Source organism: Vigna unguiculata, chromosome 1 (genome assembly GCF_004118075.2).
Source record: "Vigna unguiculata cultivar IT97K-499-35 chromosome 1, ASM411807v1, whole genome shotgun sequence".
Taxonomy (NCBI): domain Eukaryota; kingdom Viridiplantae; phylum Streptophyta; class Magnoliopsida; order Fabales; family Fabaceae; genus Vigna; species Vigna unguiculata.
This window is the reverse complement of record NC_040279.1, coordinates 37,378,034-37,431,724: the sequence shown is the minus strand read 5'-3', so window position 1 is coordinate 37,431,724 and position 53,691 is coordinate 37,378,034. Positions and strand designations below refer to the sequence as shown.

Sequence of the window (53,691 nt, the reverse complement as noted above, 5' to 3'; positions counted from 1 at the left end):
ACGTTTTATATTTTTTAAGTGATGAACTTTTACGTAAATTATTGTATATTCTGAAAATTTTTAACTCAAAATATGTTCTGTAATTAAATTTGGTTTAGATGTTTCTATTTCTAAAAGTTAATTTAATTCAATACTCGTTGTAATTTTCTTTATGCGAAGATAATACTACGGTAACTGTAATTTTATTTTTATTCGATTACGTACCATTTAAATTGAAATTCTACTGGAAATTACAACATAAATATATAAGTACTAACTATTATATTTATCTATAATACATCGGTAGAAAAAGTTAAGATACAAAACAATATAAATAACCGAACATTAAAAAGAACAATAGTTTAGCAATAGATTGGTGACGAAGCAATGAACTATAAATAATAACGGTTCTTCAAAAGGGAGCTCAACAGTGAGCCACATCCAAATATAAGGTCTAAATTACATGATATCATCTCTATCATCCTAACGACCATCAGAGGTTTCCACATGTGCTCACACCATTAAATGGATGATCATTGCAAAGGAAAGGCTCAAACATAGAAACAAACACCACAAAGAGAGGATAAGCTGGAATAAAATATTTTTAACATGATAATGAGCAAGTAAATGTTAAAATAGGTTATAAATAGACAAAGCAATAAGCATCCAAAACATGCGCTTGATATAGAATTCTGCACCTGTGTTGATTTCTAAACTCTGTAGAGTCTAGACACAAGAGGTTATCACTTAACCACACACAAGGTTAATCCGATTCTATCTCAGGCCCAAATACCTCCCAAGACTAGGACCTCTTGTCACTCTTACCACATAATTCATTATACTCTACTTGAGTGTAAACGATTATTAGAGTTCAGGATACATTCCTTTATCTAGATATCTCTTATATCAAGGCATACACTAACCACACAATCACCGAGAGTTTTCCATGAAACTCTTTTACCAACAACATTCTACACGTCATCTCAAGCATTGTAACTTCATGCCAATGTACAACTACCAGGCCAATTCATATTTCGTTTCACGCCAAGCACAACATATAACAATATCATTTCATTGCATTAATCATACGCGACATCATACTTCATATGTTTTAAAAAGGGTAAACCAATCAATCATCGAAGCATACAAGCATACAAACAACTCTGCTATCAATCTCGCTCAAGCTAAAGAGCTCTCACTCAAGCCAGGAACTCTCGCATGGGCGAGATCACAAACAGTGCACAACACCAATTCTCACTCAAGCTAGCCCATCTCGCTCAGACGAGATTACTCTCACTCAGGCGAAAGACCTTCGCTCAAGCGACACTTCGAGGCAGAGAGCAGGGACAAGTTTTTGCTATTCTCACTTAGGTGAGAGCTTCTCGCTTAAGTGAGAGCATCTCGCTTAAGTGAGAGTATCTCGTTTGGGCGGAAAACCACTCGCTTAGGCGAGCAAAGAAGATCCCCACCTGCACTCATGCATGCAAAGTCAGAATCCGTAATTAAAACACAAGCAGTTCATTTTCACACAAACACAAGCATCATCCAAGTAATTTATAGACATGAAACTAGACACATGAGTATGAAAAATATAAGACCTTGGAACTGGTCACGTGAAACTAGAGCTTAAGAACGAAAACAAACCGGAAAAGAGACAGAGGTTTATTCAACTTACATGGAAGAACTACTTCCTGTTAGCTCGAGGGAAGGGAGAAACTTATGCCCTAATAGATTTTCTACTTCAATAAAGGAAGTAGAGAAATGAATTGGAAGTCCCTAATGGATGGGCTCTAGACCCTCTAATAAAGTCATGCCGAAACCATTTTAAACATAAAAAAAACTTACACGAATAGTTGAATAATTTTTATATAACTTTTGTAGACCTTGTTCAACTTATACAATATTTTATATATAAGATAAGTAAAGACAGTAAATAAAGTTATTAAAGTTATTGTAAATTCAAATATAAGATATATTTCGTATCAATAAAATAGCCATGACGGTTATATAAAAATTAATTTTTATGAACCACTGATGCAAAATGCTTTATTAAACTGCTAACCAACTAAAGATTTCCTAATATGACTTTTAATATACTTATTGTAAAATAAATAAATTTACTAGATCGATTTAATGGCTTAAAGTTAGATGACAACACAAAAAGGCTTACATAGTCATGATTTAATCATATAAAACTATATTTATTCAGTAAAGCAAACAAATTTTACACTTGTATTCCATCAAACATCATATATATATATATATATATATATATATATATATATATATATATATATATATATATATATATATATATATATTAAATTTTCCAGTAAATAGCTTAATGATTGTCATGATTTTTGTTTGATAAATATTACATCACAGAGAAAAATTACATCCACATTTAACTTCTGCCTATTAAATAAAAGAAAGGTTGCAAGCAAATATTTGTTTTTACTTTTCTTTTGAAGTGGCAAATGCCAGAAACAGAACGAAATCTTCTTTTAACGTTTATTTAACTTCTAGAAATGTGTGTTAAATTAATTTTTAATACTAAAATAATAAATACCTTTCATATTTTAATATGAGAAATTTATTAATATTCATGCACTAAAATTCGTTATTCAATTTTTAAGAAAACATGGAATGAATAAGTTTCAAAAGGACACATTTCAATTCTTAAGAAAAATAAGTTTCAAAGGACTAATTAAACCAAAACATAAATATACTTCTAAAGTTTTTCCCAATACACATTTTATTATTAATTAAACTTTATTAAGAATTACAATACTATTTTAATGATACTCCTTGTTTAATCGCTTCAATAAATTTTTTTAATGAATTTAACTAATAAAAGGTGTTCGATATAAATGTTGTTTTAATTTTCTTACTAAATACAATTTGGGTTTAATTACTCTTTTAATTCCTTTTTTTGTCCAAAAATGTCAAACTGATTTTTCAATTTTTGTAAGTTTCAATTTGGTCTCAATTTTGAAAATTGATGTAATTTGTTTTTTTATTAAATTTTTTGAAACAAATCAATATTTTTTTTTATCAAAATTAACACTGGAACTATGATTATCTATAACAATATATAGAGGGGATTCCTCTTTTTGTGTTCACTTTTCATTTTCCAATTTTACCCTTAATTACTATTTTAAAAATTAATTATTTTATAATTATTTTTTCTGTAACCGTTTTTTTTTTTAATTTTTTATTTTGACCGTTATTCTAAAAACCTTTTCAAACAATTATTTTATTTAACAACTATTTTAAAATTTATTATATATAATTTAAAAATAAATATTATTAAACTTATAAAAATTAAAAAATTGGATACACAAACGCTGTCGCGCCTGTGTGTTCGCTAGTATTAATTATATCAATAAAACAAATCATTATTATTAACAACTTTAACTTTAATTTAATTTTGATAAAAAGTTACTTATCCGTTTCAAAAAGTTTAACAAAAAAAATTAAATTACATTAATTTTAAAAAATTGTGACCAAATTAAAATTTATAAAAAACTGATAGGCTAATTTAATATTTTTTGAAAAGAAAACATAAATAAAAATATTAACTAAACTTAAAATTTGTATGTTTATTATGTATAAAATTAATCTTAATTGGTAAAAAGTATTGCAGTTGAGATTGGTGGTCTGAACACGCAAGCAATTAGTAAATGGAGCATTAATTTGCATGTGAAACGGTACCGTAAATTGTGCAATTGACAAAATGCTAACTCAGATTTTAAGAATGATATGTTAATATATTGTCTAATGCTCTGTTAAGATGAGGGAGAAATCGAGAGAAAAAAAGAAATTAAAAGTGAAGTTGTTTTGATTAAAAATAAAGTAAAATAAAATCAATTAATTAATTAATTAATAAAGAAAAGTTTAATCGATAAAAATTATATTTTAAAATAAATAAATAAATAAATAAATATATATATATATATATAATTGTTTACAAAGTATTAAGTTTTAATATAGTTAATTTTATTTGATTTATTATTTTAATTAATTATTTAATTATATTATTAATAAAATAGGGTTAAATATATGTTTTTGTTCTTTTAATCAATTTTTGTTAAATTTGTTTAATATTTTAAACATTTCTCGCATGATAGTATTTTAGTTGACATCGAAACAAAAATGTGTTAAATGATGTGAACATTTCAAATATCACGAAATGCTCTTTAAACTTTAAATGTCAAATAAATTTGATAAAATCTGGTTAAAAAGATAAATCAATGCATTTTCAAATATGGGAGACAAATTGATCCAAAAATTTTAAGAAGGACTAATTTTAATTTTCACTGTTAATGATCAAAAATATATTTAATCCAATAAAATATTACTCATAATTTCTTTGCATTCTTAAAAAATCAATATTTTGTATGTTTTTTTTTTTTTGTATTTTTGTATTTATTTGTTTTTTTCAATTTTCGAACTTTCTTTTTCTTTTTTGAAGTATATTTGCCGGTTTTCGTCCTTAAATCTAAATAGGCTGTAAGTGACTATATCATATTTTGTATATAAAGAGAAATTGAAAAGAAATTGTTTTCTTTTGTTTTTAAGCTTTCTTTACATTTTGCAATATATTTATCGTTTTTCGTCCTTAAATCTAAATAGCGACTATATCACATTTCGCATATAAGAGAGAAATTAAGAAGCGGAACCAAAGTTATCTCTCTCCTCCTTTGATGAATCTTTGATAGTACCCATGGTTAAAGCAACTAGGTCATCCTCAAATTATCAAGTATGTTTTTCACTTGTCATTTTTGTGTTTTTCCCCTTTCTACGATTCCTTTCATTTAGATGTTTTATTTCTTCTATTTTTTTTTTTCATTTCATCTCTTCATTGAATTTTCATTCCATGACGAATTAAAATTAATTTTATTTTGTATCTAATCAGATAACGAAGGAAGAAATTAAACAAGCATGTGCTCCTCTTTCTGTGAACAAATAATTGACGTCAAAATTTGTTTTTTTTTATCAGTGTGTTTGGCTATCGATAATTCATTTTATCAACTACTCATTGCTTTGTTTTAATGCATAAGGAGTAAACTTCAATTTTTGTTACTCTTTTTTACACAATCAACCATGATTTTGCATAGAAAAGTTTTACTGTCTGTTTTTTTCTTAAATATATGAAGTGTATGTTTTTTCTCTCTTTATTTTATCTTAGTAGCAATATGTGCTCAGCTTTAATTGTTTTGTAACATTGATAGAAACAATTTCGAGAGACAACAAAAAAGGTTAGTAGAAGAATCTTGAAGACCAGGATTAAACAATCAGCAAATGAAATCCATGCAAAGCAAGAAAAATCAATTAAAGTAAGATCTTATTCATTCAATGTTTTTAAGAATAATTTTCAATTTCATAAAATTTCTTTGCTAGCACATTAATTTAAATTGCTTGTCTTTTGAACATTTTTATTAAAAAAAAAATTCTCTTATGCTTGAACAAAACACTCAAACCAAATAAGTTTTTTTTTAGGAAAAGAAAAAGACAGGAGAAGTTATCTTAGTTATTGATGTTTTTATTTATAAATGTTAATCCATTTCTATGAAAAAATAGTTATTAACTACGGTTAATTTGTTTTCTTAAAAGAATAAAATAAAATGAGTATAAATATCTTTGAGTTTTATAATTAGGTCCCTTAAATGAGATAATGTCCTGTGTTGAAAAACTAGTTGAGAATTAAATTTAATCTGGAATGAAATTTTGGACTCTTTTATTATATGATTTTTTTTTAAATTTAATAAAAATATGTTGAATATAAATTCTAAATTCATTCTAACATGATGAAATTGAATTGAAATGAATTTATCCTTCCGTACAAGAAAATTTCTTATATGATTGTTACAAACAAAATATATGGAAGGACCCGCTCATATAAACAAAATAAGTCTTGCTACTGAAATATTCTTCTTTTATAAAAAGGGTGAAAATAAAGAAAGAGCACAAATAAAGTAATATTGAAGTGTTGTCTATATTTATTCACTTAATAAAACTTTTAAATAGATAAATACAACTTACAGGAGCACTAATAAAAAATATCTGCTAAAATATTAACCCGCTATTTGATTTAACTTTTCGCAGCTATTTGCACATACGTATAACCTTAACAAATTCTCCCTTAAATTAAAAAAATTATAAATATTTTGTTTAAAAGATGATAGTTATTAAATGTAGACATCTAATAACTTTCTTAACTTTTGAAATACAACAATCTTTAGAGATTTAGTAAAAATATCATCAACTTATCTTCACTTAAATCAAATCAATGACTCCATTATTTGTGAGATCCCTCAAATAATGGTACTTCACATGTATATGTTTGTTTTGTCCGTGTAACACAGGATTCTTGGAAAGTTTAATTGTTGGATTATTGCCACAATAAATTATTGTTGGCCCTTGTTGCAATATGTGTAGTTCTTCAAGTATTTTCTTCTACCAAACAACTTGACAGGCACATGGTGTTGTAGACACAAACTCTGCTTTGGTAGTAGATAAAGTGATAATTGGTTGTTTCTTTGAGTGACAATTGGTTGTTTCTTTGATGACCAAGAAACAACCTCTGAGCTCAACATAAATGCATATCCTAAAGTATTGTTTCTATTATCTAGATCACCAGCATAATCACTGTTAGTAAAACCAAATAAATTTGTTTTTCCACCCTTTTTTAGAGTAAACCATAACTAATAGTTTTTTTCAAATACCAAAGTATTCTCTTTGCAACTGAACAATGAATTTCCTTTGGGGACTCCATGAACCTGCTAATAAGACTTACAATATGCATAACGCCTGGTCTTATGGCAGTCAAATACATCAAACTTCCCATCATTTGCTTGTAGATAGTACTATCTACATTCTTTCCTCCCGGATCTATAATAAGCTTCATTCCCACTTCAATAGGTGTGCAAATAGAGTTACAATTCTTCATTTGAAATCTGTCTAAAATTTCTTGCACATATTTATTATGAGAAATAAAAATTCCAATAGTAGTAGATTACACCACCTCAATACCCAAAAAATAATGAAGAATGCCAATATCAGTCATATCAAATTCACTCATCATAGACTCTTTGAACTTGTTAAACATGGCAACATCACTCCCAGTAAAAATAAGATCATCAACGTATAAGCAAACAATAATCATTTTGTCTCTATCACAAACCTTGCTAAAAGAGCGTATGTCCATATGGGCACTTGTGAAAGCCTCTTCTTTTAGAAAGTAAGCTTCAATGTGACTATACCCAGCCCTTGGGGCTTGCTTGAGTCCGTACAATGCCTTCTTTAATTTATATACATTCTTATTCCCTTTTTTCCACATATATAAGATGTTGATCAACAAACACTTGTTTTGAGCTGCAATAGCGATTACCAACCTGATTGTATCATGGCAAACAATAAGAGCAAACACCTCTTTTATAATCAACACCAAATTGTTGCTTATAGCCTTTAGCAATTAAGCGTACCTTGAATTTGTCAACCTCGCCATTTTCTCTTAGCTTAGTTTTGTAAACCCATTTCACACCAATTGTTTTGTGCCCTTTGAGGAGATCAGTCAGCTCCCAAGTATTTTTGTGTTCAATGGTTGCAATTTCTTCATTCTTTGTCTTCCACAAATGACTTCATACCATGTTCAAAATTATGTGATTTTTCCTTCCACAAATGCCATTTTGCTAAGGTGAGTATGTTGCAGTCAATTGTTTCTTTATTCTTTGCTCATCACAAAAACTAATAAATTCTTCTGAATTGTATTCTCCACCATGATCACTACGCAATACCTTAATTGGGGTCCCTGCTTCTTTTTCAACTAAAGCTTTAAAACTTTGAAAGGCTGAGAGCTTCAGATTTTTCATACAAATAATAAACCTATGTTTTTCTACTAAAGTTATCGAGAACAATATAAAATATCTTTTACCTCCATTTGACATCTGAGTAATGGGTCACACAGGTTCGTATGCACAAGCTCTAACACCTTCCTTGCTCTTCATGATTTGTCTTTCTGAAATGGTTTCCGATGTTGTTTACCAATGACACATTCTTCACATATTTGAGAAGAAGTTTGTATTTGAGGAGCCCTGTCATCATATTCTTTTGTTGCAATGTCTTTAAACTTCCAAAATTTAAATCTCCATACTGAAAATATAAAGCCAACTTTAATCTTTCAACATTGCAGTAAAACATGAGTTGGTGATGGTATGGAGATATAGTGGAAACATCTTATTAGGTGTCATACCAACTTGGGCAATTAATCCCAATTTTCCATCTTGAAAATTTGGCAAAGTCCATCTTTAATACAAATCTCATATCCCTTTTCTTGTAATTGGCCAATACTAAACAAATTTGTTCTTAAATCTGGAACAAAAAGAACATTAGATATATTTTGAACAATATTTCTTTTTGTTTGAATTGCTACCTCTCATTTTCCCATTACAAAGACTTTAGAATCATCCCCAAACTTCACATTATCACGAAAAGACTCATCTAAAATAGAAAACGCATACTTGTCACTGTTCATATGGTTGCTGCAACTTGTATCCAGGTACCATAAATTATTATGCGTTTCTTCTATGACATCTTTCTTCACTGTCTACAAAGTTTTTTCTCCATTCTCATTATTCAAATTAACTCGACATTCTAATTTATAATGACCATACCTATGACATCAAAAACACTCAACATTTTACTTGTTCGCTAACTTTGTTCTGAAGGATGTAGAATGATGACTTCCTCGTCCTCTTCCTTGGTGGTGGTAATTTTGGTAACCAATACCTCCTCCAATACCTCCTCCCTGGTGATAATCGTGGTACCCACGACGTCCTCCTTGATAATGATTTTGGTAACCACAACCATTGTTTCCTTTACTTCTACCTCTATTGTTTTCTCTACCAGGACCTACTCTGAATGCAAAACTATTATTTGTAGAAGCCTTCAATGTGTGTTCCTCCTTCTCTTGTTGGCAAATTTTTCCTTCATGAATCAACAAAGAACTTTGCAACTCATCAATTGAAAGTTCCTCGGATACATGAGCTTCCTTAACTGAAAGTTTGGAGTTTTGAGTCATGAAGTGGAGTATCTTCTCAACCACAACAACATCATCTATTTGGAGTTTGTTGACAATGGTCATTGTACGTGAGAACCAAGGGCTTGAAGTTGCTGTCTTTTCGCCCTTGTAGAACCTGGTATTTTTTCTTTATGGAATCCTGGATATGTTTGGATGTATCTTTAGAGAGAGGATGGTCTCCATCTCCAAGATTGAACTATCAATTGGTTGGAAAAGATAATTTTTTTGCCTTTAAATCTTTCAAACATAGCCCTTATATTTCCTTTATTTGAACCTTTGTCAATATTGTGACCGACACCTATTAGTTCCTCAATGCTCCCAAAAATAACTTGTCAATACTCTTTCGAGTTCAAGAAATTCTCCATCACCATACTCCAATGATCGTATGGTCCATCAAAACTAGGGATGGATAATTGAACAAAGTTATCAAAAGCCATTATCTGTTTCCAATGGCTCTAGTACCATTCTTACAAACAAAATTTATGGAAGAACTCATTGTTATAAACAAGATAAATGTTGATACTGCAGGATTCTTCTTTTATAAACAAGGGTGAAAATAAACAAAGAGCATATATAGAGTAATATTGAAGTGCTGCCTATATTTATTGGCTTAATAAAACTTTTAAATAGATAATTACAACCTATTAAGTGCTAGAAATTAGAAACCCACTATCAAAAAAAACAAAACTATAGGAGGGCTAATAAAAAATATATGCTAAAAGTATGGTCATTAATCAACTACTTGATTTAACTTTTGATTTAACTTTCGCAGTTCTATGCACACATATGTACAACCTTAACAATAATAACTAATTTTGATGACAAAAAATATCATAGTTACAATAATAACTAATTTATATATTAATTTATAAATTAAAAAAGTTTTTATTATAATTAAAAATTATATTTAATGTTTGAATTGGTGTGTAAATAGGTTACTACCATTAATTATCAAAAGTTTTTACTACCAACTTGGTATCTAGAGTTCAATTTAATCTGACACATCTTATTAGAGTTCAACAATGAGGCTAAATCTAATCTAACTTTAATTTAATTTAACACATGTTGACTTGAGTTAAACTTAACTCAATCAAGTTTAATCTGAGTTGAATCCTAATATTTTATAATTTAAACTAATTAAAAATCACTAACTAATTTTATATGTCAAAATTAAAATATTATTCAATCCAAATAAAATTAAATAGATTAAAATCCAAGAATATAAATTTAGCTTTCAAACAAATCGATTGAAATAAAGTCAAAAGTAATATAAATTTGAATAATTATGGGTTGCTGTTGAAGATTTGAAATTTTTGTCCATACTTGTTATGTTTTCTTTTAATCAATCAGAGTTTTGGTTGGCAGTTTTATAATTCTTTTTTTGGATTTACTTTCTTCAATTGCAAACATTTTTGGTTAATCATTTTTTATAATCTCATTTGTGTTTTTATAATCTCATTTGTGTTTGGATAGGAGAAAGTTGAAAGACACTGGAGTAGTCTTGAGCCTTTGTTTTCAGAGGTTAAATCAGTAATATCAGAAAGGGAGTGTTTGGGTAGTGAAGAGAATATCAATATTCTATCTTCAAGAATTCGAAGTCCATTGTATAAGCACTTAAGTTCCCCCAAGACTATTGCAAATGCAGATAAGGTCATCAGCAACCAGGACTTTTCAATTGAAAAAAGCATTAAGATTCCATACTTGGAAAAAATACCCTCATATATATCTTGGATATATGTGAATAGGTGAGTTTCACTTCAATTTTCAAAAATAATTATTTTGTTGCCATGTACAATGCAAATTCACTAAAGCCAAAACTTCATGCTTCAATAAACTTAAATTGTTGACAAATTCTCTGATTTTTTTTCTAAATCTTTCATGTTAAACAGAAATGAGAAAATGGCTGAAGATCAATCAGTTATTGGCAAAGAACAAATGTACTTTGATATAAAAAGAGGTGAAATGGTTATATGCAGTGACAGTGAGGAAGAGAATGTAAAACTTGAAGATGTTAAACATGACTTCACTGAGGCTGAGGACCAACTTCTGTGGTAAATTAAAATGGAATTGTGGTTGCTTGTACAAGTTTTATTAATTATTTATAAATTAAAAATAAATTGCAATTAGAGTTAGAATTTCTAATCGCAATTTTCCAATGCTAAGGAAAAGAAACTTACATCGTTATGCAGCGATTGAATTGAGAATTATTTGATTTTATAAATTTTTTATTTAGTTTCTCTCAAGATTTTAAACTATATTTTTTAATCTTTAATATTTATTTTAGCATAGATAGATAATATTTATTTTACAAATTTAAAGGTATATCATATTTTGACATTATAGACCAACACACACAAAATTTTAAAAAGGTCATCGGACATTTTCTCCAATTTATGTCATATATAATACTAGGATAAAACGAAGTGATTTTTCATTTTGAAGAAAAAATAAATAAAAAATTTAGTGAAGCCTTCACCAGAAATCATTATATATTCTTTATTTAAATGCTTGAAGCTTCGCTGTTCTAAAGTCACAATTTTCACTCTTGAGTATATTAGGAAGACACTGAATGAATATGGATCAAATGAGAACGTGCTGAGTATCATCGAAGAGATTGTCAAGACTACGGCTTCACAAATCCAGGTAATTTGGAATAACTTATGAACATGATGATATGTTTTTTGCAGTTGATCCTAATTAATTATTGTGAAATTATGTTGCACCAAGAATATTTTGAGTAACCATTTTTGTGTATTAATTTTTCTCATCAAAATTTGCAGGAGAGGTTTGAAAAACTCCAAGAAATTAAAATGAGTGCAAACAAGACTTCTGAAGATTGTCATTGTAGAGGATGTGAATCGGATCTTGGGGCATGTTTGGAGGAAAGCTTGAGTGATACTTCAAAGTCTTTGGATAAATTCTTCTGTCGTCAATGCTTGGTAAATTCTAAAACGTTATCCTTTAAAATTCTTGTCATTAACATTGTGTCTAAAGATTGTAACGGTCTGTCTTATAATTTTCTTGAGCAGATCTTTAATTGTGCTCTGCATGGCATTTCTCAACCTTTAGTATATCCTGTAAGGAATAATTCTTCAAGTTCTTTTCAAGTTAATCTCTGTTACCAACACCAGCAATAAATCAATTTGATCATTTACTTCACAGGAAAAGCAACAACCTTGGTCTGAACCTGAAGGTGACAGACAACCATGCAGCGATCAATGTGTTCTTCTGGTATTCTTCTTTTTTCTTTTTCTTTCTCTTAGATTTCTGGTAATTTGTATATTTTCATGTTAGGGCTGTGGAAGAATATAAATCTAAAACTTTTTCTTGGTTTCAGTTAAAAGATGTCAGGCTTTCTTCAGGTGAAGGGTCTTCTAAAGCCAAAAGAGTTCATCCATCAGAAACATTGCCTCCAAAAGAGTCTCTGAGTTCTTGTAAGAAGATGAAGACAATCTTGTATGATTCAGATTTGGATGTTGTGGGTGCAGGACAAAGCACAATGCATGATCCAAAATTAACAGTTTCTGGTAGTTCTAACCATGGTGAACGAGACAAGGAGGTTGTGGAACTGCATGCAAGTAACCTGGATTGGAAACCTCTAGAGAGAGATTTATATTTGAAGGGGGTAGAAGTGTTTGGAAAAGACAGGTATGGAGTTTCTCACACTGAAAACACTTTGATTCATCTTAAGTTATTACATTATTACCTTCTACAAATCTGGTTTTTGCTGGAAAAATGGTGGCTTCAACTTGCATTGCGTATACACATAGTGGACTTGAAAAATTAGTTCTTATTTTTTTCTGTACATGTTCTGAGAGTGTGTTCAACGTTTGTTGATAACTCTCTGCATTGCGATATTTTACGTGGTGCTATTGACGATTTGCAGTTGCCTTATTACTCGAAACTTGCTTTCTGGGTTGAGGACTTGCTTGGAAGTAGCTAGTTACATGATTGCTGAGGAGGAGAAAATGCTCCATGGATCCATGCCACTTACAGATGCAAATAACAATGATCAGGATAATGCAGAGAGCACGGTGAGAATTGCTAATAGAGATATTTCCTAGCTAGTTCGTATACTATCATTTTTTGTTAGCGGTCAAAAATCTCTGTACGTTGTAATAGATAGGGGACTTAGCTACGAAGATAACCGGTGCACGTGTATGTTGTAACAGATAGTGGACTTAGTTCTTATCTCTATAACAATAAAATGTGAATGACAACGGTGAGAAATACAAAAAACAGAATGTTTTCTCTATTAATACTCTTTTCTTCGTTCAATTTTGTAAAGTTTTTACATGGGATCATTGAACCTTAATGGTTTAATACATCGCGATCTTTTTCTTCTTTGCATCTTCATCATTGCTTCATGACGACTCCTTCTAATGCGATTCTTGATTCTTCCGATCCCTATTTCATTACTAGTGGTGATAGCCTCGAAATTCCTCTTGTTTCGATTTAATTATCATTCTTAGTCTCGTGATAATTTCTACCATTCTTCGTTAAAAGAACAAGCTTCAATTCATTGGTGCTCTTCCTTGTTCACCACTTGGCTCCGTCCAATTTGGACACTGTGATCGCTATAACTCTATTTGTCATGCCTTGCGCAAAAGATACTACAAGGGAGGCGTATTTAGCATGAATTAAATCAATTTCTTCCTCCAACTTCTTGTCCTTGTGAGATCAAGTGTTCTTACAATCTTCTCCTTGCTAAATGTTTTTATCGTGATAGTTATTGTGTTCTTTTCAAAGGGCTTAATGAACAATATTTTGTTGTTCGATCCCAAATTATGATGATACACCCTTTACCAATTGGTCATACTTTGTCCATTCCCATTCAATAAAAATGCTAATTTGGTGTTTTGGTTAATGATCCCCATACTATATGGTCTCTTTTTCTTCCTTCACAAGAAGACATTGTAATTTTGGTCTTTACTCATAGTCTTCCTCCACTTTTGACAAGGGTTGCGGTTGTCATCACAATTCCAAAGTATGTACTCATTGTGATCCCTCCTCACATGCAGAATTTTCATTCTACTCATAATGTTTAACCGCTTGAAGATATTGATGAAGGTGGTGATACAAATACTGCTCTTTCTAAAAGAGACGTATCTTTTGTTCCAACTCTGACTTTTGCAACAATCAAATTTGAATAGTCCCTTGTTAATCACTTATCTACTTCTCTTACAGTGTTTGCACATTGGCCAATTTATTTCCTAAAGACCTTTGGATCAAACTCATAAAGACAATACTCTCACTCATTCATGTTAAACTACCTAATGATGTTGAAATTCAAACCAATATTTCTGGCACAATTTTTTTTCTCAAAATCTCTTTTTCTCACCAACAGTTTCTCGATTAATTTGTTTATCACCTTGTAAATCTTTTTTTTCTCTTCATAATTGTCAAATTTTGGATCTAACTCCATGAAGATGATTAGTGTAGCTAAAGTTGATCACGGCCTTTACACAATGAAATCTTGTTCCTATACAGTTGTACCCATCAATTGAATGTAATAAAATTGATTTGTTGGGCGAGTTTTGCCATATTCTTTAAACATAAACATTTTTTTTTATAATGATTTTGATTATAAATTATTTGATCTTGTACATATTGACATTTGGGGTTTATTGCTACACGCTCTTTGCATGGTCAAAAATATTTTTCATTATAATTGAACACTCTTGTTGTTTTACTTGGATTTATCCTATCATACTAAAATCAAAAACTGGTTAGTTAGTGCAATCTTTTGTTCCTTTTATTCAAACACATTGTCATAAAATCATTAAAATTATTCGCATAGACAATGATCCTAAATTTGACCTCTCCAATTTCTACAATGAAAAGAGATCATTCATTATAAAAGTTGTGTGAAAACCCCTCAACAAAATGACCTAGTCAAACACAAACAAAAACACATTTTAAGTATTACTAGGTCATATTTTTTTCATTATGGTTTACTGTATTGTTTTTGGAGTTATGTTGTTGCTTTAGTTGTTCACTTAATTATTAAAATACCTTCAACCTTACTTGACAACAAATCACTTTATTATGTGTTATATAACAAAATTCCTGATATTTCACATTTAAGGTATTTGGTTGTCTTGTTTTTACTTCCATTATTACTTATAGAAAAAAAATAGATTCTAAAGCACGCAAATGCATGTTTTAGGCTATCAGATAGGTGTTAAAGGTTTCATTTTATATCACTTACAAAATAGAGAAATTGTTTTGTCAAGACATGTATAATTTTATGAAAATATGTTTCCTCATAAGCAATCACATGGTTGTTCTCCTTACCTTCCACCTTCTCTGATACATATCTTGTTCAACCTACTAAGCTTGATGAAAATTTTCCTCTATCACCCACTAACATTACCCTTCCTTTTGTACTTGTTTCTAACTTGTTCTGACATATAATTCTTATTCCATCAACAACTTCTCTTCAATAAAGAAAGTCTTAGTTACCCATCAAGCCTCTGATCATTATGCACTGACTAGCAATTCATCTACATCATCTCCTTCTATGGTCAGATATCCCATCTTTGATTATCTATCGTACGATCGTCTTTCCCCTTCTTATAAACACTTTTGTTTATTTGTTTCTTGTGTTTTGGAACCCTCAACTTACCACGAAGCTTTTCAATTTGATTGTTGGAAAGAAGCCATTCAAACTGAATTGCTTGCTTTAAGCATGAATCATACTTTGTCTTTGACATGCTTGCCTAAGGGAAAGAAAATCATAGGCTGCTAACGAATTTTTAAAATCAAAGACAAGGCAAGTAGGTCAATAGAAAGGAACAAGGCTTGCTTAGTTGCACAAGGTTTCACTCAAACCTAAGGTATTGATCTTCTTGATACATTTAGTCTTGTTGTTAAGATGACTACCGTAAGATTATTTCTTTTTATTGTTGTTGTTCAACATTGACACTTAGAACAACTGGGCATTAACATAGTCTTTTACATGGTGATTTGGATGAGTAAGTTTATATGAAATCCCCTGCCAGATTGACACTTTTAGATCCTAATTTGGTTTACAAGCTCACCAATATTTTGCTCTGATATTCGAATGTCTATAACTGGCTTATGCTTCTTTCTTTGTTCAACTTTGATTTCTTGGAATCCAAAGAGCAAAATATTGTCTCAACTCCTCTAAAGCATAATATAGAGCATATTAGCACATGTCACTTGTGAAGCTCAATGATTGGTGTACCTTCTTTGAGATTTTTGCATGTGTATCACTCAATACAATTGTAATCTTTTGTGATAACAAATGTACTCTTCATATTACAAATAATCTTGTTTTTAATGAACAAACCAAACACATTTAACTTGATTGACACTTGATATGTGAGAAAATTGAGTCCAAATTAGTACATCTAATGCCACTCCTTTTAAGGAACAACTTGGATTTACTTACTAAGCCTCTTGGTCCAAGACCTTTTCAATACCTTATGTCCAAACATGGAATTATTAACCTCCATTCCAACTTGGAGGGTTATGTCAAAGATTTTTCCTAACTAGTTAGTTTACTATATTTTTTTATTAGCGGTTAAAAATATTTGTATGTTGTAACATATGGTGGGCTTAACTGTCAAGGATAATTGATGCTAGTATATGTTGTAATAGATAGAGGATATAACAGCACAAAGGATAATCGGTAAAAGAAATATAAAAGAAAAATGCTTTCTCTATAAAATTTGTTTTAATTCAATTTTGTAGAGTTTTCACAATAGTCTCTGCATCAATCTCATTTTTTTATTTCTTTTATGTTTTCTTGGCTGTTTTTCGGAGGTGTGGAAGGAGTAATATAATATCAACTCACTAGATAGAAAATTCAAATATGACTTTTGTATCTTAAAAAAATTTATAAATTTGTTGTCTTAATCTTTTTCTTTAATTTTTTTTTTCTTAAAACTTAAATAGTACAATAATCGATAAAAAAAATTCATATACGCATCATAAAACTTTTGGCACTTGAATGTAATTTTGGAATGATATTGAACCTCCTTTTGAATGTGAGTAATTTTGGTAGGAGCAAGAGACGCCATCAAAATCACAGTTGCAGCGAAAAAAGGGAAAATATTCTCGAAAATGCATTGGACTCTCACCTAGATCGAGAAAAAAGTCTAATGGGAAAAAACGAAGTACTACACAGTATACTCCTTGTAGGTGTCACGGAATCTGCACTAAAGAATGCACTTGTCATCGTGATGGTACTCGTTGTGAAAAATTTTGCGGGTATGTCAATTTTCACTTAATAGAGTGTCTCCAAGCCTTTCATATTACTGAAGCAGACACAATAGTTGTACGATGTTTCATATTTCTCATGTTCATGTGTTTGTCTATTTGAATTACTTTGTTCATATAAACTGATGATTTTTTTTATTTCTATATTTAGATGTTCAAGGTTTTGCACTAACAGGTTCAGAGGATGTTACTGTGCCAAGGGTCAATGCAGAAGTAACCTATGTCCATGTTTTGCAATCAACCGTGAATGTGACCCAGATATTTGTCGAAATTGTTGGGCTAGGTAATGTAATTACTTATTTATTTGCATTTTTAAATACAATTGCATCATCTCATTTTCCTTATCTTTCCTACTTTTGTATAAGTTAAAAGATATAATTGTCTAATTGTTTGCTTTGTGCAAGTGATAAAGTGATGATTAAAAGAAGTATTCACTTATACTTATGTGATAATTGGACAATAATGTATAAATTGTTACGAGAATTTGAATTGGACTATTGTTAATTTTTTGGATAGTGTGTAACCAAATTGTTAATTAGATTATGTATAAAAGAAAGTATTCACTTTTTTAGTTTAAAAGGATGTTCATTTGTTTAAATAATATTAATCAAATGCATTATATTTCTATTAATCATTTCAATTCTAAGTGATTGGAAAACAGTTGCATCTTTCGCAATTTTAAATGACATTTTGTTTTGTATAGATGCAACGATGGTTCACCAGGGGAGCTAGCCGTGGATGGAGATGGTCAATGTGTAAATATGAATCTTCTTTTAGGGAAAAAAGAGAGGGTAAGTAACTAATTATTTGCTTCTCTTTTCAATTTTTAAATTTCTTTTTCACATAATTCAACAATCAACGTATCATAAAATACCTATTAAAAGTTGTTTCTAGATTAGTTGTTTTAAAAACCAATAAACAATGACATATATTTTTGTATAATTTTTTTTTTCTATTTCTTATTATAATACATTTTTTATTAAAATCATATTAGGCATTTTTATTTAGCAAGAAGTAAAGTACAAAAATGAAGTGCACTCCCCCTTGATCGAAAAGAGACCAAAAGTTTACATTGTTATATAGACAAGAACACAAACACAAAGAATATCTAGAAAAACTAATGAGACATACTTGAAATTGAAACACGGGTCTTTAAACTATTTCTATTTATTCATTGAAAAACATTAGTATCTTACATTGTTTTTGTTATATTTTTCAGATTCTTTTGGCAAAGTCAAATGTTGCAGGATGGGGAGTTTTTGCAAAGGTTAAGATGCATTAATTGGTTGTGTTTTAGATAATTTGAAAATATACCATTCTTACCTGTATTTACATGTATTTCAGAACCCAATTAATAAAGATGCTTGTCTCGGAGAGTATACGGGTGAACTAATCACTCACAGAGAAGCGGAAAAACGTGGAAAACTATATAATCGAATAAATCACTCATTTCTTTTTGACCTGAATGATAAGGCAAGTGTTTCTTTTGACCAAATTTTTATCTTAACTTAAACTTCTTCCAATATGCACTTAAGCGTTATAATAATTACCATGAGTGTGTTCAAATAATATTAAGATGAAAAATCTCGTAGTTGTTAGTTAACATGTAGATCATAATTTGTTATCTCTCATATTGAAAATGTCGGAAATAGTTTAAGTGTGAGTCAAAGTCCTACATTAAGACAAAGTTAAATACTATATAAGAATAAAGACTCATAATATCATTGTCTTAAAGTTTTGGAATTAAAATGGTGTCAAAGATATTATATGTGTAAGACTAATATCATATAATCATATAGAATCACAATCTCTCGACGACTATAAACCATATATACGAAAAGATATAACTCATCAAAAAATCCATTAGTTTTATTTTCAATTTGTTAACTTTCATAAATTTACCTTTCCCCTGTCGATTTTTTTTATATAAAAAAGGTAATATATATTTTATATTATTTGGATTTTTCATAGTGGGTTATTGATGCTCGTCGCTATGGAGACAAATTAAAATTTGCAAACCACTCATCAAAACCCAATTGTTATGCGAAGGTTAGTAAAAATACTCCATTTTATGGGAAGATATACAAGTTTACCATTTGAACTCTACATGGTGTACTTCACAATGAAACTGTGATAATTTTTAGATTTTTGTATTGATTGCATAGGTGATGTTTGTTGGAGGAGATCATCGAGTTGGCATATATGCGAAGGAAAATATTAAAGTTGGCGATGAGATTTTATATGATTATTTCTACAAAAAGGAATGTGCACCATCATGGGCTCGTCCACATAATGAAAAGGCTTCTAATCAACATAGATCAATTGTTTCAAAACACAAGACAAAGGTTCATGAGTCCAAGGTAAGGACTTGTGTAGGTTCAACTAATTTTAAGATTGTAAGATCAATTAACTTCAAACCAAATAATGAACAGATAAGTGTTCGCTATTTGATAATTGCTTTTCATTCTTAACTTTTTAAGAAATTAGTTATTGTATTATAGTTTCTTAGTTTTAGATTGTGAAAACTATCAAATAATACATGTATTGTGATACTAAATTCTGTGATTTTGATGATTGATGAATGTTTTAAATTTTTTTTATGTAGGAAAAAAGAAATAAGAAGAGGTCACTTGAGTGAGATATATCTTAAGTGACATAAAGATCAAAGAATGAGTAAATGGTGTGCAAATCTATACCAAAATATTTTCATATAGGTGAGAATAGTATTTTCTCGTCCATATGAAGATGGTTGTTATATTACTCATGTGGAAGGATTGATTCATACATTCATCTTTGATATAAGTTTTACTTAGACTTTAATTACTTATGTTCTTACTGATCATGGAGTTGATTTGTAGTTTGAAGTTAAACAACGTAACTTTCATTTTTTTTAATTTTGTTTTATGGTCTCAGGAACAAAACATTTATGACTAAAATATTACAATCTAGGTTTGAAATAGAGCTTGTTAAACAATAATTTCCTTGGTATATGACTATGTTCAATATTTCAATCCTCTATTTTAATTTTTGTTTCTTATAAATTAGGTTTTCTAAGGCATTAGATATCCAAAAATAGAAATCAACCTCTATTCATAAGAAATTAAGTTTTGAGAACATTAAAAGGCTTAAATTTATAATAAATGGAAATACGGATTATAGATTCTTCTTTACATAATTTAGGTTCTTATGGACGACCAACTCTCTCTTATAAAGTTCTTTACAATTAGTTTCTATGACTGTTATTTGATAAGAGGGTTATGTTTTTGGTCCCTCAAGTTTCAATGAATTTTGAAATTAGTATATCTTCAAAACTTGATACCAATTTAGTCTTTCATCTTTATAAATGTATGAATTTAGTCCTTCTTACCAAATTTTGTTAAGTTTATCTAACATTTCAAACACATTTCATGATAGTATTTGAATTGTTTACATTGTTTGACACACTTTCACTTCAATGTTAACTTAAATATTATCATAAAAAGCATTTAAATATCAAATAAACTTAACAAAATTTGATAATAAGGACTAAATTCACACATTTCTAAAGATGAAGGACTAAATTGGTATCAAGTTTCGAAGAGGAACTAATTCCAAAATTCATTGAAACTTAAGGGACCAAAAACATATTTAACCCTTGATAAAATATCACATGTTTTTTGTTTGGAATTTACACTTTTATTGATAGATACATGTCTTTACTAATTTACTTAACTTGATTAATAAAATTGTCACAATTATCATTTATTGCACATATCTCTAAAAGGATAAAAAGTTCACTATTATAGTATGTTTGCTGCTCTTAAGAAATATTAAAGAATATTTTTGGATTGTTGTAAAATATCAATATTATATTGATATTCGTCGTATTAGAATGAAATATTAAAGACTTGAACTACATCTTATAATCTAAAATATCTAATCCTTAATACTTAATCAAGATTTATTCTGAAATACCTTGTTTAAATAAGATCTTTTATGAAAATGATGACAATAAAGTTTGTGAAAAATTCCTCGAGTGATACCGATGATAAAAGAAGACCCAAAAAGAAATTCATAAAGAGAACATCAAACTCACTCTTTATATAGTTTTAATTTTTCTTTAAAGTAATCTAAAGAAATTTTCAAATATAGGCAAAATTAGTGATTAAAACTTGTTTATCATTCTTCAACTTTAAAGCTTAGAAGCATCAACTTCAATAAATCAAATAAAAGAAAACAAAAACTTTTTTATTGTTAATATAATACATGATACAGGTATCCAATCTAATCCACACCGAATCCAATGATAATTGGTTTAGGTATGATATTTTTATTTACAAATGCAATAAACTAAACCAAACTATTTATGTATTACGTATTATGAGTATTTATGTTTACATATTTACTTTTATTATTTACCTTTATTTATCCCGATTATGTATTATGAGTATTTATGTTTTGTATCAATGAGTAGTGAAAGATAATATTAAAAGTTATTAATAATGAATATTAATTTGGCATTGAAAATATTTTTCTAAAAATTAAACTAAATTAATTATTTTCATTATTGCGTTTAAGTGTCTCTTAGTACATATAAGCAGGAATATTTATTACCATATTCTTTCTTTAGTTTATAATAATCTAACAATTGATTGAACGTTTCACAAAAAAAGAAAAATAACTTTTTAACAATTCACATTAGGAAAACTAAATTACACACTCCTCCTTTTTTTTCCGGTACTTAAACATTCCTTCTTAAACCTTTCCCAATGGTATTAATGGAAAATGACAAAAATAAAAATATAGAAATAGACAATTTGACTTGCCTGAAATACCAATAAATCCATGCTTTAAGTTACAGCTGTCAAAATAAGTAACTCGATCCGATTTAATTCAACCTATCACAATTAATAACTTAGTGAACTAACACAATTATTAGTAAGCCGAAACAATTTGAATCTGGTTCGACTCACCAGACGTTGGACTCACTTAATTAAAAAAATACAATTTTTTATTTTTTTTCAATCAAAACTAAATTATAATTAAAATTTAAATTTAAATAAACTTTAATATAATCCAAATACAAACTAAAATCACAAAAATATAAATTATGTATTGACTAAAAAAACAACCTAACTTGATCTCAATGCAAAGTCCAACTTAACAAAAAACATTTTTGTGACCTTTTATTTGCTGGTTGGTGAGTCAACCCAACTCACTACGGGTTCAACCTGGGTGAGCCGAGTTCTAGGTAGACCGGATCAAAAATCAATCTGTATTGAAATTTATTAAAAAAATTTAACCCAATCTGACCTAAATCCATGATGGACCAGATTGACTCACAAGTTCCAACCCACTTATAACTTTAGGCTAATTTGATTTCTATTATTAGCATTGGATATCAATATCCAAATGTCATTTTATACTTATTATTTCCCACAGGATGCCAAATATTCACCTTTTTTTGGAGAAATTATATCAGTAATCATATATAGACCTTGATTTCTCAACTAGGGCTTATAAGTAAGATTATTATTTGTATGTTCTACCCGTGTGGTGAGAATAACAACTCCATGAAAGGAATACACACCTCATGGGTCCAGTTAAACCCGTTTTATTGTACTCCAAAATTTGAAGTTTCCTCTGTTAACGTCTACAATGACAAGAACTGCAATCATAAAATGTTAAAAAGTGAAGATAAAAATAAGTTAAATTGGTGAAGAAAGGGAATATATTTCAGAAGCTGTGTATGTATATACAGGTTCCAGAAAAATGAAGGGCTCAAGAGTTTGAAGTAGTGACTGTCATCTACTCTGTAGATGAAAATATAACAATTCATTCCATGTATCTGGAACCCCTGGAAGACACCAATGGCTACAATCTTGAATCCTAGAAGACCGTGTTTTTCTCCCATAAATTGATGGGTGACCATCGATCCTATATGCTGACAAACTAGTTACATTCAACAATGTCACAGGAGTTTTCATTTGCTCTATTATCTGCTCTACGATTATGTTCTTCTCAGGATAAGTAGTGCTTAATAAGGTTTCATTCAGAGGAAGAGTTGCTTCTGTACAATGCCCTCCAGAATTCCAATCACCACCACTGTTGCAAAGCATCAACTTCACTAATCAGCATCTCTTAACATCTTAGACTTGGGAAAATACAAGAGCTATTGTAGAATGAGGGAATATCAGAAACAAACCTGAAATGTGATGGTGCTGAACTTCGGAAGAAAACTCTGGTTTTTCTGTGATTGATGTGTCTGTCCACCCATGAAGACCATGTCGTTAAAGCTTTTCTGAAAGCTGTGGAAACATTTAGCTGGGGATGAACTAGATTTCCTTCTTGGTAGAAATAAATCCTGTTAGAGAATCATAACGGTTATATACAGATCACAGAAATACTGATGTGAATCATGTATTGAGTAATTAGGAATCATGTATTGAGTAATCCTTTCTCTAACATAATTAACACACTGAAGTGCAAGTATTCTACTGAGTAATGAACACATCAACAAAGGTTTCTTTCTAGGCCTATAAACTAAAGGATGAAGAAAAGTGCTAACCCAGCTTTTGTTTTGTAATGTGACCACCAATGCGCAGTGTTGAAAACCAAAACATCAGCTCCCTTCCATCTTGATGAACCATGATCAATGGCATCAATTCGCAAGGTTGGTCTTCGTTTCTGCCCAACTCTTGCCTTGCTTTCATGAACTAAGAAATGACTCACATAGTATTCAACTGTACATTGATAATCCTGCAAGGTTGAAAGGGTAAAGTATGAAAACCTAATACTCCAGGACCAGCCATACATCACAAAAATAGAAGTACGGTTCTGCAGAATTACCAGAAACCTGAAACTATAATTTCCCTTCTCTTTCGTAATTTTCCTTCCATGGGTCTCATGCACTCTCGATGGATCTTTAATACCACCCAATAACATGCACAACATTGATTCCCATTGGTTCCTATTAATCGAGTCACCCACAAAAACAAGCCTTTTCCCTCTAATCAACTCCAGCATTTTAGTTGCATTGAACCTTCGCCAAAAATCACAGTACCAAAAAGCAAAACTTTCATTTTCCTCATAAATACTGCATCTGTAGAAAAATAAACAAAGGAAAAAAAAATCCCAAAAGATTGAAATTAGGAGTACCTCGGAATGTCACAGTCTTTGGGCTGCCATCTCCACTTAGAGTAGTCTCTATCCAATCTTCCATTCCCCACACAATCAAAACCTTCATCTATGAAAGGACACGAATCTTTGGAGTAAAGGGCATAGCTTTCATCAAAAACCCAATACCCTTTTGCTAAATCGCACCCTTCAACTCCCTTCTGCTCAATCTTCTTCAAAACAGGAACTTGAGTATTCCCATCTAAACCTCCAGTTACTATCTTCTTTTGCTCGTTGCTGGGTGCCCTCTCAGGCGAAGTTCCATACTCTTGCATTGCCGTGAAATTGACATTCGAAGCACCGACATGGTGTCGTACAGGTTCAGATTTGGATCCAGAGAGGCTTTCCTGGGTCCGGGAAAGACGGTTATCGATCAAAGTTGAAATTTTCACACCACTCACTGTGAAGTTTTCGGTCAGGGAATGAACAAATAAAGGTGGGAGAGCCACACTGTCACCGTCACCGTCACCGTCACCGATAGAAGAAGAAGAAACAGAAGATGAAGAAGTATTAGTAGTAGAAGTGGAGATGGAAGAAGAAGTGTTGAAATGAAGATGAATCTGTTGGTGAATTGAAGGAGTGTAATTGGTGAGCCAAGTGGTGAAGGTGGAAAGGAAGAGAATCGAGGAAAAGATAGTGAATGAAAAAACCAAAAGCCTAGTGGGTTTGAAGGAGAAACTTCTCTGTCTCTCCATTGCCAAGAACTGTTCTTCAATACGAGTCAATGGGTAGTAGTATCATACTCATGCACGAATGATTACGGAAATTGCAAAGAAAAAACTATTAATTATTGATTATTGTAGAAAGAAGTTAAAGCCAGAAACAATGTGAGTGACAACAGGGTGGTGGATTCAGAATAATAGATCTCTAATTTTTAGTGTCATAGGTGGTTCACGGTGCAGAACTGGTAATGGGCCAAAAATGTTCCCTAGTTTATGTCATAACTAAAAAGAAAAAAGAAAAATATAACAATATATTTGTAGGTAAGCATAGTAGGTGAGAGTAGTATATTTTTACATTACTATTAACAACTTTAAATATTATTATTTTATTTTAAAAAATTATTTATTTATATTATTATGGTTAAATATAATATTTTATTATTAAAAGAATGTAAAAGGAAGAAACAGGTGTGAAATCATAATTTTTCTTTTTAGGGACCGAGAGATACGTCCTTATCCACTATGATTTTGTCTACGCATTATGGGCATTATGAGGTGTTTTTCTTAAGCGAGAGATATATGTGTTAATTTTAACTTTTTAAATATACATTTATTTTTTGAAAATCTTACAAAAGTTTGTGAAATTAAATAATAAAAAATTAATTTCTTGGACAAAAGTTTGAGATTTTACAAACAATAAAAATTAAGATTGAATTACAGTGTCAGGGAATATGTTATTTATTCTTTGACAAAACCAACCTCCACCATTTTCTTAATGATTTTACTTACTTTCTCTAACTAAACCCTCATGACTCATCAACCACTGTTTTAATTATTTTAAGATGGGAATAAAGTCGAAGCTATATAGTGTACTCTACTCATGATCACATGCACCCAATATCATTATTCCTCAGCGAAGCATTTGGAACAAAACACGTTCAGGTCCTACTATCAAAATAATTATTATTTTTTCCCTGTTTTGAGTTTTTTTTCACAGTGGAAAGAATTATATTTTGGTGTATACCATATTATTAATGGGGTTTGCCCAACATAATCCAAAATATTTAGAAGAGATATAAATATAATTTAATCAGTCATTTATTATTTTTATTTGTCATTATTTTGAGATGATTTGATCATAGGGATGGAAACAACTACAATTACAAATTTAATTATTATTTTTTATTTTCATCCTCCTCATCTTACTGTAATTCTTTTATTGTTCTAAATATTAATTATATAATAATTTTATACAATTAAAAAACCACAGTATAAAATAGGATATTATTAGTGATTAAATGTCTAAAATCTAAAATTTTACACAATTAAATACTTAAAAATGAAAGTCAAATTTCTACCTATAACAAAAATAAACAATACATATAAAATATTTAGAAATAATTAAACGTGAAAGTCATCTTTGACATCTTTAATTCCGACAATGAAAAATGAGAAAGCTATATTTTTTATAGTAACGTGAAAGTTAATTTTAGATATTTAGAAATGATAAACGCGAATTATTAGCTTCAGCATCGAAAAATGTGGACATATGCATAGACACATTCATAGTCGTATTATTAATGCCAGCTGAGAAACCGATAATTGATTTGCTTGCACTTGCTTTAAGGTACACGGAAATTGGGCCTGTATTTCAACCCAAACTCTTAATTTGGGCTAGAAAGGCCCAGCTTAAATGCCGCGGAAGTTCATAATGTATATACATTTTCTTCTTGCACATTGTGAAGAAGAGATCTTCAGCCTGAAGCAGTGGTGAGTTCTCTAATTTGGTAGCTGTGTTATTAAATCTTGGATTCTTGTTCAAGTGGTACGTTATCGATCAAATTCTTAATTTATACTAATTTCCTCATTGTTCATTCCATAAGTTCTTTCATTATACATTTTTTGGCAAATTGGTAGGGTGAGAATGCTTGTGGTGAGTTTCAACTGCAATTATTTGAACAATGTTAATGTTGATGTCAGATATGGTGTTTGTTTTAATACAAACTAGATTAATTATTTTCGTTCGTAATAAGCATGTTCTTCATTAGAAGCATAAATCGGAACTGTGGGATGACGATTGAACGAGTCATGTTTCATCTCAGTAAATCTGATTTGATCCTTTATCCTTTTTATGTTGCTGCTGATAATGATAACAGAGTCACTCTCTTTGATTTTGTTTATTTGTAATAATGTAATAAACAAATGTATGTAGAAAAAAGACAAATGCATTTATAAAATTATTAGCAAAAACAACAAATAAAAATAGTAATTATTTTCAAATTAAGTTCATCTTGGTTATACTATTTGATCATGATTTTTAAGCGACATCTGATACTCTTTTACCGAGCAAATTTACTTTTATATTATTATGTTCAATCCCCAAACCTTAATGGCCAAATCTTATTTTTATTTTCTTCACTCTTTCTGGGGTTATCAAGGGAGAATATCAAACTTCTTACTTTCATGATTACGATATAAAAAAAACGTCTAACTATTTTCCTCATGTATTTTCCTTTACTCATCATGCATTCACTTGTGATCAATCTTACTAAAACCGAGGGTTTTGTAACTTGTAGAATAGACAAGTTTAGAGACAGTGAAGGAAATGGCTGGTCCTAGGATTACTCATGCTACTTTGAAAGGACCAAATGTTGTGAAGGAGATAATTATTGGAATGGTGCTTGGTTCAGCTTGTGCCACTGTGTGGAAGATGAATCAATGGAATGAAAAGAAAAAGGTCAGGTCATTTTATGATTTCCTGGAAAAAGGTGAGATTGGTGTTGTAGTGGAGGAAGAATGAAAATGGTTCTGTTTTCTGTAAAAACACTCCATCTTCTTTTTTTTCATTTATTTCTCTCTGCACTCAATTGGCTCTTTTGAGCTGACTTGATGTAAGATAATAAGGATTTTGTACCAAGGTAGAAATTTTATAGAGTTCGTTTTGTTGCTTTTCATTGCAAAGCTATTTTCCCCAAGCGGAGATGTCTTTAATATTGTTTTATCAATTAAAGTTTTTAGCTAGTTTTTGCAACTAATGAAGCGTTTCCAAAGGATAGCGGAAGGAACATAATATGTTACTTGTTTTTGTTAAACTTTACAATACAAAGTTCGGTATTAATGGAAAAAGACAGAAGTTAATGATTCTGGAATATGAAGAGTAATACAACTTCTCTTGATTTCATCCTTTCAAATTAGTTGTCTTGTTTCGAATCATACTGTTAATGCCTCCCACAGATTATTCCTCTCATTGGAAACAAAGCGAATTTACAGGCTGCGTCATGATGGAATTCTAGCCATCCTCAGTGGCAATTCTACAGCGATTAATTCATGCTTTTGCAGAAACTCAGTCATGATAAATTAAAAATTTCAGTGAACGGCAATATATTGGATTGTTGAACAATTTACACAGATTAAAGAGTTAATTGACTTGTCAGAAGTAGTTTTTATTTATATTTTCTGATTTTACCCATGTTTATAAAAATGTTTCAGTGACTTCATTTAATTGAAGTACAATCTAATTTTAAGGATATTGTAAGTGTTGTTAGTTTACATTAATTAGATGGAACTTTCAAGGGGGCTTCCCTGTTGATTCACCAAGCTAAAACACTTTTACAAACTAAATACTAAATATATTACATTCATCAAATTTTGAGGTTGTAAGTGGACAAGAAAATTTGGAAGCTGTTACCAGGGTATAATCATGCTTGGAGCTCATTGCAGGGTGTGGTGTACTTTTTGTGTAGTGACACTAATAATTTTAGGCAGCTTCTTCCTACACCCCACAGAAAAAATTGTCACCCATCAAAGCTTCACGCGGAATAGGATTATGATGAGTGTTTGTTCAGCCTTTTTCTAGAAGTTTGGAACACTGAACTAAATTTTGGACCATTATTAATGGAATGCAAATGGGTTCCAGGTCATTTTTTCTGTGGCTCCATAATTTTAACATTTATCTTCGAAATTTTTATATTTTAAAATATAATCTAAAATACAAGTTTTATATTTTAAATTATACATTTTAAAATATGAAAATAGAAAGTATATATTAAATTGTTATATTCCATATTCATATTTCTAATTATACATTACGGAATATAAAAAATTATATTCCAAAATATTCAATCTAAAATGTTTTATTATATATTTTAAATTGTATATTTCAAAATACAAAATTGATTCTTAGTTACACAATAAAATATAAAAATTTATAAGGAGGCAAGTTGAAATTATGGAAGTGCAGACAAAAATTGCCTGAATTCTAATGCTGAAGTTGAGTTGAGATGTTGCTTGTCACTGTTTAATAAAAGTTGTTATAATTAATAAAACATAAAATAAAAATAGGAAACATTTTCTGATACAATTCAACCTTCAATATTTAAGAATTATATATATATATATATATATATATATATAATGCTTACAAACGTGTCAAAAGCAGCATTATAATTCAGAGAAAAACTGTTCCCTTGATTTGAAAATAATAAATGAGAAAAAAAAAATCATCTTCTAAATATATATATAAAAAAAATATTACCTTAGTTATAGGAACTGAGCATTTTAAGACCAAATATTCAACGCGCAAGGCAATCTATTATCAACCTTTTAGATATGTACGTCATAAAATTGTCAAGATTAACTCCTCAATTATCATGGAAATTGTTGCATCCCTCAGACTGACCCCGCAAAATATGTAGGTATTTAGGTAAACAAACATCATTCCAAGTTCCATCATTTGCCATCATAGTACAATTGTATATTGAGTAAAAAGAATCACACCTCCGTGATTACGGAGGAAGATATCAAACAGCATAGGAAGAATAAGTAGAGTTTGGTTACCTCAAGTATGTTAGATTGCTTTGTTTTTAGGTAAGCCGCAAAGGAGAGCCTTGTGAAAACATGAGCGACAGATGATGAATCATACTGCTAAATCATTCAAATATTTTGGCAACTTACCACTGCACCAGCAATGCTATTATTGCTACTGTAGTTTTTAAAGGATCTTTACATGAAATCGTCAAGTGCTTTTGATATCCCCAACTTGTAATGTAACTCATCCCTGTCAATTTGAATGTCCTCACCAGTGAAGGGCGTCTTGCAGCTCTTTCTTCCACATGCATCATTTGGATGATTCTATTCCAAGTTCAGATAATTCCTCTACAACAATAAAAAAGCTCAAGGTTAATGCATAGATAGATGGTAAAAAAAAGCAGTATGTGTTTTAATATAGTCTAAATTATTTGGTTGCATGGGAAATGCCAAAATTACGGTGCACGCACGCTCACGTCTACACTTCGCAAGGTAGCAAGAATATGGCCAAGCCATACAGGGATTTACTGCTCGTAAATCTACCATTGTGAAGAAATAATTAACTTTCAGGTGTCTTTTGGAATTAAAATTTATGTTTAACAAATTTTGAGTACCTCCAAAATAAATTTCAATGTTTGTATATCCAACATCTAATAAATATTTTAAATTTTGTTACTTTTGGATTGACAGCATTGTAAATATCTTACTAAGATAATTAAATATCAACACTGTGAACTCATGAATACTAAAATTACTGTAACAACCAAAATAGCGTATTCATTAAATATTGAGTACTAGAAACACTAAAGAAAAAATGAAAATACCAATTTCAATACGAACTCATTTTGGAGGTACCAAAAACTTATTTAACTCTAAAATTTTAAGGCTGAAGATGTGGTTACCACAAGGAAGACCTTGGCAGAGAATGAAATTCTTCATATTCAAGCTCAGACGCTTCTCTGTTGCCACCTCCGCTGGTTGCAACCACTTTGCTTTCAGCATTTGTGGTTCCTTTGCTAACATGTTCTTTGACGGTGCCAGTTTCATGGTCTTCTTCTGCATCAGAACTATTGGACACGCAGTGTTTATGCAACCATCTATCTGTTTCCCAAAGTACATGCATGATGCTTTCTCTGGCAGTGTAACCATGACTCTCATGAGGGAGAATGACCAGCCGACAAAGAGCGCCATGACCCTTCAGTGCGTTGAAAAACCTGTCTGACTGCATAGCGGGACAAAGGGTAAGCAGAATGCAATTGGATAACGATAGATCCCAGGGTTCTTCCTCCAAAATAAAAACACGCAACAACCAATTAATTGATGACAACATATGAGAATAGCCAAGGCAGGAATTCCTCTCTTACCTGCATGGTTAATGTTCCTGGATTATTGTCCTCTTCCCCGTGAATAAGCAAGATGGGTTTCTTTATTTTATTAGCCGACATAAAAGGACTCATCTCAACATAAGTATTAGTAGCTTCCCAAAGAGTTCTGTCTTCATTCTACAGAAGGATGTGCACGAAACATAATAAGACCTCATTCTAAAGTACACTTAAAGTCACAAGGTAACATGCAGTTCAAAGAAGATGGTGTGAAAGCAGATTAGAGGGAACTGTAGGACAAAACAAAAACAATTTATGGTAGTAGAAGAAAGAAAAATATAAGCCATTACAAGAAATACCTGAAAACCAAAAGGAGTAAGTGTTCTGTTGTAAGCACCAGAACGGGCAATTCCACAACAGAAAAGATGAGGTGCATGGGCCAGGAGGTTAGCAGTCATGAACGCACCATAGGAATGTCCACCAACAGCTATTTTCTTTGGATCGGCTACCTAGATGTGACAAGTGAACCCCCCAAAATTGCTTCAGTCGTATTACTTGTATGGACCAACAGTTTTATATTCTTCATACAATAAATATAAAGCTTACCCCACGCCTGATAACTTCCTCCACAGCAGCCTCAGCACTTGCAACCAATTGTTCTACATACCTGAAATGCAGATATTTGGTTTTATATCAGATAAACTCTAAAGCTTTACTAGTTATGAGGTATGATTACATAACAGTAATCTGAAGAAAAGAACAAACGAAGCCACCGTCTCATATGTCCAAAAATTTGAAACTCCAATTTGAAGAGAAAATAAGATTGAAATTCATGGGCCTGAACAACTATTAGTGATAAGTAAATGGTAAAGATCCCACAGATGTAACAATATCATTTATCAAGTTACCTATCATTTGCCTCTTCATCACCCTCACCAATAATAGGAATGGTAGGCCCAGATAGAATTGCAAACCTGCAGTATTTAAAGTATTCAAAGAGAGGTTCATCTTATTATTCACAAAACATATATTGAATTGGGAACAGAGAAATAAAGTAAAATTATGCTAAATAAAAATAACCAAATGAAACCCATTGTCGGTAAAGACAACCAATACCTTCTAGCCAGCCAAAGAAGGGCAGATGTAGAACCTATCCCAGGAAATTCATTTGGAGAACCACGAACTTGTCCAGCGGCATCTTTACTCTTGAACTCTCCAGGGTAAGACCAAACCAGGCATGGCAAAGGACCATCTGTTGATGGATTGTAACCTGGTGGCAGGTATAATGTAGCTGTAAGTTGAACCCCATCTTTTCTCTGATACCTGACCATCTCCTTCTGCAATGATGCAAGTTGAGGGTACGGATGAGGGAAATTTGTAACCTGAACAGTTTTTTTATCTGGCCAGCTAACAAAGTAATATTGGGTGTTTTCAGTTTTTGACTCTTTAGAAGTCAGTATCTTCAGCTTATCCAAATGCAAATCCCCTTCTTCCTGATCAGACATTAGAGCAACAACAGTCTCATAATACTTTTCTTTATCGCTCTGCCAGATTCGTTCTGTTTTACGTGTATTTCTGCAACATTTTGGTTCAAACCATCATATATGAGAACATGTCAGAAGCAAAATAAGCACTTTAAGATACTTACATGTCAAACAGATCAAGGAATGGAATGTTCCCTTCTGGTGTAGCACCAACTCCATTTAGTATAACATATCTTCCTTCATCACTGGCCCTTTTTATCCTTGCAATGATGTATGTCCCAGCTTGAGTCCTCCGCAACATGGGAGAGCCAGGATCAGAGTACACATCCTCTGAAGATCTATCAAATAGGATGTCTGGAGCTACATCTTCAGATCCAGGAGAAACTAGCCATGTTCTTATTTTCCGAGTTTTGTACCAAGACTCATACACCAGAGCCAGAGAATCATCACACCATGAAACCCCTCTGTACATATGGGGAAATCAAAAACAGTGTCTAAGATTTTAGAATATAAGCACAATATAATTGTGTCCATATATCTCTCAACGCTCCCTCACCTCAAAAAATAAAAAATGAAAAAAGTCTGAAGTTTACAGTAAGCATGGTAAGGAATTATCTTAAAAACTGCTACTTAGATATTCAAGCCATGAGCTAGACATAAAATAAATAATAACTCGGACTATTCTTTGCAAGTACAACTATCAGTCCAGACTATGAAAGTGACATGCAAACCAGCCCAAAGGCTGGTCATGATGATCAAGAGTGCAAAAAGATATGAATAGCAATTACAGCATTAGGATAGAATATTTGAGAGGCTAAGGCATGGAATTCATACTAGTGTCAACTATAAACCTCAGCAATCAGAAGCATATTTACAATACAAGAAGCAACAACTTATTTTTGAAAGGATCAAATAATGCCCACATATGTCATTGTGAATACACTGACAAGTACATAAATTATAGAGGGAAGAAACCAATGTAAATCAATCAATTGAATCCATACCCATAGCGGAAATCAAGCTTGTGGAATATCGTTGGCTGTTCACCTTCTATAGGTTCAGCAAGCTGTGTATAAACTATATCACGAGGAGAAATTTCAACCTTTGCATCACCTCCATCTTGAGTTTCTACCCTAAAAACCTCAAATGAAGCAATTTAAACAGATTAAGAAATCACGAATTATATAATATGGGACTACAAAAACAACAATGCAAATGAAGAGAAAAAATTCAGAATTTTATATTGAATAAAAGAAACATCTATTTAAGAGAAATTCATAAGTCAGTTGAAGAAAACAACCATGCATAATCCATCATAGACAAACAACTGGTTCTGCAGTAAAAGAAAGGAACATAAACTATATTTGAAATACAAGAACATCATAATCCATGAGCACACCCTCAAATACATGTTATTTTGGATGGGGAGGCTGTGAATGTACTTTATCCTCCAATCGAGAGTGTATAAATATCCAGGTTATTCCATTGAACTCTCAATCAATAACCTAAACAATTCCATAATTATATGATTTGTACATCAAGTTCGTGTTCACGCCCTCAAGTGGATATTTAATACATGTGCATAAAGGTATATTTACTACATGCCTGCATGATTGCTCTTGTAAAGTAAATGCTTTATTTGCATGACAATGAACTTTAACACTGAAAAGACACAGTAGGGAAGTTTAATTTTTAACCACTACTAAGTTTTGAGAGGAAATAGTGAAAAAACAAAAAAAAAATTCAAGCGCATATTTAAAATGTATATTTTTTTAAAAAAACAAATGCCTTTTAAATTTAATCAAGCATAGTAATTGCTAACAAAAAATAGTATAATAAATTTTAATGTCCACAATGTACTGCCACAGCAGTAAATGTAAATCCAAATTCAGATCAGTACCAGTAAAGTGTTGACGGCTTATCAGCTCTCCAATTAATGGAGCGCATCCCTTTTCTCACACTATTGAATGCAATTGGAATGTCCTCAGCAAGGGGCAAATCACAAAGCACCCTGATTAATTTTCCCTCAGCACTCCATAACTCTACCTTCTTTGGAAATCTTCCACAAGGTACAATGAAAGAGTATGGCCTGTGAATTGAACTAATCAAAATGTACTTGTCATCTGGGGAAGGGTCCATTGAGGTATAAACAGCTGGTGCGCCAATTTCTTTTGCAGAACCATCCAAAGAAGCTAAAACAAGTTGTGAGGTGGCATAGTAGTCAAACAAATCTTCGTCGTATTCATCCTTCAGCAAATCCTGGAATGTTCTTACTTGAACAATGTTTTTCTCCTCATTAGATTGAATTTTGGGGCCAGCGGGAACCAAAGGTTTCTTTGGCGGAGCTCCACGTGATGATGGAATGGTACAAACAAGCAAAGAAGAGTTATTTACCCAAACATAATTGTCAAAAACTGCATTCAAGTGTACATTTGGTGACTTAAACAATTCTCTGGCTTTCCCTGTTTTCACATCTGCAATCCACACTGTGAGTTTACTGCTATCACTATCCTCCTCATTCACACGAATGCTAAAGGACAAATGGCAACCGTCAGGAGACCACGAAACAAAATTTATTTTAGCACCATCAGGGAAACCATGCACCTCTATCTCTGGCCCTAATGTGCCATCAGGAAGAATTTGATGGATCCCTATACCTGTGTAGAATGACATGCGACTCCTAGTATTGCACTTTCCATCAATACGTATACCAGCCAACTTTTCCTCCGGCCTTGCTATTTCTGTCAGTGGAGGTAGAGCTCTTCGCTTGAGAAAGATAATTTTGTCCCTGAGTGGTGAAAATGACAATGCAGGTACTGGTGGAGCATCAACTATTTTACTGATCTCAGGTGGAGGAACACGATACTTTGTTCCTACAGTTGACTCGTCTAGTATTGGAGAATCAGAATAAAAGGTCAGCATCTAGAAATAAGTAAAGCAATCTAAACAATATTATAGATCTGAATATGAATTTCACAACTATGTCTACGTGAGGCTCGAATACAAAAGGACTACAGAGTATACGATAGAAAATGAAGTGAATATCTTGCTTCATATACCAAATTATTCAGGAGCTCAACCCTCAAACGTTGTTCATATAAAACTCTATGCAATCTTCAGTCAGTAAAAAGAGTGTGGCAAATCATCGAACTACACACAAAAGTTCAATAGCCGCAAAAATATTTAAACTATTGCAAAATAAGTTCATTAATACGGCTAATGGTGAATTAACGATGGGTTATTCAATTACTTTGATAGCTATGATAATTTCGTATTTTCACAGCATCAGCAACTTAATAATTGAGTGAACTAGTACAAAAATCAAGGAGCTGAAATTTTACTCCAGCTAAACGATCAACCGCATGAATATGCGTCAATAGATTAATAAGTATAAGGTCATCAACGCACGACGCTTCCGAAATCGAAACACTGTAAGAGGAAAAAAAACAACAACAGCATCTAGTTTTGCCGTACAACAGCAAAAACAGTGGCGAAGGAATGAGTGCTGAGCTAACCTTCGTAATCAACAGAAGTAACGGCGTTGGCAGAGGAAGAAAAGGCGGCAGTGGCATCTTCAGTAGGAGCAGCAGCCAGAGGCGCTAGATTGCGCAACCGCAAAGAAGCCATGGATGCGAAGTTCACAGCGGTTCGGAGACGGAGCGTGAGGCGCAACGGAGGAGCGAGAGGAATAAGAGAGGGATTGGAAGGGAACGATGATGGCGAAAAAGGGAGAAGAGTGAAGCGATGGTACAGTTTGTGAAGTCGCATCATTGATAAAATAAAAAATTCTATTCCTGTTTGATATTTTTTTCTCTCAAAGTCTCGGTATATCCGTAGTTCGTAAGTCTTCCACTACCAATAGCCTCAATGCATTTCGATCTGTTATTGATTTTATTACATCACAAATTAATATTTTAAATTAAATTTTTATTGATTTTAATAGTTTTGATTTGTAGCTGCACGTAGGGAGGATCCAAATTATCCATTTGCTTCTCATAGAGAAGGAAAATAAATAGAAGGAGAAGAGGAGAAAAATAAATACAAAGTAGTTTAAACAGAAGTATTTTAGTAGAAATGCAATGAGTATTGAAAAAATATATATTTTATTATTAATACTATTTTATGAATATTATCTATTGTAATAAGACAAAAAAAATAGTAAAATTTGAAAGAAAAAAATCACCTATAATCAATTATGAGTGAAAACATAAGATATTAGCTTGTATTTCTTTTATCTTTTTTTCTGACGTGCATTCTTCTACATGGTTGAAAATGATTCAAGCAATTCGTTAACTATTTAGATTTAATTGATTAGATAGTCATTGGAAAGTGATTTATAAGTTAAATTATCTGAATTCAAATTTTGAAAACTTGATATCAAGAACTTGTACCGAGATGTTACCTTTTCTTCAAGATTTAGGTTCTGTTAGTTAATATTAAGTTGCATTTATATAAAATACTAATTTTTTTTCTTTAATATATGAATCATTTATCTAAAAACGTTTATGACTATTTTTTATTAGTAAATTAGTATAAAACATCTAGAGGCTATAACGATAAAATTAATAAAAATAATTATAATAAGTTAAACAAGTCAAATTCAAAACGATATAAGGTTAGACTGTGATTATCTTTTAAAATGATATATGCCTAGTCTTCAGAAAAAACAATATAATAATTATTTTTTCAATAAAAAATTGTGCACATCTTACGATATTTTGCTAGTATAACATGGGCTTTTTCTTCCTGCACCTTTATTTTTTTAATTGCACTCCTGTGAAATCTGTAATTTTCAAATTATTTTTTATATAACTGTAAAATTGGGTTATAATCACCACGAATTTAAATGGAATTGGATTAAAAAAATTGTAAATTTTAGTAAAGGGTTAAAAATAAACCTGATTCACTAAAACTCGGTTTACCTGCATTAAAACTATGATGAGTTAGGTCATCCTATCAAATTTAAATATTAAATTATTTAAAAAAAAATTAAAATCCTAAATGTTCTTCCTTTTCTAATTCTCTCCATAAATTAGTGTAAGTAATCTATTTTTTTTTGTGTAAAATGAATGATAAAATTTTTTATAGATATTTAGAACAAATATAACTGTGTAAATCGTATAACATAAAATTTCAACAAGTGAAATAATACACAAAAATCATACTTATTAACTTAATGTCACTTCTTTTAACTTTTAGTATCTGTTGAAGGTAAGGTAGATTCTATAAATTATTAACCTAATATGTCTTAGATTTATTCATATTTTAATTAAAATTATAATTTAATTTTTTTAGGATCGAAGAAAAAATTATATATTTTTAATTAATATCTTTTTTCAAAAGTCTTATGAATTAAATATTTTAAGAAGTATTTCTATATATCCATAAATAGTTATCAAAACATTCATTTTGAAAAATATTTTTATTTTTTAAATTAAATATTTCAAAAAATTGTTTTTTATAAGAGTGATTAATTTATTTTATATTATTGATAAGAATCAACTTTTAGAAAAATTACGGATAAAGTTAAGTCGTGTATTGTATACATGACTTATTTTGAATAAGTCATAAAATGCATGATTTCATTTCAAGAAAAATTCCAGGAGGTAGGACAACTTTGTTAATATCGTTGAAGTCCTGTACAACTTAATTTAATATTAAGATTAATTAAGCACGTATTAAAGTAAAAGTAAAGTAATGGAATTGAGTGGTGACTTTTGAAAATAATTTGTAAACTAGTTATATATATCATTGGCGACTTGTGTGAAATTCTTAAATCATTGAAGTCTGAAATCATGTTTAGAATTGACGATTTTGGTGTAAAAATCCAAATAAAGAAATCGTGTCCATGGTTGACAACTTCACTTATAATAATATGAAACTCTTTTATAGAATGAATTAACCTGGAATTTCCCGTGGTTTTCAAAATTACATATGTCTTTTAATTAATTAATTAATTTTTATATATATATTATATATATATATATATATATATATATATATATATATATAACACTTACACTCTATATTTATAAAAAAAAAAACATTGATTCTTTAGTTGGATATCATTTTGTGTTTTTTTTTTATTAAAATATCATTCAATCAAACATAAAAAGTCAAGAAGGGAATTTTTCTTTAGTTAAATTTTAATGTTTTACTATTTATACATTTTTATTATTTTTGTATTATAAAATTGTAAGTATTTTAAAAAACAGCAAATTTTTCAAATAAAATAATATTTGACAAATTTGAATAATTATTACTATATTTATAATTTTAAATTTCTTTTATATCAATAAATAAATAGCATACTTTACTGAGAAAAATACAATATATATTGCCATATATATTCATAAACAGTGGCGGATCTTGACCAACATTGTTGGGGTGTCCAGATAATACATCCAAAATTTATACATTTCATTATTGTCACTAACATAATAAAAAATGAAGTATACGAAGAAAATTGAGAGACATAAATATCAAAAATGATTTATCAATATACCTATTTAAATAATCTATTCTTTTATTCTTCATCAATATACCTATTTAAAAAATAATAATACTAAAAAATGATTTATCATGATCTAATAAAAATCTGAGAGACATAAATACCAAAAAAAAATTCGATGATAATCAAACCACACTTAAAACTCAATTATAAAAAACACACAGTATAATCATATGAATGTCTTCGTGGGGAACTTGATTTTACCAAAGATGATGAAAATGTGAATTCCCAACCATTTATGCGTTGGAGAGACCGTTTCTTATTTTGTGCTGAAGCAATTTTTAAATCACAGGCTGAAACAGGTGAAATTAAAGGGCATTACTTGAATGCAACTGCGGGTACATGCGAAGAAATGATGAAAAAAGTTGTATTTGCCAGAGAATTAGGCGTATTTGATAAAATAAAAAAATTAATATAAAAGAGATTCATTAAATAAATTAATAAACTAATATTTCACTATCAAGTAAGACAAAAGAGAATTACTTTCTTCTTAATTTTTTCGAATGGAAGAGAACAATTAGGTGATGAAAGCAAAAATAATTTATCTTTTTCTCTTCCGAAAGAAAATAGGTAAGAATAGAAGATGAGAACAATTTATAAGAAATTCAAGACATAGACATATAAAAGAGGCTCATTAAATAAATTATTGAATTAATATTTTACTATCAAGTGAGACCTTCTTCTTTTTTTCCTGGAGGATGGAAGAGAATAGAGGAGAAGTAAGAGAAAAAATAATAGATATTTTTCTGTTCAGAAACAAAAGAAAACATATGAGAATGAAATATGAGAACAATTTATGAAAAACACAATCTATAATGAAAACAAATAATAAAAAATATCTTGATAAATCTTTTAATCTTTATTCTTTATTATATTTGATTTTATATTTTATTATTTATTAGTATTAATTATTATATTTATAAAAAAAATAAAATATTTAATTTAATATTTATAACAAAATAAAATCAAAATACTTAATATCTATAATAAAGAAAATAAAAATATCTATTGTATAAAAAATTTCAAATAATATTTTTGGAGGGCCAAGGCCCCTCCCTATACCATGATAATCCGCCGCTGTTCATAAATATGGTAAATACAATAACTATAATATATTCAAATCCTCAAACAACTTCCAACCTGTTTAGGGCAGTAACCAGAATTTATTTGATTTTATCACTTTTCAATCTGTTTTTTAATATTATTCAGTTACTTTATTGAATTGGTTTGAAAATTTCTAATGTATATTATAAAAGAAACGATTAGTATAATTGGAATTTTTTATTTTAAGAAGTACAGGAGAAATCATATAGAAAAAACACAATTCACGATAATTACGTCATGTATAGTATAATTTTAATTTTTATAATAAAAATAGGAATGAGTGTTAACCAGTAAATTTTTTAAGAAAGAAAGTCGTCAACCAAATTCATGATCTCTGTTTTGTTTATTTTATGAAGATCTCGTCAACCATGGACACAACCTCAGCAGATATGATCTTTTAGGATTTTTATGCTTAAGTCGTTAATGCTAAATAAGTTTTAAAAGTATATTTAAGACTGAAGTAACCAATGATACATACTTGAAAGATTACTCTCATAATTAGTCACTCACTTCTACAACTTTGTTTTTAATTTAATTTGTGTTTAATTAATTTTAATCTTAACTTTAAAATATAAAACTATTTTTCAAATTGAATATTTAACATTTTTATATCTAAAAATACCTTGCAGGAATAAATTTTGTACAGGATGCGTGAAGAAGCAGCAGTGTTATAGAATAAATAAATAAATATATATATATATATATATATATATATATAACAACGTAATATTTAGTTGTCAGTTCTTACATCAACAAGATAAAAAAGATTATGCAACTAAAGAGTCATATGTCTATTATCAAATTTAACACCTACGTTGAAACTTAAAAATTGGCTTAACTGGTCAACACTATAACACCTTCTTTATGTTATGATGTAAATTCGTGATCTGCTTAAGAGAAAATAAAGAAAGATTGCCGATAAAAAAATAACATTATTACCACCTGTTCGTAAAAGTTGAGAAGTAACAAACAAAGCGATAAAATTATCAAAACATATGAGAGAAAAAGTAATTACTGTGATAATAGTTATTATTATACAAGTTCTAGATTTTTGTTTTTCTCAAAAAATGGCCACTTTATTAGTGAAGTAAAATAGCTGTTAGATCCAAATCATTAAACCTTAACTTTTCTCAGACCAATTTCACCGATAATTTCTCACTTTTTTTATTGAAAAGATATTTTGAGAGAAAAATGTCGTATACATTGTGGACTTTACGTGGGAGAATATAATTGGTTGGAACCAGATAAGAAACATGTGTACACAAATCTTCCCGAGCAATAGCTATAATCTTTCAATTCTATTCCTTAGACTGCATCTTAAACCCAAAGAACACGAAACAGAAACAGAAACAAAAGGAAGAAAGCGAAGAAAGAAAACAAAAAGAATGGCAACCATAACTGGTGTGAGTCTTTCAAGCCCCAGGGTTTTGTTCAACGCATCTGGCTCACTGAAAAATGCGCACGCCATAAAATTCGCACTTCCACCGCGCCAACCTATGCGACCGGGTGGTGTCCAGATGGGTCGGGTGCTGAGGATCCAACCCGTTCGCGCCGCGCCCGATAAGATATCGGAGAAGGTGGTGGAGAGCATAAAGCAGGCGCAGGAAACGTGCGCCGACGATCCGACGAGCGGCGAGTGCGTGGCGGCGTGGGACGAGGTGGAGGAGCTGAGCGCGGCGGCGAGCCACGCGAAGCAAAAGGAAAAGGATTCAGACCCTCTGGAGACCTACTGCAAGGACAACCCGGAGACCAGAGAGTGCAAAACCTTCGATGAATGAGTCTGCAACATAAATGGGAGTGCACGATGGTATTGCCTGTGTCAAGTAAAACTATTGCCTTACACAACATATCAATTCTGAAAAGCTGTGTTAATGTTTATTTACCATAATTCATAGCATATCATCGACACTCATCGTACTTTCATGGTTACTTATGTTAAATCAAAGCCTTATGCACTCTTTTTTTTTTTGTATGTGTTGTGATGCCTGAAGAACATGTTATTGCTAGTTAGAGTTAGTAGCTACATGAGGTTGGATCAAATCATCGAATTCACGAAATAGATATCGATTGCGTGAGTGAGACTGAAGATCTATTATACTGTTGCATTCTGATTACCATAGTTCTAATACTCGGTTCTTTCATAACGAAACGAAATTATGGTCTTTGATATGTAAAATTCTTCCCATTTTTCTATTTCTTATAATTGATGTAATGGATGTGGTCCAATGAGTGATTCGAATAACTTAAAAGATAACAGATATTTGGTATGATAATGTTAAAACGATAAATCTAACAAATAAATATAATTTTTATAACATATTAATTTTTTAAATATGAATAATAGTATCTTAGTAAATGATAATAATGTAATGTTATTAAGTTAATATATAAAATAAATTTATATTTATTAAAAATGAAGTGAAATGTTAAAAATAAAATGAAATGAATAAAAAAGTTAATTGTTGATGAATAAAAAAAATAAGATAAACAATTTTATAAAAAATAGGTAAAAATAACTATTAATTTTAAAAAATAATAAATAATTATATTATAAAGAGTAGAATTGGTATTATGAAATGTGGACACAAAAGATTGAATCCTCCTTATTATTGTTATAGATGAATAAGTGAATTTTAAATTTAAGTTAATTCTATAAAATTGATTATTTATAACATAAATTTTACATTCATTTATATATTACAATTTTTTTTAATCTAAATTATACTAGATAATTTTAATCCAACTTGTTTAATTCACATGCTAAATAATAACTATAATTCGTAAAAAGAAAATTAGACTAATAATATTTAAGGAGAATATATATATATATATATATATATATATATATATATATATATATATATATATATATATATTATCAATTTTTTTATGTAAAAAAATAAATTCATGTAATTCATTTGATTCAAATTTTAAAATACATAATCTAATTTTAAAGTATTCTAAGAATTACAGTTTTTTTTTTAAATAAAACTGGTTACGGAAAATTAAATTAGGCTTCAAAAATTGCAATCCTTCCTACGGTTTCTATACATTTGTTTTCATCTCATGTAAATAAAATTTCCATTTTACTCTTATCGGATTATAGAGTACGAAAATAAATAATAATTTTCAAATTGTATAATTTAAAATCTTTTTTTTTTCGAAAAAAATTGAATTGTATAATTTAGAAGTTAAAAATAATTTTTAAATTGTCATAGTTATATGGTTTTAAAAATTATACCATTAAAAAATATTTTTTTAATTATTTTTAACTTCTAAATTGAATAATTCAAAAGTTATGTTTTATTTTTACATTACACAATTTAAAAAGGACAAAATAAAAAATAAAAAATAAAACTTTTTATAGAGGTGAAAGAAAAAATAACAAATGGAAACTGTCTCCAACTTTTAAACTCTTCAGCCTTACTAGTTGGGCCGGGCCTGGCAATTACTCTAGCTCCTGAGTTTGTTTACTCGCATGGAAACTTATAGATATAACACAAACGATAGAAATTGTACTCACTGCTGCAAAGCTTTATTGATAAGTGATTCTGGTGCACCATTTATCATTTTGGAAAATGATTTTTTATTACTAAGTTTTAACTATTTTTTAAGAATAAAAAAATAAAAAAAACTTAAAAAATATTACTTAAGATTATAAAAAAAATTCTCAAAATTTATTAATCAAAATATATATTTTTTTATCATTATTGCCGCTGCCAGCCCCATCATTTTCCATAGCATGAAGCTCTGTCCCACAACCTCACAACCTCACACTTTATAAACTCAATGCCATCTACTACAACAGTAGTGTTAGCATTGAATGAAATAAAGTAACGACAAGCTTTTTCAAGTTATGGAAATTGTGAGTCCCAACAAAATAATTTAAAATCCTATTAAATCTCTCGCTCTAGAAGCTGCTTCCTCCGGTAGACTTATCCACTCCGAACGTCGATATCTGTAAGAGAAAAGAAAACAAACTGACAATCGGATGTCCAAATCCGATGAGGTGAGAAAAGATAAATGAGTAAATATCGGACGTCGACATTTTAGGTTAAAAGGAAAAAGAAAAAAAAGGTCAGACCCTTTTTGTCCTCATTTTCGTAGTGTTTGTTGTGGATGATCCTCATTTTGACAGAATGTTTAAAATAGTCCTTATTTTTAACGAATGTTTAAAATGGTCCTCATTTTCGCCATTCGTATTTTATTTGGTCATTTTATGTAACGTCGTTCGTACACGTGATACGGTTTGTATTAGGGGTGTTACGTGTACGGTACATATGACTAATTAGATATTAAGGTGTGTTACGTGTTCGTAGATGGATCTCCTGAAGGAGATTGGTATGAAGTCCTCAACATTGACATAGATGAAATTCATTGCTGCAATAACATGACAGTAAGGGATAGCAGTTAGAAGCCATTTCCTACCCCTGCAATGTTGAGCATCCACATTCAGTGTGTACTTATCTCCAACCATATGTATAATACACGTAACACACCCTAATACAAACCGTGTCACTTGTACAATCCTTCGTTAATGATTTAAACGGCGTTACAAAAAAGGACCAAATAAAACACGAATTGCGAAAATGAGAAACATTTTAAACATTTTGTAAAAATGATGATCATTTTAGACATTCTGTCAAAATGAGGATCATCTACAACAAACACTACGAAAATGAGGATCAAAAAGGTATTTAAGCCAAAAGGTTAAATATGATTTTTTTTTTAATTTTAGTGAAATTTAGAATTAGTTTTTTTTTAATTTTTAATTTTTAAAAATGCGTGAATTTAGTCTTTTTAACCAAATTTTGTTAAGTTTATCTAACATTTCAAGTGCATTTCATAATAATATTTGAATTGTTTACACTTTTTGACACATTTTCATTTCAATGTTAATTCAAAATTTTCAGAAAATACGTTTAAAATATTAAATAAAATTAATAAAATTTAATAAAAATAACTAAATTTACTTATTTATAAAAGTGAGTAACTAAATTAATATAAAATTACAAAAAAATTACAAAATTTACTGAAACTTAAAAATAAAAAATATATATAACAAAAAAATTTTAAACAAATAATAGGATACATCCGATGTAATTTGGGAGGTGACACTTAGTTACTCTGAACTAAATAGGAGAGAGAAAAAAGTATAACATAATTGTTTGTAAGTGCAAGGCCACTTTAAAATTATCCTTGCATTTCTTTTAAACAATCCTTACATGGTTTTTAATCAAACATGTGGTTCTACTAAATTGAATAGAGAAATAGAAGGCAATTGTAATTAGTTGTAGGAATAATGTGTTAAAATATACATTTAAAATAGAGAAGAAAATAATATTTTAAATGTTTAATTCAGAGAATAGGAAAAGAGAAGATTCCGTTTATTACTTGTACATTATAATTATAAGATAATTATTTTGTTATTATTTATATCTTCACTATCACCCTTACTTTCACGTCACCACACCACCATTTTCACAGAACAAGTCAATCAACACCACTATAACTATTTTCTTACCCTTTATAACCTTTGTATTCGTTATTATAACATTTGTATCTATCCTCATCTTATTCTAATTATGAGACAGACATATTAAATATGTAATTGGCTTGTTAGATTTTGATTAAAAGAAAAGAGAAATTAATGATTGATTTGTGATGCATTGTCGCTGATGCTTATCTAAATCAACCTTTGGAAATTATTATTAGCATTGATGACACCATAGTCTTAGTCTTACAATCAATAACCAACACCTTCCCTTTACACAATCTCCGAATTAGTTCCTTAATAATTATGCTGCTGCAAGTGGAATCTTGGAATATAAAATTGTTAAAATACAAGTTCAGTTCTCATAAACAAATATTTATGGATTGGTTGAAAAAAAAATGTCTTATTAGTAATCAATTTCAGTGATTAAAAATTGTTAGTCATTATAGTGACCAATTTAGATATTAATTTACAAAATTAAAATTTATTGGTTACTAAAATAGTCACTAAATTTGTCATTAATTAATTAGAGAGCAATTTAGTAACTAAGTTATTCTGGTAGCCAAAACTTAAATAGTTAATTTTTAGTGACTAGTTTTCTTTTGTAGCCAAAACTATGGTAGCTAATTTTAAAAATCAATTTAGTGACCAATTATAATTTTTTATTCATAGTAACTATTTTAGTAACCAATGATTTTTTTACTTTGTAAACTTGTATCTAAATTAATAATTATAGTAACTAACAACTTTTGGTCACTAAAATTGATTACTAATGAAGCATTTTCTTGTAATGACACCTTTTTATTTAAATGTATTTTTATTGGATTTTATTATCATTGTTCTTTTTGTTAGATATTGCACTAAAGTCATAATAGAATCTGAAAAATAGAGAATATGTTATAGTAGAAGAACTCTTAAGATCTATACGTGATTTTAGAAAATAACTCTCTAAACTTTATTTTCAAACTAATCACGAAAGGAAACAAGCTAATTAACACAAGAACCAATTCAAACCATAATAAAAATAAAAGAATAGATTAAAATAATAAAACATGTTGAAATGAAAAACAATATAACTATATGAACAATAACAGAAACATATTCAAAATGGACAAAAAATTAGAACAAATGTTATGTTTCTATTGCCTTTTTCTTCATGCTGGGTAGTGTCTACTATATGATAAAAAGGAAAGAAGAAACTAGAAAGGAATAAAGGGATGAAGAATATAAATTATGTAAATGATAAAGTATCTTTTGCACACAATTTGTCTTCTTTTGACATTCTTAATCTGAATATTTGTTTTCAATTTCAATTGTTGATTTTTAATTTTCCAGTTAATTCGAGTCAGTATATAGTTGACAAACTTATTTCAATTCCTTGCAAAATTATAAAATCACTAATGTTTGAATCCAACAACGGATTTACAATGAGTGCGGAGAAATATCAATGGTATTAAGCATAAAAAACGATATAATTTCTTTTTAAAACTTTCTTCACGACTGTAAGAAGATTTACGAAGAAAAAAATATTCTATAATTTCTTTACGATTAAAAAACATTTTTTTTATTGGTTAAAATACTTTTTTGTCTCAATTTTCGTCCAAATTTTTTTAAATAAGTTCTAATTTTAGTTTTGTGTTCAAATAGGTCACAATTTTCGTCAATTTTGTTCAATTGGGTCCTTTTTTGCTAACACCGTTTAAATCATTAATGACCATGAACAGTGATTGCCACGTGTCACTCCGTGGTTTTTTTTTTTTGAATTTTTTTAAATTTTTTATTTTTTTTAAAATGTACACGTGTCAACCCAGGAGTGTGTCACATGTCACTTCGTGTTTTTTTTATTTTTTTTTTGAATTTTTTTTGAATTTTTAAATTTTTTTTTAAAATTTTTTTAAATGTCCACGTGTCAACCAAGTAGCGTGTCACGTGTCAAAGTCAATGTTCTAAATTCAATTTGGTTCCTATATTTGTTATTTTTGTTCAATTAGGTCCCAATTTTTGTTAACATTAACCAATTTGGTCCCTCTCCAAATTAAAACCAAATTTAATTTTTATATTAAAATTCACATGTGGCACACTACTGGGTTGACACGTGGACATTTAAAAAAAAAATCAAAAAAAATCAAAATCAAATCAAAAAAATTCAAAAAAACCACAAAATGACACGTGGCACGCTTCTGGGTTGACACATGTACATTTAAAAAAAATTAAAAAAACTTTAAAAAAAAACACAAAGTGACATGTGGCAGTCACTGTTCATGGTCATTAATGATTTAAACGGTGTTAGCAAAAAAGGACCTAATTGAACAAAATTGACGAAAATTATGACCTATTTGAACACAAAACCAAAATTAGGACTTATTTGAAAAAACTTGACGAAAATTGGAACCAAAAAGGTATTTTAACCTTTTTTATTCACCTGAATAAAATTGAGTATGTTGAAAGATAAGAGATATGATATATGAGATAAGAGATATGAGACAAGAGATAAAATACAAGAGATAAGATATAATATATAAGAGATGAGAGATGAGAGATAAGACATAAGAGACCATAAATAACAAATAACAGATAAAACATAAAACATAAGAGATAAGACATGAGATATAAGATATACGAGATATGAGATAATAGATACAAGATAAAAGATAGGAGATAAGAAAGATCATAAATATTATTTTGGTTTCAAGGCACCCGACAAGGTTAAGTGATATGAGAAAATAGATAAGAGATAAGAGATAAGAAATAAATGACAAAGGATAAGTGATAAGCGATACACGATAAGAAATAAGTGACAATTGATAAGAGATAAGCGATAAGAGGTAAGTGATAATGATAAATGACAAGTGATAAGTAATAACTGATAAATGATAAGTGATTACTGCTAACTGATAAGTGATAAAGGATAAGTGATAAGCGATAAGCGATAAGGGATAAACGATAAGCGATAAAGGATAAACGATAAGCGATAAAGGATAAGTGATAAGAGGTAATGGATAAATGATAAGGGATAAGGGACAAGGGATAAGGGATAAGTGATAAGTGATAAGTTATAGGTAATATGTGATAAGTGATAAATGATAAGTGATAAGTGATAAATGATAAGTGATATGTGATAAGTGATAATTGGTAACTAATAAGAGAGAAGAGTTAAGACACAAGAGATAAGAAGAGATAAGAAATAAAAGATATTGTTGCAATCGAAATCACGACGGGATGACCAATTAAAAATAAAATTTTTAAAAACTGAATTTGGAGTCATCATCATAGTTTATTCTGATAAAGTATGAAAAAATCAAAAAGATAAGATAGAGTTTGCAAAAACCTAGATTTTGGGTCTGAGAGTTGGTTACCCTTGGGGAAGGTATTAACAATCCACAAGGATGTGGGTTTTTTCGAAATGTTTATTAAAAAAAACAACAATAAAAGAATGTAGAAAAGAAACAAAAATATTTTTTATTAATCCTCACTCCTACGTAGTATATCCATTTATAATGGAGAATCAATGTTACATAGTTCATTATGAAAAAACTATTTGAATAAATATTTGGTTTTTCATTTTTTTTTAATTTTGAAAACTTTTTTATACATTTTTAATATTTTTAATTATTTAAAAATAAGTGTCATGCGACGCGAACGACCGGAAAGACATAAAAAATAAACAATTTTTTTTTGTTATATATATATATATATATATATATATATATAAAAATGAGTGTCATGCGATGCTCAGACCAACTCTAAAAGAAATAATATTTTTTTTGATGATTTTTAGAGTAAAATATTTGTGAATAATAGAAAATAATGTCCTCAACATTAAATGCGAAAATTATGCGTAAAAAAGTGGAAAAAAACGCATGTATAATATTAAAACAAAATATAATAAAATTTGTGAATTTAATAAATAAATAAATAAATAAATAAAAGCGAGTACCTTGCAAACTCTTGAATTCTTCTTCTTTTGTATCAATCTCACTTTCTTTTAATTTACATTACAATTACCTCTTCTCCTCTCTCTCTTTTTTTTTTCTTTTTTACTACCTCCTTTAATATGTTTTTTTTTATTATTTCAAAAGAGGGATAAAAAGGACGTGTGTATGTGTGAGTGGGAATGTGAAAAAATTGCAGAAGCGTTGAGATTATTATTTTTTATTCCTTTTCATATTACAAACTGTGTATTTATATCCACACATTGCATTATAATACCAATGTATAACAATACATTACCATAATCAAATCACAACAAATCATGGCACAATATCAATCATCATCAGTAATATTGATTCTAATTGTTAGAAGAGATGTTGCTTCAAATTATTAGAATCATATCACTATTTCATGAACAAAGGGTAGAAAATCAAAGAATATAGATGAAAATATCTTGGGTTATTAGACTCACGAAAAGATACAATATCAATCATAATCAGTAATATTGATTGTAATCGTTAGAAGAGACATTGTTTTTAATTATTAGAGTCATATCATTATTTCATGAACAAAGGGTGGAAAAATCAAAAGAATATGTGTGAAAATATCTTGTGTTATTGGACTCATGAGAAAGAGTGTGATAATTAAAAACAAATTTGGCTCTTCCTTATTTTTTTTTCTTTGTTTTGTCTCTCTCTTTTTTGTCTTTTTTTTGCTAAAATTAAAATTTGAAAATCTTTGAAGAATATTTTATTTAACCATTTTTTATTTACAATTAACTAAAAATCATTTTTTATTTCTTTTTTATTCACCCGGACGAAATTGGGTGTTGACAGGTATGAGATAAGAGATACTAAATAATATAATAGATAAAAGATAAAAGATAATAGATAAGATAGATATAACATATAAAATATAAGATATAAGAGATAATATATGGAACCATGAATGTGTCAAATGGTGTAAATAACTCCAATACTAATATGAAACACGTTCGACACGTCAAAAAAAGTTAACATAATTGGGTTAAAATGACTACGTTCGACACGTCAAAAAAAGTTAACATAATTTTGGGTTAAGATGACTACGTTCGTTCATTTTTTAAATTTATGACCAAAATATATCAAAATTTTAAACATGATCAAATTTTAATGTTTTGTCAAAATTCATGGACTAAAATTATACTTAACCTTTTAAAATATAACAAAAAAATTCTAAAAAGGAATAATATTCAATTTTATTTAATTTAACGATAATATATTAAAATTTTAGAAAATGATGCACCGTTACGAGTTGTATTCCTACTAACACAAATTCTTTCTAAAAATATGACAGAGAGAAAAAGAATTAAAACATTTGCACTAATTACAAAAATAGTAAACATGAAAACTACAATAAAAGCTGTCAGAATAAAAAGCTATAGAAATTCAAGAGATGGATAACATACCATTCAACAAATCTTGATAAAGGAAACTTGAGAGATGTCTTAGTAGCAATACAAGAACTAGAAAGTCGATTGTATGTATTGGAAAATTCAAAGTTTGAAATGTTTTTAAAGTTATTTTCCCTTCAACTTCATCATATTACTTAACGTGTACGTATAAAGTCCATAAGTTTATAAAGTACTAACCACAATCAAGATTAACCCCAAGTCTAATCTCATCCATTTTATTCATTGTCCCATCGTGTTTTGGATAAGTTGTCACATAATGCATTGAGATGACATGAAATTGTTGTGGCGGACATTTATCCAAATGGGCAGCGTTAAATCAAAGGAGAAAAATATATAAATATAAGTAAATTATCCAAAAATTGAAAAAGGGCATACACCTGTTCTGAAGTGAGCAATTTAATAACGACTGCTCAGTAACATGGATATAGTTGTTCCAAATTTAGAAATAAATAATTTTTGCGCCACTAACTTCATTATAAAAGCATATAAATAAGCAAGGAGACCGTCTAAAGGAGAAAATTCTACACAGAAACAGTTACAAATATTTTTGTAAAATTAAATTACTTTATATCTAAATCATATTTTTTTAAAAATTGATATAAATTAAATTAAGATAAAAGAAATTATATTTTATTCAAAGATCTTTTAAGGCTAGTGTGAATGAATTCTATCCTGAGTTTAATTTTAAACAATCGTGAACACAAATTTTTCAATAACAGTTGGTTGAAAACTATCTTAAAAATATTTTTTTAAAATAATTATTACAAATTTCTACATTCTTTTAAGAATCCGTACTTATCATGCATTATAATTCTTTATTAGATAATAACAAGCGACTTTCCGCTAATGCTGAGGATAAAGCGATAACATTTTAATCATGAAATAAAACAGCCACCATTAAAAATGATTACAAGTCGCGCAAAGGGACAAGGGACACTGCCGCTGCTAACCATCTACACACCCTGTACCTCACGTTCATCTCAGGAATCCAATGCATACTGGACCACACGATTTTGACGCAAAACGACACAACACATAACATCACATAACACTAATACAGGCACTAATAATGCACATGACAAATATTACGACGCTAATAACCCTAATTAATCAATTAAACTAATAAACATAAAATCCACGGGGATGAAATGGATCAACGCAGAAACATATTTGCCGTGGCCATAATCGGTTGCGTCGGATGAGGAATTTGCCACGGCTTGAGGAGAGGATCTGGAATATCGGGAATCTCAACGGATAGACCTCCGACCTCTTCAGCGATTTCAAGGATAGAGTTCAAGAAGCGCAATCGTTCGGTCAGTTCCAGGGTCTGAGCCCTCAGAATGCTGTTTGCGGCTTCGGTCTCAGCGCACGCTTCTTCCTTGGTCTTTATGTTCTCGACAAGCTTCTTGTTCGCGCCTTGCAATTTGCTAACCTCATCGGTCAAATCCTCCAGCTGTTTCTGCTTCCTCATCCGCGATCGCCGCGCGGATTCGCGGTTCGACAGCATCCTCTTCCGCTTTCTCTCGTCGATTTGCGGATCTCCTGCTTCAGATCCAGAGCTCGTCGCCGAACGTTGAATCGATGCCATTTCCGACAAGGAGATGGGATTTGATTTGATGACAGAACAAAATTAAAAAAAAATAAAAATGAAAGCTGACGGAAATAGGAATTACAGATCTAATTAATTGTTGGAATAATAGAACAGTAATTAACAACGGAGACGGATCTAATTAATCACGGATTTGAGAGAGAGTTCATGAGAAAACATAGAACCAGTACAGAAACACAACGGAGAACGAGTGCAGCAGACGAATTCGACGCATAGCGTGTGTCATAAAAATTCGGAAAACATTGGTGTGTTTTGCAGAAGGCCTATACTCTCATAACACAATTGAAACTCAAGCGAGTCCTGATTTGGGGCAAGAAAACCCTAGATCTGAGACAGATCTGCTCCGGAGGGACTAATTGAATTTCTGAAACGAGATAAGACAAAATGAAACAAATGGGGGAAACCGGCGAATGAGAGGTTGTTGGCGAAAGAGAAATGGGGGACAGAAGAAAAATGTGTGAAAAGGGTTATGATAAAGAAGGTGATAATTGAAGGTGAGGTTAGTTTTTATAGAAAAAAGAGCGAAGGGTCGGCAGTGTTTAATTATTAGAAAAGGAAAATTTCAATGAATGCCAATTTCCGGGTGCCTGAGAGGAGCCTCATTGCTTGCGCATGCAATGACGACAGTTGTTCCACCGTAAAATCCTGTGCAACTTTTACCTCTTCTTTTTGTTGCGGTAGATAGTTGAAATACGGGTAGACGGTAATAACAATAACTAAATAAAATTAAGTTACCTTAGTTATTATGTCTTTAGTAGTTAAATTATTTTATAATCAGTTAGAGGATTTTAATTTGTTCTATGCAAGGGATAATTTTTATTTTTATATAGTTAAATTTAAAATTTTTACAGCA

General features: G+C 29.9%; 6 protein-coding genes across 9 annotated transcripts; 3 read left to right on the top strand and 3 right to left on the bottom strand.

The window, feature by feature from the left end:
• Positions 1-4,661: 4,661 nt before the first annotated feature.
• LOC114191063 (histone-lysine N-methyltransferase EZA1-like) lies at positions 4,662-20,147 on the top strand. The gene is made up of 19 exons (XM_028080219.1): positions 4,662-4,741; positions 5,214-5,318; positions 10,535-10,806; positions 10,951-11,112; positions 11,620-11,704; positions 11,842-12,000; positions 12,091-12,138; positions 12,224-12,292; positions 12,399-12,709; positions 12,948-13,124; positions 14,249-14,342; positions 17,094-17,299; positions 17,460-17,591; positions 18,012-18,099; positions 18,528-18,575; positions 18,653-18,781; positions 19,280-19,357; positions 19,474-19,668; positions 19,914-20,147. The coding sequence occupies exons 1-19, from the start codon at positions 4,706-4,708 to the stop codon at positions 19,944-19,946; spliced, it is 2,427 nt and encodes an 808-aa protein (XP_027936020.1). The 5' UTR covers positions 4,662-4,705; the 3' UTR covers positions 19,947-20,147.
• A 2,848-nt stretch (positions 20,148-22,995) lies between these two features.
• LOC114176436 (protein trichome birefringence-like 6) lies at positions 22,996-25,358 on the bottom strand. Its single transcript, XM_028061482.1, has 5 exons — positions 24,446-25,358; positions 24,137-24,329; positions 23,856-24,046; positions 23,493-23,651; positions 22,996-23,392 (listed from the first exon to the last, which is right to left on the bottom strand). The coding sequence occupies exons 1-5, from the start codon at positions 25,156-25,158 to the stop codon at positions 23,092-23,094; spliced, it is 1,557 nt and encodes a 518-aa protein (XP_027917283.1). The 5' UTR covers positions 25,159-25,358; the 3' UTR covers positions 22,996-23,091.
• Positions 25,359-26,763: 1,405 nt separating this feature from the next.
• LOC114179430 (cytochrome c oxidase subunit 5C-like) lies at positions 26,764-28,073 on the top strand. 3 transcript variants are annotated; one of them, XM_028066712.1, is made up of 2 exons: positions 26,764-26,895; positions 27,702-28,073. In XM_028066712.1, exon 2 carries the CDS (start codon positions 27,731-27,733, stop codon positions 27,923-27,925), a length of 195 nt encoding a protein of 64 aa, XP_027922513.1. In that variant the 5' UTR covers positions 26,764-26,895; positions 27,702-27,730; the 3' UTR covers positions 27,926-28,073. The 3 variants fall into 3 exon arrangements, with proteins under 3 accessions (XP_027922513.1, XP_027922962.1, XP_027921935.1); XM_028067161.1 differs by having other exon boundaries at positions 26,764-26,950; positions 27,707-28,073; XM_028066134.1 differs by having other exon boundaries at positions 26,764-26,950.
• Positions 28,074-29,769: 1,696 nt separating this feature from the next.
• Positions 29,770-36,554, bottom strand: LOC114182129 (probable glutamyl endopeptidase, chloroplastic). 2 transcript variants are annotated; one of them, XM_028068914.1, is made up of 11 exons: positions 36,253-36,554; positions 34,638-35,625; positions 33,742-33,870; positions 32,902-33,201; positions 32,370-32,828; positions 32,162-32,227; positions 31,860-31,920; positions 31,613-31,762; positions 31,296-31,433; positions 30,846-31,153; positions 29,770-30,279 (listed from the first exon to the last, which is right to left on the bottom strand). In XM_028068914.1, exons 1-11 carry the CDS (start codon positions 36,506-36,508, stop codon positions 30,267-30,269), a joined length of 2,868 nt encoding a protein of 955 aa, XP_027924715.1. In that variant the 5' UTR covers positions 36,509-36,554; the 3' UTR covers positions 29,770-30,266. The 2 variants fall into 2 exon arrangements, with proteins under 2 accessions (XP_027924715.1, XP_027924709.1); XM_028068908.1 differs by having other exon boundaries at positions 29,817-30,279; positions 30,834-31,153; positions 36,253-36,553.
• Positions 36,555-41,651: 5,097 nt separating this feature from the next.
• LOC114167576 (calvin cycle protein CP12-2, chloroplastic-like) lies at positions 41,652-42,438 on the top strand. The gene has a single exon (XM_028052711.1). It carries the CDS (start codon positions 41,738-41,740, stop codon positions 42,128-42,130), a length of 393 nt encoding a protein of 130 aa, XP_027908512.1. The 5' UTR covers positions 41,652-41,737; the 3' UTR covers positions 42,131-42,438.
• Positions 42,439-52,066: 9,628 nt separating this feature from the next.
• Positions 52,067-53,346, bottom strand: LOC114194732 (bZIP transcription factor 53-like). Its single transcript, XM_028085113.1, has one exon. It carries the CDS (start codon positions 52,815-52,817, stop codon positions 52,383-52,385), a length of 435 nt encoding a protein of 144 aa, XP_027940914.1. The 5' UTR covers positions 52,818-53,346; the 3' UTR covers positions 52,067-52,382.
• Positions 53,347-53,691: the final 345 nt, after the last annotated feature.

Excerpts from the sequence above, each read along its gene's own strand:
- LOC114191063 (XM_028080219.1), top strand. The coding sequence starts at position 4,706 with ATGGTTAAAGCAACTAGGTCATCCTCAAATTATCAA. Across the intron at positions 10,807-10,950 it reads TCTTGGATATATGTGAATAG|AAATGAGAAAATGGCTGAAG; the intron begins GTGAGTTTCACT and ends CATGTTAAACAG. Across the intron at positions 17,300-17,459 it reads CGTTGTGAAAAATTTTGCGG|ATGTTCAAGGTTTTGCACTA; the intron begins GTATGTCAATTT and ends TTCTATATTTAG.
- LOC114176436 (XM_028061482.1), bottom strand. The coding sequence starts at position 25,158 with ATGGAGAGACAGAGAAGTTTCTCCTTCAAACCCACTAGGCTTTTGGTT. Across the intron at positions 24,047-24,136 it reads ATTATAGTTTCAGGTTTCTG|GATTATCAATGTACAGTTGA; the intron begins GTAATTCTGCAG and ends TCAACCTTGCAG. Across the intron at positions 23,393-23,492 it reads TCAGCACCATCACATTTCAG|TGGTGGTGATTGGAATTCTG; the intron begins GTTTGTTTCTGA and ends GCTTTGCAACAG.
- LOC114179430 (XM_028066712.1), top strand. The coding sequence starts at position 27,731 with ATGGCTGGTCCTAGGATTACTCATGCTACTTTGAAAGGACCAAATGTT.
- LOC114182129 (XM_028068914.1), bottom strand. The coding sequence starts at position 36,508 with ATGATGCGACTTCACAAACTGTACCATCGCTTCACTCTTCTCCCTTTT. Across the intron at positions 33,202-33,741 it reads AAGCTTGATTTCCGCTATGG|AGGGGTTTCATGGTGTGATG; the intron begins GTATGGATTCAA and ends CCATATGTACAG. Across the intron at positions 32,829-32,901 it reads TTCCTTGATCTGTTTGACAT|AAATACACGTAAAACAGAAC; the intron begins GTAAGTATCTTA and ends AAAATGTTGCAG.
- LOC114167576 (XM_028052711.1), top strand. The coding sequence starts at position 41,738 with ATGGCAACCATAACTGGTGTGAGTCTTTCAAGCCCCAGGGTTTTGTTC.
- LOC114194732 (XM_028085113.1), bottom strand. The coding sequence starts at position 52,817 with ATGGCATCGATTCAACGTTCGGCGACGAGCTCTGGATCTGAAGCAGGA.